The sequence below is a fragment of the Halichoerus grypus genome, chromosome X (assembly GCF_964656455.1).
Source record: "Halichoerus grypus chromosome X, mHalGry1.hap1.1, whole genome shotgun sequence".
NCBI lineage: Eukaryota > Metazoa > Chordata > Mammalia > Carnivora > Phocidae > Halichoerus > Halichoerus grypus.
The window spans coordinates 55,911,048-55,983,136 of record NC_135727.1 but is presented as its reverse complement, the minus strand read 5'-3'; positions in this window follow the sequence as shown (position 1 = coordinate 55,983,136).

Below are 72,089 nucleotides of genomic sequence, written 5' to 3'. Positions count from 1 at the left end.
CTCTCAATAGATGCAGAAAAAGCATTTGACAAAGTACAGCATCCTTTCTTGATCAAAACCCTTCAGAGTACAGGGATAGAGGGTACATACCTCAGTATCATAAAACCCATCTATGAGAAACCCACAGCAAATATCATTCTCAATGGGGAAAAACTGAGAGCTTTCCCCCTAAGGGCAGGAACGCGGCAGGGATGTCCACTATCACCACTGCTATTCAACATAGTATTAGAAGTCCTAGCCACAGCAATCAGACAACAAAAAGAAATAAAAGGCATCCAAATCAGCAAAGAAGTCAAACTCTCACTTTTTGCAGATGATATGATACTTTAAGTGGAAAACCCAGAAGACTCTACCCCAAAACGGCTAGAATTCATACAGGAATTCAGTAAAGTGGCAGGATATAAAATCAATGCACAGAAATCAGTGGCATTCCTATACACCAACAACAAGACAGAAGAAAGAGAAATTAGAGTCGATCCCATTTACAATTGCACCCAAAATCATAAGGTACCTAGGAATAAATCTAACCAAAGAGGCAAAGGATCTGTACTCAGAAAACTATAAAATACTCATGGAAGAAATTGAGGAAGACACAAAGAAATGGAAAAACGTTCCATGCTCATGGATTGGAAGAACAAATATTGTGAAGATGCCAATGCTACCTAGAGCAATCTACACATTTAATGCAATCCCTATCAAAATACCATCCACTTTTTTCAAAGAAATAGAACAAATAATCCTAAAATTTGTATGGAACCATAAAAGACCCCGCATAGCCAGAGGAATGTTGAAAAAGCAAAGCAAAGCTGGTGGCATCACAATTCCGGACTTCAAGCTCTATTACAAAGCTGTAATCATGAAGACAGTATGGTACTGGCACAAAAACAGACACATAGATCAATGGAACAGAATAGAGAGCCCAGAAATGGACCCTCAACTCTATGGTCAACTAATCTTCAACAAAGCAGGAAAGAATGCCCAATGGAAAAAAAGACAGTCTCTCCAACAAATGGTGTTGGGAAAATTGGACAGCCACATGCAGAAGAATGAAACTGGACCATTTCCTTACACCACACGCAAAAATAGACTCAAAATGATTGAAAGAACTTTAAACCATTTTGAATTTGTTTTTGTGTATGGTGGAAGAAAGTAGTCCAGTTTCATTCTTTTGCATGTTGCTATCTAATTTTTTCAATACCATTTGTTGAAAAGACTGTCTTTTTCCCACTGGATATTCTTTCCTCCTTTGTTGAAGATTAATTGACCTATAGTTGTAGGTATATTTCTGTGTTTTTATAGTGTTTCATTGATCTGTGTGTCTATTTTTGTACCAGTACTATACTGTTTTGATTACTACAGCTTTGTGATATAACTTGAAATCTAGAATTGTGATGCCTCCAGCTTTGTTTTTCTTTTTCAAGATTGTTTTGGCTATTCAAGGTCTTTTGTAGTTCCATATAAATTTTAGGACTGTTTGATGTAGTTCTGTGAAGTATGTTGTTGTTTATTGATAGGGATTGCATTAAATGTGTAATTTGATTTGGGTAGTATAGACATTTTACCAATATTTGTTCTTCCAATCCATGAGCAAGTAATGCGTTTCCAGTTCTTTGTGTCATCTTCAATTTCTTTCATTAGTGTCTTATGGTTTTCAGAGTACAGGTGTTTCTTTCACCTCTTCGGTTAGGTTTATTCCTAGGTATCTTACTGTTTTTGGTGAAATTGTGTGTGGGATTAATTCCTTAATTTATCTTACTGCTGCTTCATTATTAGTGTATAGAAATGCAACAGATTTCTGCACATTAATTTTGTATCCTGTGATTTTACTGAATTAAATTTTCAGTTCTAGCCATTTCTTGATGGAGCCTTTATGACTTTTTATATAGAGTATCATGTCATCTTTTTTTAAAGTTTTTATTTAAATTCCAGTTAGTATACAGTGTAATATTAGTTTCAGGTGTACAATATGGTGATTCAACACTTCTGTACGTCACCCGGTGCTCATCACAACAGTGTACTCCTTAATCCCCAACACCTGCTTCACCCATCCCCCACCCAGCTCCCCTCTGGTGACACTACATAAAAAACTAATGATGTTATGTACTATACAGTGGCTAACTGAACATATATAAAAAAAGAGAGTATGATGCTAAGTGAAACAAGTCAGAGAAAGTCAAATACCATATGATTTCACTCATATGTAGAATTTAAGAAACAAAACAAATGAGCAAAGGGATAGAGAGAGAGAGAGAGAGACAAACCAAAAAATAGACTTTGAACTCATGTCATCTGAAAATAGTGAAAGTTTTATTTCTTCCTTGCTGATTTGCATGTGTTTTATTCTTTTTGTTGTCCAATTGCTGTGGCTAGGACTTCTAAGTATTATGTTGAATAAATGTGGTGAGAGTGAACATCCCTGTCTTGTTCCTGACCTTAGGGGGAAAGCTCTGTTATTCCCCATTGAGGATGATGTTAGCTTTGTTTGTTGTTTTTTTCCATATATGGCCTTATTATGATGAAATATATTCCCCCCAAACCTACTTTCTTGAGGATTTTTACTCATGAATTCATGTTGTAGTTTATCAAATGCTTTTACTGCATCTGTTGAAATGATTGTATATTTCTTATCCTCTCTCTTATTGATGTGATGTATCATTTTGATTGATTTGTGGATATTTAACCACCATTGTAACCAGCAATAGATGCTGCATAATCGTGTTGATTTTTTTTTTTAATTGAGGATTTTGCATCTATGTTCATCAAGGATATTGGTCTGTAGTTCTTTTTTTCTGTGGTGACTGTATCTGATTTTGGTGTGAGAGTAATGCTGGCCTCATGGTATGAATTTGGAAGTTTTCCTTTCTATTCTATGTTTCTTTGGGAATAGTTTAAGAAGAATTAGTATGAACTTTTCTTTAAATATTTGGTAGGATTTACCTGTGATGCCATCTGTCCTGGACTTTTGTTTACTGAGAGACTTTTGATTACCAATTCAATTTCTTTACAAGTTATTGGTCTGTTCAAGTTTTCTATTTCTTTCTAAGTTTTGGCAGTTTATATGTTTCTAAGAATTTATCCATTTCTTCCAGTTTGTCCAATTTGTTGTCATAGAGTTTTTCATAATATTCTCTTCTAAATGTTCATATTTCTGTGGTGTTGGTTGTTATTTCTACTCTCTCATTTGTGATTTTATTTATTTGAGTCATTTCTCTTTTTTTCTTGATAAGTCTGGCTAAAGGTTTATAAATTTTTTTTTTTCAAAGAACCAGCTCTTGGTTTCATTGAGGTGTTTTATTGTTTTCTTAGTTTCTATATTGTTTATTTCTGCTATAATCTTTATTATAATTTCCCTTGTTCAGCTAGTTTTCAATTTTGTTTCTTGTTCTTTCTCTAGCTCCTTTCGATGTAAGATTAGGTTGTTTATTTGAGAATCTAATTGCTTCTTGAAGTAGGCTTCTATTGCTATAAACTTCCCTCTTAGAACCACTTTTGTTGTATCCCAAAGGTTATGGACCATTGTTTTTCCATTTTTATTTGTTTACAGGTGCTTTATTTTACATTTCTACTTAAATTCCAGTTACTTAACATACAGTGTAATATTAGTTTCAGGTGTACAATTTAGTGATTCAACACATCACCTGGTGCTAATCAAAAGAAGTGCCCTCCATAATACTCATCACCTATTTAACTCATCCCCCCACCCACCTCTCTTCTGGCAACCATCAGTTCTCTGTAATTAAGAGTCTGTTTCTTGGTTTCTCTCTCTCTCTCTTTTTTCCTTTGGTCTTTTGTCTTGTTTCTTAAATTGTACACATGAGTAAAGTCATATGGCATTTGTCTTTCGCTGTCTGACTTATTTCACTTAGCATAATACTCTCTGACTCCATCATGACATTGCAAGTGGTAAGATTTCATTCATTATATATACCACATCTTCCTTGTCCATTCATCAATCCATGTGTTGTTTTTTTTTTTAATTTCTTCTTTTATTTCCTGGTTGGCCCATTTATTGTTTACTAGCATGTTATTTAATCTCCATTTATTTGTGGTCTTTCAAGATTTCTTCTTGTGGCAGACTTCTAGCTTTATAGCATTGAGGTGAAAGAAGATGGATAGTATGATTTTTATCTTCTGGAATCTATTGAGGCTTATTTTGAGGGGTAATATGTGATCTATTCTGTATTATATTCATCTATTCTTGAAAAGAATGTGTATTCTGCTGTTTTAAGATGGAATGTTCTGAATATATCTATTGCATTCATCTGGTCCAGTGTATCATTCAAAACCATCGTTTCCTTGTTGATTTTCTGTCAGATGATCTGTTCATTGATGTGAGTAGGGTTTTAAAGTCCCCTACTATTATTGTATTATTATTGATTCAGTCCTTTAAGTTTGTTGTTAACTCTTTTATGTATTTTAGGTGCTCCTATGTTGGGTGCATAAATATTTACAATTGTTATATCTTCTTGTTGGATTGTCCCCTTTATTATTATATAGTGTCCTTCTTTGTCTCTAGTTACAGTCTTTCTTTTGAAATGCATTTTTTTCTGATATAAGTATTGCTACTCCTGCTTTCTCCTGGCATGGATTTGCATTATAGATGTTTCTTCATCTCCTCACTTTTAATCTGCCAGTGTCTCAGATGAGTCTCTTGTAAGCAGCATATAGATGGGTCTTTGTGTGTGTGTGTGTGTGTGTGTGTGTGTGTGTGTGTGTTTATCCATTCTGTCACCATACTTTTTTTTTTAATTGGAACATTTAGTTCACTTACTTTCAAAGTAATTATTGATAGGTATATATTTATTGTCCTTTTATCATTTATTTTGTGGTTGTTTCTGAAGATTTTCTCTTATTATTTCTTGTCTTTCTTTCATTTATGATTTGCTGATTGTCTTTAGAGATATATTTGGGATTTTTTTCTCTTTATTCTTTGCATACTTATTAGTAGTTTTTGATATATGGTTACCATTAGGTTTGTATATAACCTCCTCTGCATACAGCCATCTGTATTAAGTTGATGGTCATTTAAGTTTGAAACCATTCTTTGCTCCTCCTCATGTTTTAGGTATATGTTGCCATATTTTACAACCTTTTATTTTGTGATTTCTTTGTCTGCTTTTTACAAAAATATTCTTTTTTTTTTTTTTTTTTTTTTTTTACTGCTTTTGTGTCTCCTACCTTCATTCTGTCACTTTTTATTTTCTCCTTTCCACTCAAAGAGTCCCCTTTAATATTTCTTTCAGGGCTAGTTTAGTTGTATGAACTCTTTTAGTTTTTGTCTGGGAAACTCTTTATCCCTCCTTCTATTCTGAATAATAGCCTTGCTGGATAGAGTATTCTTGCCCGCAGATTTTTTCCCATCCAACACTTTGAGTATATAATACCACTCTCTTCTGGCTTGGAAAGTTTCTTCTGAAACAACTCTGCTAGCCTTATGGGGTTTCCCTTATATGTTACTGTATTCTTTTGTCTTGCTGCTTTTATTTATTTTTTCCTTATTACTGAATTTTCTAAGTTTAATTATCTTATATCTTGGTGTGGATATGCTTTTATTGGTGACTTTCTGTGCCTCTTGGATTTGGATATCTGTTTCCTTCCCCAGATTAAGGAAGTTTCCACCTATTCTTTCTTCCAATCATTTTTTTTTGCCCCCTTTTCTCTGTCTTCTTCTGGGACTCCTATAATACAAATATTATTACATTTGATGGAGTTACTGAGTTCCCTAAGTTTTGCATTATTCTTTTTTCTTTCTTTTATTCAGCTTGGTTACTTTCCATTAATCTCTCTTTTAGGTCACTAATTCATTCCTCTGCTTCTTCTAGCCTCTTGTTCATTTCATTGAGTGTGTTTCTCATTTCATTTATCGAGCCCTTCATCTCTATGTTATTCCTTATCTCTGTGTTAATGTTCTCACTGATATTTTCCACTGTTTTCTCAATTCCAGTGAGTATCCTTACAATCATTCCTTTAAATACTCCATCAGACATGTTACTTATATCTGTTTTACTTAGATCTCTGGCCATGGCCTTGTCCTGTTTTATATTTGTGATAAATTTATTTGTTTTCTCATTTTGTCTAAGTCGCTGTTCTTGTTGCTGTTTGTTTGGAAAGTCAGCTACATCTACTGTTTTTCATGGTAATGGTCTTATGATGCAGAGGTCCTTTAGTGTTCTGCATGTAGTGTCCCATGTCCCCCAGGGCCTGGCATGTCCAGAAGTGAGTCCAATGTGTTCTGAGGGCTTTCTGCTGTTGTGTCCTGGCTGCTTTATCCTTCAGGATAGTTCTCTGCAGAGGATCTATTTTCCTGTTGTGGGCAATGTTTGGTCCCTACCCTGAATGTGGCACATTCTGAGTAGGTGTGCTCTCCTCTGCATATGAAATGAGATGTCTCACCACTGTTGCTGGAATTGAGGCTTTACAAAACTTGAGTCTAGAGATGTGGTGTGAGCAGGGCTTTGGGCTGGTATTCTGGGGGAGGGTACCCACCACACTGGTACTGAAGCAAAAGTGACTAGGAAGGGTGTTTCTACCAGAGCATTGAGGGGGCAGAGCTTGGTATAAGCAAATAAGGTAGTATCTGCATTATGCTGGTTTATGCAGGTGGGCCCTGTGCTTATGCTGAGGAGTGGGGGAAGGAAATGACAACTTTCAGTTCTTTGGTTCTTAGAGGGGTCTCTCCAGGAGCACTGCTTCTCTGAGACATGGTCTGAGTTGAGAAAATAACCTCCCCACTGTATACCCCAGGCACTCTTCAGATCACTGTTTCCATGCTGTATGTCCACAGGATGTTTGCCCTGCCTTCTCTTCTAGAGCAGCCCAAATGCTTTCCAGGCTCTATCTCAGCAAAACCCACTGACCTTTAAAACTCCAAATTTTAAGCCCTGCTGGTTACAAAAACTCATAAAATCAGCCCCTATTACTTTCCAGGCCAATTACTATGGGCATTCATTTTCCCCATATGTTCCGTGTGTTAGTCTGTCTCCTGCTCTTCTCCGAGACCAGTCTCCTCCCCACACAGGGCTCTGATCCATTTCCATCCCAAATTGCATCTCTACACTTCCTACCTTCTTGGATATAACTTCTTTCTTACCTTTAGTTGTGGAGTTTGTTCTGCCAGGCTTTAGGTCAATTTCTGGGATACATAGAATAATTTGATAGTTATCTAGTTGTTTGTGAGATAAAGTGAGCTTAGGGTCCTCCTACTCTGTCACCATTTTCCAACCTCAATCAAAAACATACACTTTTTAGTTTTTGGTTTGCAGTCTTGATTTTGATTTATTTGAAAATGTCTTAATTCTTTAAGAATATTTTTTTGCTGGCCCTCATATGCTGGGATTAAATGGTTTTCTCTTTAACACTTTAAATATATTTTTCCTGTCTTCTGGTCTTCATTGTTTCAGATCAGTCAGTGATTTTCCAACGATTGATTCACTATATGGAATATATTATTTGTGGATTTTTTACCTATGCTTTCAAAATTTTCTTCTCATCTTTTATTTCCAGCATTTTGATTATGTTGTGAAAGGAATTATTTCTCTGTATATCCTGATTGGGGTTCACAAAGAATTTTTAATATATAAATTTATGTTTTTATACATTTTAAAGTATATATATATATATATATATATATATATATATATATATATATTATAAATAGAGCACACAAGTGGGTGGAGAAGCAGAGGTAGAGGGACAAGCAGATTCTGTGCTGAGTGTGGAGCCAAATGTGGGGCTCAGTCCCATGACCCTGAGATCATCGCCTTAGCTGAAATCAAGTTTGGACACTCAAATGACTGAGCCACCCAGGTGCCTTGATGTTTCTATGCATTTTTTAAAATATTTTATCTATTCATTTTTAAAGATGCATTTCTCCTTATTCTCTCTTGACTTTTTCAGAGATGACAATTACAGAAGTGCTGTATTTTTATATATTTTCCCACAAATCCCTAAGACTCTTTTAAACAATCTTTCTTTATAACTTCTTCAAATATGATAATTTCTATTAATCTATTTTTATCTTCATCTCCATACAATTGTCAGATCTATTGAGTGATATTTTTGCTCCAGATACCATTTTTTCTAATTCATTAGAGCTGTCAATCAGCATTACCATCATTTTAATTTACATATAATTATTGTTAAATGGCATAATAGGCATCTTCTTATCATTCATAATGCTAAATAACAGTTAATAAATAAGAGTTTCCAAGATGAGCAAAGACGAAAGGAGTTTGTGAATACTAAACCAGCTCTACAAGAAATATGAAAGGGGACCCTTTGAGTGGGAAAGAGAGACCAAATGCAACAAACACCAGAAAGGAACAGTGACATTACAGGTAATATAGTGACACTAAATTCATAACTATCAATTATTACTATGAATGTAAATGAACTAAATGCTCCAATCAAAAGACATAGGATATCAGAATGGACAAAAAAACAAGACCCATCAATATGCTTCTTACAAGAGACTCATTTTAGACCCTAAGACACCTCCAGATTGAAAGTGAGGGGGTGGAAAATCATCTATCATGCTAATGGCTATCAAAAGAAAGCCGGAGTATCCATACTTATATCAGACAAACTAGAACTTAAACCGAAGACTGTAAGAAGAGATAAAGAATGGCACTATATCATAATAAAGGGGTCTATCCAACAAGAATATCTAAACTGTAAATGTTTATGCCTCCAACATTGGAGCAGCCAAACATAAATCAAATAGTGAAATTAAAGAAATTCATTGATAATAATACAGTAATAACAGGAGAGCAGTGCAGAGATAATCTAAGCAGAAGATCAACAATGAAAGAATGGTTTTGAATGACACACTGGACCAGATGGATTTAACAGATATATTCAGAACATTTCATTGTAAAGTAGCAGGATACACATTCTTTTCAAGAGCACATGTAACATTGTCCAGAATGAATCACATACTGGGTCACAAATCAGGCCTCAAAAAGTATAAAAAGATTGAGAACATGCCATGCATACTTTGTGAACACAATACTATGAAACATGAAGTCAACTACAAGAAAAAAAATGAGAAAGAACACAATACCTTACTAAATAATGAATGGGTTAAGCAGGAAATTAAAGGAAAAACAAATAATTAAAATGAAAATAGGATAATTCAAAACCTTGGGGATGCAGCAATGGCAGTCATAAGAGGGAAATATATAGGGATACAGGCCTTCTTGAAGAAGCAAGCAAAGTCTCAAATTCACAACATAACATTTCACCTAAAGGAGTTGGAAAAAGAACAGCAAATAAAGCATAAAACCAGTAGAAGAAGGGAAATAATTAAGATCAGGGCAGAAATCAATGATATAGAAATAATAATAATAATAAAAAAAACCCAGTAGAACAGATCAATGAAACTAGGAGCTGGTTCTTGGAAAGAATTGACAAAATTGATAAACCCATAGCCAGACTTATCAAAAAGAAAAGAGAAAAGACCCAAATAAATGAAATCATGAACAAAAGTTGCGAGATCACAACCCACACTGAAACAATACGAACAATTTTAAGAGAATATTATGAGCAATTGTATGCCAACAAATTGGGCCATTTGAAAGAAAAGGATATGTTCTCAGAAACATATAAACTACAAAACTGAAACAAGAAGAAATAGAAAATCAGAAGAGACCAATAACCAGGAAAGAAATTGAATCAGTAATCAAAAATCTCCCAACAAACAAGAATCCAGGGCTGAATGGCTACACAGGCTAATTCTACTAAACACTTGAAGAAAAATCAATACCGATTCTTATAAAGTTGCTCCAAAAAATAGAAATAGAAGGAAAACTTCCACACTCATTCTATGAGGCCAGCATTAACTTGATTTTAAAACCAAAGACCCCACTAAAAAGGAGAATTACAGACCAATATCCTTAAAGAACATGGACACAAAAATTCTCAAAAAGATATTAACACATCAAATCCAACAGTACACTAAAAGAATTATTCACCATGATCAAGTGTGATTTATTCCTGGGCTTTAGGGGTGGTTCAATATCCACAAAAAAATGAACATGATACATCACATTAATAGAAGATAGGACAAGAACCATATGATCCTCCCAATAGATGCAAAAAAAAAAAAAAGAAAGAATTTGATAAAATAAAGCATCCTTTCTTGATAAAAACTCACAAACAAAATAGGGACAGAAGGAAAATACCTCAACATCATAAAGGCCATATACAAAAGACCCACAGCTAAAATCATCCTCAATGGGGAAAAACTGAGAACTTTCCCCCTAAGGTCAGGAACATTAGAGGGATATCCATTCTCACCACTGTTGTTCAACATAGTACTGAAAGTCCTAGTCTCAGCAATCAGACAACAAAAAGAAATAAAAGGCATCCAAATTGGCAATGAAGAAGTCAAATTTTCATCTTTGCAGACGACATGATACCCTATGTAGAACCTAAAAGACTTCATCAAAAAATTGCTACAACTGATTCATAAATTCAGCAAAGCCGCAGGATATAAAGTCAACACACAGAAATCTGTTACGTTTCTATATACCAATAATGAAGCAGCAGAAAGAGAAAGCAAGGAATTGATCTCATTCGCATTTGCACCTATAATCACAAGATACCTAGGAATAAACCTGACCAAAGAGGTAAAGGGTCTTTTTTTTTAAGACTTTATTTATTTGAGACAGACAGAGAGAGAGAGAGAGAAGTAAAAGCGGGGGAGAGAGGCAGAGGGAGAGAAGCAGACTCCTCACTGAGCATGGAACCTGATGCAGGACTTGAGCCCAGGACCCTGAGATCATGACATGAGGTGAAGGCAGATGGTTAACTGACTGAGCCACTGAGGCACCCCAAAGTAAAGGATCTTTACTCCAAAAACTATAGAAGACTTATGAGAGAAATTGAAGAAGACACAAAGAAATGGAAAAACATTCCATGCTCAAGGATAGGAAGAACAAAAATTGTTAAAATTTCTATACTACCCAAACAATCTACACATTTAAAGCAATCTGGATCAAAATAACACCAGCATTTTTCACAGAACTAGAACAAACAATTCTAAAATTTCTATGGACCCAGAAAAGACCCTGAATAACCAAGGAAATGTTGAAAGAGAAATGCAAAGTGGGAGGAATCACAATCCCAGATTTCAAGCTGTATTGCCAAGCCGAAAACAGTAAGACAGTATGGTACTGGCATGAAAACAGACACATAGATCAATGGAACAGAATACAGAACCCAGAAGTGGATCCACAACTATATGTTCAACCAATCTTCGACAAAGTAGGAAAGAATATCCAATGGAAGAAAGACAGTCTGTTCAACAAATGGTGCTGGGAAAACTGGACACTGACATGAAGAATGAAACTGGACCATTTTCTTACACCATACACAAAAATAAATTCAAAATGGATGAAAGACCTAAATGTAAAACAGGAAACCATCAGGATCTTAGAGGAGGAAACAGGCAGAAACCTCTTGGACCTCTGCTGCTGCAATTTCTTACTAGACCTATTCCCAGAGGCAAGGGAAACAAAAGCCAAATTGAACTATTGGGACCTCTTCAAGATAAAAAGTTTCTGCACAGTGAAGGAAACAATCAACAAAAGTAAAAGGCAGCCTATGGAATCAGAGGAGATATTTGCAAATTACATATCTGATAAAGGGTTAGTATCCAAAATCTATAAAGAACTTATCAAATTCAACAGCCAAAAAGCAAATAATCCAGTTAAGAAATGGGCAGAAGGCATGAATAGACATTTTCCCAAAGAAGACATTCAGATGGCTAACAGACACATGAAAGATGCTCAACATAAGTCAACATCAGGGAAATACAAATCAAAACCATGATGAGATACCACCTCACACCTGTGAGAATGGCTAAAAATAACAACTCAGAAAACAACAGAATTTGGCAAGTATGTGGAAAAAGGGAACACTTTTGCACTGTTGGTAGGAATGGAAACTGGTAAAGCCACTCTGGAAGACAGTATGGAGATTCCTTAAAAAGTTAAAATTAAAGCTGCCCTATGTCCCAGCAATTGCACTAGTAAGTATTTACCCAAAGTATACGAAACTGCTGATCTGAAGGGGCACATGCATCCCAATGTTTATAGCAGCACTATCAGCAGTAGCCAAATTATGGAAAGATCCCAAATGTCCATCAACTGATTAATGGATAAAAAAAAGGTGTTATATATATCATGGAATATCATATTAATACACACACACACACACACACAAAATGGAATATTACTCACCATCAAAAAAATGAAATCTTGCCATTTGCAACAATGTGGATGGAACTAAAGTGTATTATTCTAAGTGAAATAAGTCAGTCAGAGAAAGACAAACATAATTTCACTCATATGTGGAGTGTAAGAAACAAAACAGATGTATGTAGTAGAACAGAAGGAAAAATAAGATAAAAACAGACGGAGGCAAACCATAATAGACTCTATAGTTAAGAGAACAAACTGAGGATTGCTGGAAGGGAAGTTGCTGGGGGGATGGACTAAATGGGTGATGGGCATTGAAGAAGGCACTTGTTGGGATGAGCACTGGGTATTATGTGTAAGTGATGAATCACTGAATTCTACTCATGAAACTAATGCTAAAAAAAAAAAAAAAGTTAATAAATAAATGGTATCCAAGTGACCTAAAAAAACAAATGGCATCCAAATCTACCATATTCAGGAAGAGGTTTATGGTTCCCAAAAGATCTGGCCCATTCATTTTATTATTATTTTTAAATTAAGTATTATTAACATACAGTGTTATATTAGTTTCAGGTGTACAATATAATGATTCAACAATTGTGTATATTTCTCAGTGCACATCGAGGTGAATGCACTGTTAATTCCCTTTATCTATTTTTCACCCATCCCCCCACCCACCTCCCCTCTGGCAACCAGAAGTTTGTTCTCGGTATTTAATAGTCTGGGCATTTTTTTGTTGTTTGTCTCTTTTTTCTTTGTTTGTTTGTTTTGCTTCTTAAATTCCACAAATGAATGAAATCGTATGGTACTTTTCTTTCTATGACTGACTTATTTCACTTATAATTATGCCCTCTAGGTCCATCCATGTTGTTGCAAATGGCAAGATTTCATCCTTTTATGCATATATATATATATATATATATATATATATATACACACATACATATATATGCCATATGTATAATATATATTAATTTATTGTGATGTATATATATGGAAGTGATATATATCTATATATCTATATATCACTTCTTTATCCGTTAATCTATGGATGCACACTTGGTTTGTTTCTATATTTTCACTATTGCAAATAATGATGCCATAAACATAGGGCTGTATGTATCTTTTTGAATTTATGTTTTCATTTTCTTTAGGTAAATGCCCAGTTGTGGTATTATTGGATCATATGGTAATTCTATTTTTAATTTTTTGAGGTACTCCACAGTTTTTCCATAGTGGCTGCATCAATTTGCATTACCACCAAGGGTTCACAAGGGTTCCTTTTCCTCCACATTCTCACCAAGATTTATTATTTCTTGTGTTTCTAATTTTAACCATTCTGACAGATGTAAAATGATATCTCATTGTAGTTTTAACTTGCATTTCTGTAATGATTAGTGATGTTGAGCATCTTTTCATTGTCTGTTGATCATGTGTATGCCTTCTTTGGATAAATGACCTTTCAGGCTCTCTGACCATTTTTTAATCAGATCATTTGTTTTTTGGTGTTGAGTTGTATAAGTTCTTTATATATTTTGAATATTAACTCCTTATTGGATATATTATTTGCAAATATCTTCTCAGTGAATTCAGTAAAATTTTTATTTCAAACATTTTATCTTTCAGTGTGCAAATTTCTATTTGGTTCTTTTTATGGTTCATTTTTTTTTTTTTCTGCTGAGAATTCCTCTTTCTTATTTACTCTTAGCACTTTCACTTTCACCTCATTTAGCATTAATAAAATACTGTAATATACTTGTCTGCTAATTGCAAATTATGGGCCATCTTTAATTTTTTTGGTGGACTATTTTTACTATTGAGACTGGGTAACAATTTCCTGGTTTTCTGTTTGATAAGCAATTCTGGATTATTCCTGGACATTGAGAGTGTTAGGATTTGGTGAGCCTGCATTCTGTTATATTCTCCCAAAAGTACTGATATTCTTTTTTTTTTTTTTTTTTTAATACTAATATTCTTATTTGAGCAGGCACTTAGCTTGACTGGACTCAAACTGCAGACTTTGTCTTTTGGGTGTCATCTCAAATTTAGTTCAGTTCTTTTACTTTTTGGTTCACTGCTTTGAGCTTGCCTTGAGAATACTTTTTTTAGTGTCTGGTCAGAGATTTTAGCAGAATTATATATTCAAGTTCAGAATCACTCTCTTTGGCCCTCTATACTCTAGAATCCTCTCTCAATATCCTATGGCAGTGCTTGCTTCAAATTCAGTCCCCTTGTTCTTAGGCCAAAAAGACTATGGGCTTTCCCTTGGAATTTTAAGTGTCCTATGTACTTGCCATTAAGCTGAAGGCCATAAAAATGGTAATCTCATCACATGCCACTTTCCTCTCCCATGTGTCAATGGCTCTCAATGATTTGTCTGCTTTTGTTTATTTTTTAGATCTTTCATTTAGAATTTTAAAAAATTTTGTATGAATTTTATAGTTCTTTGCCTACAAGAAGATTAATCAGGATTAATCAGAGGACTATTGAGCAACACAGTAGAAGAATTCTCCAAATACATTTTTAAGCAACAAAACATATTTTATTTAGAAAGAGCATTATCATAATTTCATAATTAAATCATTTTAATATAATGATATATAACATTACTTGAGCATTTGCTATGTATTTGATATTTTGATAAATGCATTACATGTATTGCCTTACTTACTTTTCATAGCTGAACTTTCTTGATTTTGTAGATAGGGAGAAATGTCTTAGATAAATTGCTCAAATTCATTCATCTAGTAAATACCAGAACTAGAATTCCAAGTGTAGTTTTCTTTATTTAAAATTAAATGCTTATACATACTGTACAACACTATCCTCCTAAGTTCTACATAGTTTTAATAGATATACTTGGGAAAAATATTAAAAATTTGTAGGAAAGCTTTTCCTATATGAGTGATGAGATAATGAATGATTTTTTTCTTATAATATTTTATATATTTTCTATAATGAGTATATGTGGCTTTTATAACTGAAAAGAACAGACTTTTTTGTAATAGAGGAGTTGATCAAGAAAGTCATAGCTATCTCTTGTATTTTAAGCCTTTTTAAAAAAAAGATTGTCTTAAAGTGAGATGTCAATTTAAAGGCATGTGATGTGATGAGCACTGGGTGTTATATGCAACTGATGAATCATTGAACACTACATCTGAAACTAATGATGTTGGCTAATTGAATTTAAATTAAAAAATAAAGCTTATTTATATAAACTTTTTTTTTACTTTTTCACCTGATATATTTTAACAGATTTTTAAATTTCAGATAAATAACCCAGTTTACAGTTTAAACCTTGAGACTAACAATATGTGGTAGATTGCTTAAATTACAGGTCAAGTTCTCTGAAGGGAAATTGTTGCTTAGGAAGCTTGCTGTTCAATAGAACTCTAATAGAATATGAGTTTTGTCACAGCTTTGCTACTTTTTGAACTGTGTCTAAAAAATCCACATCTCTTGACTATATTATCTTATATTTATATCCACATAACCTTAAGAAGGATGTCCTAGTCATGGACAGAACAGGCTACAATGTTACCAACAAAACTATCTATTGCATTCTTCTTTAAAGTATAGTGTAGTGTTAAAACAAAAAGGCAACCTATGGAAAGGGAGAAGATATTTGCAAATGACATATCTAATAAAGGGCTAGTATCTAAAATCTATAAAGAATTTATCAAACTTAACACCCCAAAACCAAATAGTCCAGTTAAGAAATGAGCAGAAGACTTGAACAGACATTTTTTTAAGATGTTATTTTTGAGAGAGAGAGAGAGAGAGAGAGAGAGAGTGCATGAGCAAGAGGGAGGGGAAGAGGGAGAAGCAGACTCCCCACTGAACTGGGAGCCTGAAACAGGACTAGATCCCAGGACTCTGGGATCATGACCTGAGCCAAAGGCAGACGCTTAACCAACTGAGCCACCCAGGTGCCCTGAACATTTTTTTTTCCAAATAAGACTTCCAAAAGGCCAACAGACTCATGAAAAGATGTGCAACATCATTCATCATCAGGGAAATACAAATCAAAACCACATTAAGATATCACCTCACACCTGTCAAAGTGGCTCAAACTGGCACTACAGGAAACAACAGATGTTGGCGAGGATGTGGAGGAAGGCGAACCCTCTTACACTGTTGGTGGGAATGCAAATTGGTGCAGCCACTCTGGAAAACAGTATGGAGGTTCCTCAAAAAGTTAAAAATAAAATTACCCTATGATCCAGCAATTGCACTACTAGGTGCCCAAAGACTACAAGAGAATATAAAAATACTGATACAAAAATACCCAAAGAATACAAAAATACTGATCCAAAGGGAGACATGCATCACAATGTTTATAGCAATATTATGAACAATAACCAAAATATGGAAAGAACCCAAATGTCTATTTACTGATGAATGGATAAAGAAGTGATATATTACTCAGACATCAAAAGGAATGAAATCTTGTCATTTGCGACAATGTGGATGGAGCTGAAGTGTATTATGCTAAGTGACATAAGTCAGACAAAGACAAATACCACATGATTTCATTTATATGTGGAATTTAAGAAACAAAACAAATGAACATAGGGGAAAGGGGAAAAGAGAGGGAAGCAAACTATAAGAGGCTCTTAACTACAGAGAAAAACTGAGGATTGCTCGAGAGGAGGTGGACAGGGGATGGATTAAATGGATGATGGGTATTGAGGAGGGCACCTGTTGTGTTAAGCACTGGGTGTTATATGTAAGTGATGAATCACTAAATTCCACTCCTGAAACCAATTATTACACTATATGTTAACTCACCAGAATTTAAATAAAATTTTGAAAAAAATATATAGTGTTGTGTTTATAGTTGATATCTGTGTTATAAATTATGTTTAAATTTATTATGTTATTAAATTCCTTGGGTTGTTTACATATTTTTCATGAAAACATTCTTTTGTCATTCTAACACTTGAGTTAGTGAAAATAACAATTTATTTCATCATATAATAGATTTCAGTATTGAAATATTTTTCTCAATAGCTACCACAATTAATTTATCATGTATATGGGCTTACTTTATTTGTACATTTGTAGTTATTTATGATTTCCTCTTCAAGTATTTTTTTTTTTTTTTTTAGGTATCACACTTGGAGTGCTCTTGGTTTGGTTCTGGGATTTAAAAAACAGTGGCTATTTGTTGGAGAGTATAACAAGGGTAAACAAACTCTTATAAAACACATTAAAATTACATCCCACCATCAAATATCAGAGTGTCTTTTTTTTTGTTCCTATCCAGGAAACACAATTATACACACATTCATGCACACACACACATATGTGTCTGTGTACCTCCATCTTACCCTTGGGTATAAAGGCATTCTTCTGTGTCTGTGTGTCTCTCTCTTCTGTGTGTGTGTGCGTGTGTGTGTGTGTGTGTATGTACATACATATTAGTGGCAGGAAAATAATGCATTATTTCCTTGAAGTTATCCACTATCTGTAGAATTGTATAGCTTCATTTAGTTTTAGCACTCTTATATCTTGGAATAGGAGTGGAGTAGTATGCATGGTGAACACAGGGGATAGAGATTTTCATTAATGCACTCTCTATGGTGGGAACCCAAAAGGAGAACAAAAATTTTAATCTACCCAAATAATTGGGCCCCAGTGAATTGCCTATGATATAAATATCAAGGCCAATTTTTATTTCCAGTCCATACTCAGTCTTGTTGAGACTCAGTAAATAAAAGCCAATTATATTATTTGTATTCCATTAATGGAGATTACTCTAAAACTGGCTTGCTGGCTCATGAAAGTATGCACACTGGTCACAAGGGGATTGGAAAGGAGAGTTGATAGTTCAAATCACCTTATATATATACACATTCTGCTGTTCAATTAAGTACCTTTATTTTTAATACATGACCTCTAATAGCATACTAACATATACCTGTTTATTTTTTGCTTTCTCTGTTCGTACCTTGCTGTCACTCAGTGCTTATTTTTCTTGCTTTAAAATGAGTTGATTATTATTTAGAAAAAACAGCTGCAATATAAGAATATAAGAATATTTTATAAAAATAGAGCTTATTAAGACAGTCAGGTGTTCTCATCTATTTGGCTAATTGACAGTGGTTTAATAAATTATTGAATTACAGCTGCAGACATACTGTTACAGGTAATAAACAAGTAGAAAAGCATTTTAAAAATTATCTTTTTTAAAGGTTGTAAATGTCTTTAAGGGTAGAAAATCTGATAATTTTGATACTATATGACCACACTATTGTTACAAGGATGGTTAAATAAGGCAGAGAGATGTGAAGAATAATGAAAATATTCAATGAGTAAAATGACATTTGCTTTAAAAACTACATTGTTTTAAATTTCCCCTTCAATGATTTGATTGTCCATTGAAACACTGGGAAATTAACATGTATTGTATACCTGTGGCCTGGCTAAGCAATAACTACAAAAATTTGTAGAAAATATATTTGTTTATAACTATCAATAACATATTTTTAAAACTTTTTCTCAAGTGGAATTTACCTTAACACTTTTAAAAAGGGCTTTTAGAACCCTTTTACTGAAATTATTCAGTGATGAATAAGTTAAGTTAAAATACTTGTTATAGTTGCAGCATATCAAATCTATGCCTCACTGGCTGACATTAAGTATCCTTTATCTCCCCCATTCAGTGGGAAATGTGGAAACTAAACAGACTTTCCCTTGAAATTAATAGTTTGCTTTATAAAAATTGAAAACATTCTATATTATGCTCACTCTTTTTATGTAACTCCCCTCAAATAATGTTGTTTGTAAGTATACTTCTTAATAAAGAAAACAGGATTAATGATGAAAGGAAATGAACTTTCAGAACTTTCTATAAAAATAATCTAATATTTAACCATAAAAAGCACAAACAAATGCAATTTCTCAGTTACAGGTAGAAAAGGAAAGTGTTGATTACATTCCTAAAAATAAAAATAAGAATAAAAGTTTAGTGTTGTGGTGTAAACTAATGAATATTAAACTGATATTCAGAATCCTTTGCAAAGGCTATTTCTTTATTTGTCAAATTTCCATTTTGTTTCTATATCAAAAATATTGTGGGTCACATATATTCTGGGATGCCTTAAAGATATTTATAATTCTTCATAGTAATGCATTAAATTTATCTTTGTATGCTTATTTTCATTATTTCTGTACTATAATTTAAAAGGATAACTATTTTCTACCAAATAATAATGAAATAGGTATTATGTTACTGTACTGGAGAGAGGAAAATATGAAGACTGCTTTTCTGAAACTTTTCATTCTGAAAGTATAAAAAAGTTATATTTCTCTCTCTCTTTAATTATAAATATAATTAAATAAAATATATAATATATAATATAATTATATTTAATATAATAATAAAATGTACTACATTAATATATTAAGTATTTAATATGTTAAAGTATATAATATATTACTAAAAAATACAATAAAAATTTCTGAAATACCTGATCACTATTGATACTAACTGATTATGGAAGATGTCAAATATAATGTCTTATAAAATATATTAAATATCTTCTTAATTTTTTTCATAATAAATGAAATATCAATCTCAAATACCAATCAATGAAATAGATTCCAAGTCTCATTTTTTACACCCTAATATGCCTTTCTATAGCTGAAAAATTTAATGACATATTTCAAAAAATAATAGATATTTATTTTTAATTACTTTATAAGAAATATAACAACAAGGCAGTTTATGAAAAATAATGTGTAAGAACTAGAAATGAAACAAATTATTAAGGAAAGAAATGCTTTTTAAAATATGTGTTATTTTAATTATTTTCTCTACTTCACTCAGGGAAGGAATGCGTAATTGAAAGTAGGTGGAAAATTAAGTTTTGTGTTTGAATTACCAACAATTTTTGTGAGAAAGGGATTTCATTTTTTTTTAAAGATTTTATTTATTTATTTGACAGAGAGAGAGAGAGAGACAGCTAGAGAGGGAACACAAGCAGGGGGAGTGGGAGAGGGAGAAGCAGGCTCCTGTCTGAGCAGGGAGCCTGATGCGAGGCTCAATCCCAGGACCCTGGATCATGACCTGAGCCAAAGGCAGATGCTTAACAACTGAGCCACCCAGGTGCCCTGGGATTTCATTTTTTTTTAAAGATTATATTTATTTATTTGACAGAGAGACACAGTGAGAGAGGGAACACAAGCAGGAGGAGTGGTAGAGGGAGAAGCAGGCTTCCTGAGGAGCAGGGATCCCGATGCAGGGCTTGATCCCAGGACTCTGGGACCATGACCTGAGCTGAAGGCAGACGCTCAATGACTGAGCCACCCAGGCGCCCTTGGATTTCATTTTTGTCTAAAGTATATTTTCACTTTACTCCTCTATTTTTACTTGACTTAAGAGAGTACCTTACTGCCTAGCTTTTTTCTTCAAAGATTTATGTAAAAGTGCCAAGAGAGCCTATCTAGCACAACCAATTTCTAAAAATTGGAAAACATGTTTTCAAAGCTACAGACTATATTAGCAACTTCTTTTTTATTTTCATTCATATAGCTTAGAACATTGGTCATAATTGTTGGGTTTGCTATTCAGTGTAACTATTAACACCGTAATTTAGTGGACTTTTTCTCTCCAAGTTTGTTAGTAGAACATCTGCATCAGACTCATATGGGGATAACTTACATATCAGATCTCTGAGCACTACTAACACCTCCTGAATGAAAATCTCTGGATGGTACTTCTCGGTAATGTGCAATTTTAACAAACTTCCTGGATAAGTATAATGTATAGTAAACATTGAGAATCAGTTGAATAGTGTTTATATCTCAGCCTATGGAGACAGAAATACCTGAGTTCTAGATTTACTATGTGTGGGACTTCTTTTTTTCTTCTCATGCCCATAGTTTCTAATGTTTTGCTGAAAAAGAAAAAGATATATATCCAATATTTCTCAAAGAGTGGTCCGTTGACACTTTGAGAATAGTGTTCATCACTTTGCCTGGTTGAAGCCTCATTCCTCAAAGAACTAAAATCCAGTAAAAAAGTTCAGAATAACATAAACTTACATATAGAAGATAATAGAGGGTGGTATGTAAGTGTTACATTATATGGTGCAAAACACAAATGTTATCAATATTTCAGAAAATAAGGAAATTAATAAATGGAAATAGAACATTAACAGTATTTGCAGAGGGAGACATGAGGGTATTTTTGTCAAAGTGAAACCATAAGCTAAGGGATGATTTTGAATAATAGAAAAACCATCTCTGTAGAACATCAAGATCAGCTTAAGTGAAGCAAAATAGATGTACAGAAAAATGATGATAAATTTGATGGATAAGTGGGTGGGGTCAGATAAGAGATCCAGAAAGTACAAGAAAATCCAGACCTGATGTTTTAAGCAAATATGTATTTTTTTTAGCATAACTCACACAAACTGTTACATTAGTTTCTGGTGTGAAAGACAGGGATTCAATAAGTTTATACATTATGCCATGCTTACCACAAGTATAGCTTCCATTTGTCACCATATCTTTAATAGACAAATGTAGAAACAAATATGGTATTAATTAATGGCCTAGAAGACAGAGTAATGGAAAGTAATCAAGCTAAACAAGTGAGAGAAAAAATATGCAAAATGAGAATACACTTGTGGACCTCAATGACTCCAACAAATATAATAACATTTGCATAATAAGGATCCCAGAAGAAGAAGAGAGAAAAGGGGGCAAAAAATTTATTTAAAGAAATGATAGTTGAAAACTTTCCTAATCTGAGGAAAGAAACATATCCAGATGCAGAAGGCACATGGATCCCACCAAAAATCAACCCAAGGAAGTCCACACCAAGACACATAGTAATTAAAATGGCAAAAAGTAGTGATAAAGAAAAAAGGTGAAAGTATCAAGAGAAGACAGTTTCATACAAGGGAAACCCCATAATGCTTTCAGCAGAATTTTTAGCAAAAACTTTGCAGTCCAGAAGGGAGTGGTGTGATATAGTCAAAAGGCTGAAAGGGAAAAATCAGTAGCCAAGAATACTCTACCTAGCAAGGCTATCATTCAGAATAGAGGGAGAGATAAACAGTTTCTCAAACAAAAATTAAACAAGTTCATGACCACTGAAAAAGCTCTACAAGAAATACTAAAGGAGATCTTGAGTGGAAAGGAGAGACCATAAGTAAGAGGGTAAAAGGTAAAAAATAAAAAGGCAGTAAAAATAAATAGATTTGTAAACAAGAGTTAAAAGATCAGCAAAATAAAAAGATGTAAAATGTGACACATATACCTAAAATGTGAGAGGGAGAGGAGTAAAGAATGAGTTCAAACTTAGGGACCATCACCTTAATATAGACTGCTATAAGCAGATGTTATAAACAAACTTAAAGGTAAATATAAATCAAAAGCCAGTAACAGATATACAAAGAATAAAGAGAAAGGAACCCAAGTATATCACTGAAGAAAGTGAGCAAACCATGAAAAAAGAGCAAGAAAGGATGAGACAACAACTACAAAAACAGCCACAAAACAAGTAACAAAATGGCAATAACTACATATCTATCAGTAATTACTTTGAATGTAAATGGACTAAAATCTACATGCTGCCTACAAAAGACTCATTTTAGACCTAAAGAAACCTGCAGAGTGAGGGGATGGAGAAATATTTATCATACAAATAGATGTTTAAGGAAAGCCAGAGTAGCAATACTTATATCAGATAAAATAATTTTAAAACAAAGACTATATCAAGGGAAAAAGAAGGACACTATATAATAATAAAGGGGACAATCCAATAAGAAGATATAACAATTGTAAATATTTATGCACCCACCATAAGAGCACCGAAAATACATAAAAGACTTAAAAACAAAAATGAAGGAACCAATTGATAGTAATACAATAATAATAGGGGAATTTAATACCCCACTTACATCAATGGATTGATCATCTAAACAGAAAATCAATAAGAGTGCCTTTGAAAGACACACTGGACCAGATGGATTTAACAGATATATTCAGAACATTCCACACTGAAATAGCAAAATACACGTTCTTTTCAAGGGCACAACGCATTCTCCAAAATATATAGATCACATTTTAAGCCACAGAACAAGCCTCAACAAAATCACAAAGATTGAAGACATACCATGCATCTTTTCTGACCACAATGATATGAAACTAGAAATGAACCTAAGAAAAAATCTGGAAAGATCACAAATAAATGGAGGTTAAATAATATGCTACTAAACAATGAATAGGTCAATGAGGGAATAAAAAAAGAAATAAAAAATTACAAAGAAACAAATGAAAATGAAAGCACAGTGGTCTAAAATATTCAATATGTAGCAAAAGCAGTTCTAAGAGTGAAGATAATAGCAATACAGGGCTACCTCAAGAAGCAAGAAAAGTATCAAATAAACAGTGTAACCTTTCAGCTAAAGCAGCTAGAAAAAGAAGACCAAAGAAAATGAAAAACCAGCAGAAGGAAGGAAATAACAAATATTAGAGCAGAAATAAATGACATAGAGATAAAGGGACACTGGAAGATGGTGGCAGAGTAGGAGAACCTTAGGTTCATCTCGTCCCATGAACACAATTAAATAATTATCAAATAATCCTAAATAACCCAGAAATCAGTCTGAAGACTGACAGAACAAACTCCACAACTAAAGGGAGAGAAGAGATCACGTTGAAGAAGGTAGGGAGTATGGAGACTTGGTTTAGGGGAGAAAGGGATTGCAGGTTTTGTGGAAGGGAGGGAGCCACTGGTCATGCAGAAGGGCAAGAGAGAGAGGAGAAAGCAGGGGAATGCACAAGGAGAATGTTCCCTCAAAGCCATTGACTTGGGAAGACAACAGGGGCTGAATTTCCTGAGTTCTTGCAACCAATTGGGCTTAAAGCCTAGAATCTTAAAGGTCAGTGGACTTGGCTGGAACAGAGCCCACAGCCCTGCTCCTGAAGAGAAGGCAAGAAAACATCTTGGGGCAGATGGCATGGAAACAGTGATCTGAAGAACACATGGGTCACAAAGAGGGAGATGATTCCCTCTTCTCAGAGTACTTCCCTGAGAGGCAGCATTCAAGTAGAGGTCTCTCCAAGAACAAAGGAGCTGGCTGGGGTCATTTCCCCTCACCTGCCCCTTAGCATAAACACAGAGCCACCTATGAGAAGCAACTCAGCACTGACACAGGCTGCCTAACTTGTTTACACCAAACCCCATGTCCTGTGCTCTGGCTGGACTGGCCCCTCTCCATTAAGCTTGCCTCAATTCCAGCAAGGTGGACCCCTCCCCAAGAAGACCAGCACAAACCCCTGCCCACAGCATGTCTCCCAACCAGAGAATTCTGCAGGCACTCAGTTCCCATGGAAGTGGTATCAGGTCTCTTTTCTCATTGCCTAGTTAAAACTCACCACACTCAGGCTAGGGACCAAACAGCCCACAGCAGGCAAAGAGAGCTTCTGCAGATGAATAGCTTGAACAATAGAGTAGTCAAACACAACACAGAACTGCAGATAACACACACCAGTGACACTCCCCAAAGTGTCAAGCCCTGGATATTACATTACCTCTCCATAAAGTCATTGTAGGATCAGGGAACATAACGGCTTTTCTAACACACAGTAGAAGGCAGAGATTTAGACAAAATGCCAAGATGCAGGGATTTATCCAAAATGAAAGAATAAGATAAAGCCACAGCCAGAGATCTAAACAAAACAGATATAAGTAACATGCCTGATAGAGAATTTAAGGCAACAATCATAAGGATATTCACTGGGACTGAGAAAATGACAGAAGACCTTTACCACAGAGATAAAATACTTAAAAAGAATCAGAGATGAAGAGTGCAGTAAATGAGATTAGAAACACACTTAATACAAAGAACAGTGGGGTGGAAGAAACAGAGGGATGGAATATGACCTAGAAGACAAAATTGTGTAAAATAATGAAGCTGAACAGATGAGAAGAAGAATCATGCAAAATGAGAATAGACTTAGGAATTCAGTGACCCCATCTGATGTAAAAACATTTATATTATAGGAGTCCCAGAAGAATAAGAGAGAAAAAAAGGGGCAGAAAATTTATTTCAGGAAATAATAGATGAAAACATCCCAAATCTAGGGAAAGAAACAGACACCCAGATCGAGGAGGCACAAACTCCCATCAAAACCAACAAAAGCAGGTTAAACCAATACATATTGTAATTAAATTTGCAAAATATAGTGATACAAGCCTACCTCAAGAAGCAAGAAAAATCTCAAATAAACAACCTAACTTTAGCCCTAAAGGAGTTAGAAAAAGAATGATTGAATCCCAAAGTCAGCAAAAGAAAGAAATAATAAAGATTAGAGCAGAAATAAATGATACAGAAAAAAAAGAACAGATCAATGAAAACAAACTGGTTCTTGAAAAACAATAAAATTGATAAACCTCTAGTCTGATTTATCAAAAAGAAAAGAGAAAGGATCCAAATAAATAAATCATAAATGAGAGAAGAGAAATTACAACCAACACCACAGAAATATAAATAATTATAAGAGAATATTATGAAAACCTATTATGACAACAAACTGAACAACCTGGAAGAAATGGATAAATTCCTAGAAACATATGAACTATCAAAAATGAAACAGGAAGAAATAGAAAACTTGAACAGAGGAATTGAATCAGTAATTTAAAGACTCCCAACAAACAAAAGTCCAGGGCCAGACAGCTTCACAGGCAAATTTTACCAAACATTTAAAGAAGAGTTAATAGCTATATGTTTCAAACTATTCCAAAAAATAGAAATGGAAGGAAACCAAATTCATTCTATGTCTAGCATTCTCCTGATACCAAAACCAGAAAAAGATTCCACTAAAAAAGAGAACTACAGGCCACTATCCCTGATGAACATGGATGCAAAATTTCTTGACAAAATACTAGTAAACCAAATCAAACAATATATTAAAAGAATCATTCACCTTGATCAAGTGGAATTTATTCCTGCATTGCAAGAGTGGTTCAATATTCACAAATCAATATATGTGATACATGACATTAATAAAAGAAAGGATAACAACCATATGATGATTTCAATAGATGCAGGAAAAGCATTTGACAAAGTGCAACATCTGCTCATGTTAAAAACCCTCAACAAAGTAAGTTTAAAGGAAACATACCTCAAGATAATAAAGACCACATATTAAAAAGCCACAGCTAATATTATTCCCAATGGGAAAATAATGAGAGTTTATTCTCTGTGGTCATCAACAATACAAGGATGTCCACTCTCACCACTTTTTTTCAGCATAGTACTGGAAGTCCTAGCCACAGCAATCATACAACAAAAAGATATAAAAGCATCCAAATTGGCAAGGAAGAAATAAAGCTTTCACTATTTGCAGATGAGATGATACTCTATATAGAAAATCCAAGACTCCACCAAAAAATTGCTAGAGCTGACACACAAACTTAGTAAAGTTGCACAATACAAAGTCAGTGTACAGAAATCTGTTGCATTTCTATACACCAATAATGAAGCAGCAGAAAGAGAAATCAAGGAATCAATCCTATTCACAATGGCACCAAAAACAATACGATACCTATGAATAAAACTAACCAAAGGGATGAAAGACCTGTACTCTGAAAAGAATAAAATACTTATGAAAGAAATTGAAGATGATGTAAAGAAATGGAAAGACATTCCATGTCATGGGTTTAAAGAACAAATATTGTTAAAATGTCTATACTATCCAAAGCAATCTACACATTTAGTACAATCCCTGTGAAAATACTGACAGCATTTTTCATAGAGATAGTACAATCCTAAAATTTCTGTGGAAACACAAAAGACTCTGAATAGCCAATGCAACCTTGAAAAAAGGAAAGCAAAGCTGAGAGGCATCACAATTGCAGTCTTCAAGTTATTTTATAAAGCTGTAGTGACAAAAAATCATGGTTACTGTCATAAAACTAGACACATAGATCAATAGAACAGAAAACCCAGAAATGAACCTACATCTATACCGTCAATTAATCTTTGACAAAGCAGGAAAGAATACCCAATGGGTAAACGACATTCTCTTCAACAAATGCTCCTGGCAAAACTGGACAGAACATGCAAAAGAAATTGGACCACTTTCTTACAGAAGACACAAAAATAAATTCAAAATGGGTTAAAGACCTAAATGTGAGACCTGAAACTATAAAAAAATAACTAAAAAACAAGGCAGTATCCTCTTTGACATTGTTCATAGCAACTTCTTTCTAGATATTCCTTTTAAGGCAAGGGAAACAAAAACAAAAATAAACTATTGGCATTTCATCAAAATAAAATCTTCTGCACAGTGAAGGAAACAAACAACAAAACTAAAAGACAAACTTCAGAGTGGGAGAAGATATTTGCACATTATGTATACTATAAAGCATTAGTATTTCAAATATATAAAGAATTTATAAGACTCAACAACAAAAATATGAATAATTCAATTAAAAATGGGCAGAAGACATGAATAGACATTTCTCCAAAGAAGACACAACATTACTGATAATGAGGGAAATATGAATCAAAACTATGAGATATCACTTCATACCTATGAGAATGGCTAAAATCAACAACACAGGAAACAACAGTTTTCAGCAAGAATGTAGAGAAAGAGGAGCCCTCTTATACTATTAGTGGGAATGCAAACATGTGCAACCACTCTGGATGTTTGGAGGTTCCTCAAAAAGTTAAAAATAGAACTACTCTATGATCCAGTAATTGCATTACTAGATGCTTACCCAAAGAATAAAAAAAGTACTCATTCTAAAGGATCCATGCACACTATTGTTTATAGCAGTATTATCTACAATAGCCAAATGATGGAAATAGTCCAAGTGCCCATGGACTGATGAATGGATAAAGAAGATGTGGTATAGATATACGATGGAATATTATTCAGCCATAAAAAAGAATGAAATATTGCCATTAGCAATGACATGGATGGAGCTAGAGAGTATTATGCTAAGCAAAATAACTCAGAGAAAGACAAATAACATGTGACTTCATTCATATGTGGAATTTAAAAAACAAAACAAACGTGCAAAGGGAATAAAGAAAGAAAGAGGCAAACCAAGAAACAGACTCTTAACTATACAGAACAATCTGATGTTTACCAGAATGGAGGTGGGTGGGGGAATTGGTTAAATAGGTGATGGGGATTAAGGAGTGTAGGTGTGATGAGCACCATGTGTTGTATGGAAGCACTGAATCGCTGTATTTTATACCTGAAACTAATATATTACACTCTATGTTAACTAACTGGAATTTAAATAAAAACATTAAAAAAGAAAACTTTTAAAATGTTGTATAACAAAGTATTAAATTTGATTACATTAGGACTGCTAAAATGGAAAATATATAAATTTATTAATATATACTTTTTAATATTTAATATGTATATTGCCCTTACATTCCATCAAGAAGAATAAAGTGTGAAATTGTGTAATTCATATTTTCTTTCTTTTTTCAGACTTTATTATATTTAAATTCAAGCAATTAACATGCAGCGTATTACTAGTTTCAGAGGTAGAATTCACTTATTCATCCATTGCATATAACACCCACTGTTCATTAGATCATGTGCCATCCTTAATGCCCACCACCCAGTTACACCACCCCCCCACCCACCTTCCATCCAGCAACTCTCAGTTTGTTTCCTATAGTTAAGAGTCTCTTATGGTTTGATTCCACATCTGTTTCCATCTTATTTTATTTTTCCCTCCCTTCCCCTACAATCCTCTGTTTTGATTCTTAATTTGCACATATGAGTATAATCATATAATTGTCTTTCTCTGATTGACTTATTTTATTTAGCATAGTAGCCTCTAGTTCCATCCACGTCCTTGCAAATGGTAAGATTTCATCTTTTGATGGCTTAGTAATATTCCATTGTGAATATTCCACATTCCAAGATGTGAGATATATATCTATATCTATATCTATATCTATATCTATATCTATATCTATATCTATCTATCTATCTATCTATCTATCTATCTATCTATCTATCTATCTATATCTATCTATCTATCTATCTATCTATATCTTCCTTTTCCATTCATCTGTCCATGGACATCTGTGCTCTTTCCATAATTTGGTTATTGTGGACATTGCTGCTGTGAACATTGAGGTGCATGTGACCCTTTGGATCACTATGTTTGTATCCTTTGGGTAAATAACCTAGTAGAGCAATTGCTGGGTCATAGGGTAGCTCTATTTTTAACTTTTTATTTCTTTAATTTTTTTATTGTTATGTTAATCCCCATACATTACATCATTAGTTTTAGATATAGTGTTCCATGATTCATTGTTTGTGCATAACACCCAGTGCTCCATGCAGAACGTGCCCTCCTCAATACCCATCACCAGGCTAACCCATCCTCCCACCCCCCTCCCCTCTAGAACCCTCAGTTTGTTTTTCAGAGTCCATCGTCTCTCATGGTTCTTCTCCCCCTCCGATTTCCCCCCCTTCGTTCTTCCCCTCCTGCTACATTCTTCTTCTTCTTTTTTTCTTTCTTAACATATATTGCATTATTTGTTTCAGAGGTACAGATCTGAGATTCAACAGTCTTGCACAATTCACAGCGCTTACCAGAACACATACCCTCCCCAGTGTCCATCACCCAGTCACCCCATCCCTCCCACCCCACCCCCCACTCCAGCAACCCTCAGTTTGTTTCCTGAGATTAAGAATTCCTCATATCAGTGAGGTCATATGATACATGTCTTTCTCTGTTTGACTTATTTCGCTCAGCATAATACCTTCCAGTTCCATCCACGTCGTTGCAAATGGCAAGATCTCATTCCTTTCAATGGCCGCATAATATTCCATTGTGTATATATACCACATCTTCTTTATCCATTCATCTGTTGATGGACATCTTGGCTCTTTCCACAGTTTGGCTATTGTGGACATTGCTGCTATAAACATCGGGGTGCACGTATCCTTTCGGGTCCCTATTTTTGTATCTTTGGGGTAAATACCCAGGAGTGCAATTGCTGGATCATATGGTAGCTCTATTTTCAACTTTTTGAGGAACCTCCATACTGTTTTCCAGAGTGGCTGCACCAGCTTGCATTCCCACCAACAGTGTAGGAGGGTTCCCCTTTCTCCGCATCCCTGCCAACATCTGTCATTTCCTGACTTGTTAATTTTAGCCATTCTGACTGGTGTGAGGTGGTATCTCATTGAGGTTTTGATTTGGATTTCCCTGATGCCGAGCGATATTGAACACTTTTTCATGTGTCTATTGGCCGTTTGGATGTCTTCTTTGGAAAAATGTCTGTTCATGTCTTCTGCCCATTTCCTGATTGGATTCTTTGTTCTTTTGGTGTTGAGTTTGATGAGTTCTTTATAGATTTTGGATACTAGCCCTTTATCTGATATGTCATTTGCAAATATCTTCTCCCATTCTGTCAGTTGTCTTTTGGTTTTGTTGACTGTTTCCTTTGCTTTGCAAAAGCTTTTTATCTTGATGAAGTCCCAATAGTTCATTTTTGCCCTTGCTTCCCTTGCCTTTGGCGATGTTTCTAGGAAGAAGTTGCTGCGGCTGAGGTCGAAGAGGTTGCTGCCTGTGTTCTCCTTTAGGATTTTGATGTACTCCTGTCTCACATTGAGGTCTTTCAACCATTTGGAGTCTATTTTTGTGTGTGGTGTAAGGAAATGGTCCAGTTTCATTCTTCTGCATGTGGCTGTCCAATTTTCCCAACACCATTTGTTGAAGAGACTGTCTTTTTTCCATTGGACATTCTTTCCTGCTTTGTCAAAGATTAGTTGACCATATAGTTGAGGGTCCATTTCTGGGCTCTCTATTCTGTTCCATTGATCTATGTGTCTGTTTTTGTGCCAGTACCATACCGTCTTAATGATGACAGCTTTGTAGTAGAGCTGGAAGTCTGGAATTGTGATGCCGCCAGCTTTGCTTTTCTTTTTCAACATTCCTCTGGCTATGCGGGGTCTTTTCTGGTTCCATACAAATTTTAGGATTATTTGTTCCATTTCTTTGAAGAAAGTGGATGGTATTTTGATGGGGATTGCATTGAATGTGTAGATTGCTCTAGGTAGGTTTGACATCTTCACAATATTTGTTCTTCCAATCCATGAGCATGGAACGTTTTTCCATTTCTTTCTGTCTTCCTCAATTTCTTTCATGAGTATTTTATAGTTTTCTGAGTACAGATCCTTTGCCTCTTTGGTTAGATTTATTCCTAGGTATCTTATGGTTTTGGGTGCAATTGTAAATGGGATCGACTCCTTAATTTCTCTTTCTTCTGACTTGTTGTTGGTGTATAGGAATGCCACTGACTTCTGTGCATTGATTTTATATCCTGCCACTTGACTGAATTCCTGTATGAGTTCTAGCAGTTTTGGGGTGGAGTCTTTGGGATTTTCCACATAAAGTATCATATCATCTGCAAAGAGTGAGAGTTTGACTTCTTCTTTGCCAATTTGGATGCCTTTGATTTCTTTTTGTTGTCTGATTGCTGTGGCTAGGACTTCCAATACTATGTTGAATAGCAGTGGTGATAGTGAACATCCCTGCCGCGTTCCTGCCCTTAGGGGGAAAGCTCTCAGTTTTTCCCCATTGAGAATGATATTCGCTGTAGGTTTTTCATAGATGGCTTTTATGATATTGAGGTATGTACCCTCTATCCCTATATTCTGAAGAGTTTTGATCAAGAAAGGATGCTGTACTTTGTCAAATGCTTTTTCTGCATCTATTGAGAGGATCATATGATTCTTGTTCTTTCTTTTGTTAATGTATTGTATCACGTTGATTGATTTGCGGATGTTGAACCAACCTTGCAGCCCAGGGATAAATCCCACTTGGTCGTGGTGAATAATCCTTTTAATGTACTGTTGGATCCTATTGGCTAGTATTTTGGTGAGAATTTTTGCATCCATGTTCATCAGGGATATTGGTCTGTAATTCTCCTTTTTGATGGGCTCTTTGTCTGGTTTTGGGATCAAGGTAATGCTGGCCTCATAAAATGAGTTTGGAAGTTTTCCTTCCATTTCTATTTTTTGGAACAGTTTCAGAAGGATAGGTATTAATTTTTCTTGAAATGTTTGGTAGAATTCCCCTGGGAAGCCATCTGGCCCTGGGCTTTTGTGTTTTGGGAGATTTTTGATGACTGCTTCTATTTCCTTAGTGGTTATAGGTCTGTTCAGGTTTTCTATTTCTTCCTGGTTCAGTTTTGGTAGTTGATACATCTCTAGGAATGCATCCATTACTTCCAGGTTATCTAATTTGCTGGCATAGTGTTGCTCATAATATGTTCTTATAATTGTTTGTATTTCTTTGGTGTTGGTTGTGATTTCTCCTCTTTCATTCGTGATTTTGTTGATTTGGGTCATTTCTCTTTTCTTTTTGATAAGTCTGGCCAGGGGGTAATCAATCTTGTTAATTCTTTCAAAGAACCAGCTCCTAGTTTCGTTGATCTGTTCTACTGTTCTTTTGGTTTCGATTTCATTGATTTCTGCTCTGATCTTTATTATTTCTCTTCTCCTGCTGGGTTTAGGCTTTATTTGCTGTTCTTTCTCCAGCTCCTTTAGGTGTAGGGTTAGGTTGTGTACTTGAGACCGTTCTTGTTTCTTGAGAAAGGCTTGTATTGCTATATACTTTCCTCTTAGGACTGCCTTTGCTGTATCCCAAAGATTTTGAATAGTTGTGTTTTCATTTTCATTGGTTTCCATGAATTTTTTTAATTCTTCTTTAATTTTCTGGTTGACCCATTCATTCTTCAGTAGGATGCTCTTTAGCTTCCATGTATTTGAGTTCTTTCCGACTTTCCTCTTGTGATTGAGGTCTAGTTTCAAAGCATTGTGGTCTGAAAATATGCAGGGGATGATCCCAATCTTCTGGTACCAGTTGAGACCTGATTTATGACCTAGGATGTGATTGATTCTGGAGAATGTTCCATGGGCACTAGAGAAGAATGTGTATTCCGTTGCTTTGGGATGGAATGTTCTGAATAGGTCTGTGAAGTCCATTTGGTCCAGTGTGTCATTTAAAGTCTTTATTTCCTTGTTGATCTTTTGCTTAGACGATCTGTCCATTTCAGTGAGGGGGGTGTTAAAGTCCCCCACTATTATTGTATTGTTGTCAATGTGTTTCTTTGCTTTTGTTATTAATTGCCTTATATAATTGGCTGCTCCCATGTTAGGGGCATAGATATTTACAATTGTTAGATCTTCTTGTTGGATAGACCCTTTAAGTATGATTTGGTGTCCTTCCTCATCTCTTATTATAGTCTTTGGTTTAAAATATAATTTGTCTGATATAAGGATTGCCAGCCCAGCTTTCTTTTGGTGTCCATTAGCATGGTAAATGGTTTTCCACCCCCTCACTTTAAATCTGGGGGTGTCTTTGGGTCTAAAATGAGTCTCTTGCAGACAGCATATCGATGGGTCTTGTTTTTTAATCCAATCTGATAGCCTGTGTCTTTTGATTGGGGTATTTAGCCCATTTACATTCAGGGTAACTATTGAAAGATAGGAATTTAGTGCCATTGTATTGCCTGTAAGGTGACTGTTACTGTATATTGTTTGTTTTCCTTTCTGGTCTATGTTGCTTTTAGGCTCTCTCTTTGCTTAGAGGACCCCTTTCAAGATTTCTTGTAGGGCTGGTTTCGTGTTTGCAAATTCCTTTAGTTTTTGTTTGTCCTGGAAGCTTTTTATCTCTCCTTCAATTTTCAATGACAGCCTAGCTGGATATAGTATTCTTGGCTGCATATTTTTCTCATTTAGTGCTCTGAATATGTCCTGCCAGTCCTTTCTGGCCTGCCAGGTCTCTGTGGATAAGTCTGTTGCCAATCTAATGTTTCTACCATTGTAGGTTACATATCTCTTCTCCCGAGCTGCTTTCAGGATTTTCTCTTTGTCTCTGAGACTCGTAAGTTTTACTATTAGATGTCGGGGTGTTGACCTATTTTTATTGATTTTGAGAGGGGTTCTCTGTGCTTCCTGGATTTTGATGCCTGTTTCCTTCCCCAAATTAGGGAAGTTCTCTGCTATAATTTGCTCCATTATACCTTCTGCCCCCCCTCTCTTTCTTCTTCTTCTGGGATCCCAATTATTCTAATGTTGTTTCGTCTTATGGTATCGTTTATCTCTCGAATTCTGCCCTCGTGATCCAGTAGTTGTTTATCTCTCTTTTTCTCAGCTTCTTTATTTTCCATCATTTGGTCTTCTATCTCACTGATTCTTTCTTCTGCCTCATTTATCCTAGCAGTTAGCGCCCCCATATTTGATTGCACCTCATTAATAGCCTTTTTGATTTCTACTTGGTTAGATTTTAGTTCTTTTACTTCCCCAGAAAGGGTTTCTCTAATAACTTCCATGCCTTTTTCAAGCCCAGCTAGTATCTTTAAAGTGATGATTCTGAACTCTAGGTCTGACATCGTACTAATGTCCGTATTGAGTAGGACCCTGGCAGTCGGTACTACCTCTTGTTCTTTTTGTTGAGGTGATTTTTTCCATCTTGTCATTTTGTGCAGAGGAGAATAGATTAATGAGAGAACAAAATGCTAGCAGGGTAACAACGTCCCCAGAAAATATACTCTAAACAAATCAGAAAAGACCTGAAGCAGTAGGAAAAGAAAGGGAAAGAGAGAAAAAAGAAAAAGAAAGAAAAAAAGAAAAAAGAAAAAGATAAAGATAAAAACAAACAAAAGCAGAACAAAACAAAACAAAACAAAAACAGAATGTGATCAAATATGATCAGGCTGGTTTATAGATCAGTGACACACACTAGATTTTGGGTGTATTTTGGTCTGTTAAAAGAAAGTCCCTCCCAAAATTTTAAAGAAAGAAAAACTTATATATGTACAAAAATAAGGGTTGATATGATGAAGAGATGGAATATGACTGTAAAGATGGAAATTATAAAAAAATTTAAAAAAGGATTTGATAAGTTGTTTGAAAAAAGAAAGAAGAGGATTAAAAAAAAAAGAAAGAAAAAAGGGAGAGAATGTGATTGGGCAGGGGAGTAGAAAAAAACCATACACTAGAGATTTAGAGTATATTTTGATCTGTTAGAAGAAACCATCTCAAGATTTTAAAGAGAGAACAACTTATATATATATGCCAAAAATACGGGTAACTACTATGAAGGGATAGAATATGACTTTAAAAATGAAAAATAAAAATTTTTTTTTTAAAAAAGGGATTGATAAGATGTTGGTTGAAAAGGGAAAAAGAAAAATTCAAAAAAAAAGAAAAAAAGACAGTTAAAAAAAATAATTAACTTTGAAAGACTAAAGAATCATGGTAAAAAAGCCATGAATTCTATGTGCAGTATTCCCCTAGCGCTGGAGTTCTGCCATTCTCATTGATCGGTAAACCTGGTCTTGGCTGGCTGTTCTCGCTGATCTTCTGGGGGAGGGGCCTGTTGCCGTGGTTCCCAAATGTCTTTGCCGGAGGCAAAATTGCCCCACCCTTGCCGGTCCGGGCTAAGTAATCTGCTCGGGTTTGCTCTCCGGAGCTTTTGTTCCCTGCAAGCTTTCCATACAGCTTTGGAGGCGGAGAGTGAAAATGGCGGCCTCCCAGTCTCCGCCCCGGAGGAGCCGAGAACTCGGGGTGCCGAGAACTCGGGGTGCCGAGAACTCAGGGTCCCGCTCCTCAGCGAGCCCCCAGAGAAAAGCAGTCAGTCACTCCCGTCTCCCCGGTCTCTGGCCACACTCCGCGCTCACCTGGCCTGTGACCGCGCCTTTCTATCTGGCACCCGACACTGGGCGGAGTCTCCAAACCCAGCAGATCCCCGCGGTGCGCTCCCGCACCTCTCCTCCCAGGGGAAGAAGGCGAGTCTCCCCGGATCTGCCGCTTGTTGGGTCCCTGCTGGAGGAGCAGTGGCCCGACTGTGCCGCGGATCACGGTTTATGGCAGCCCCGAGCTGAGAGCCCGCGCCTGGGCTCCATCTCTGCAGCCGGCTTCCCTGCTCCGATACCTGGGAGCTCTGCCGCACTCAGGCACCCCCGGTCTTTCTGTGACCCCGAGGGTCCTGAGACCACACTGTCCCGCGAGGGTTCCACCCCCCACTTCGCCACCAGAGTGACGTCCCTCAGCGGAGCAGACTTCTAAAAGTTCCGATTTTGTGCTCTGTGGCTCTATCACTTGCCAGAAGTGGCCGACGGAGGCCCCTCCCCCGCCGTCTATCCTCCCGAATAACGCCTCGGATTCACTTCTCCACACGTCCTACCTTCCAGAAAGTGGTCGCTTTTCTGTTCAGAGAGTTGTTGCTATTCTTTTCTTCGATCTCCTGTTGAGTTTGTAGGTGTTCCGAATGGTTTGATCCCTATCCAGCTGAATTCCTGAGAGGAGACGAAATCCAGGTCTCCTACTCCTCCGCCATCTTGCTCCGCCCCCTCTATTTTTAACTTTTTGAGGAACCTCCATACTCTTTTCCAGAGTGGCTGTACTAACTTGCATTCCCACCAACAGTGCAAGAGGGTTCCCATTTCTCTGCAGCCTCTCCAAAATGTGTTGTTTCCTGATTTGTTAAATTTAGCCATTCAGACTGGCGTGAGGTGGTATCTCATTGTGGTTTTGATTTGGATTTCCCTGATGCTGAGTGATGTTGAGCATTTTTTCATGTGTCTGTTGGCCATTTGGATGTCTTCTTTGGATAAATGTCTGTTCATGTCTTCTGTCCATTTCTTGGATTGTTTTTGGGGTGTTGAGTTTGATAAATTCTTTATAGATTTTGGATACTAGCCATTTATTTGATAAGACATTTGCAAATATCTTCTCCCATTCCGTAGGTTGTCTTTTGGTTTTGGTGATTGTTTCCTTTGCTGTGCAGAGCTTTTTATCTTTTGAAGTCCCAATAGTTCATTTTTGCCCTTGCTTCCCTTGTCTTTTGAGAAATGTCTAGCAAGAAGTTGCTGTGGCCAAGGTCGAAGAGGTTGCTGCCTGTGTTCTCCTCCAGGATTTTAATGGATTCTGGTCCCACATTTAGGTCTTTCATCCATTTTGAGTTTGTTTTTGTTTATGTTGTAAGAAAATGGTCCAGTTTCATTCTTCTGCATGTGGCTGTCCTATTTTCCCAACACCATTTGTTGAAGAGACTGTCTTTTTTCTATTGGATATTCTTTTCTGCTTTGTCAAAAATTAGTTGATTATAGAGTGGAGGGTCAATTTCTGGGTTCTCTATTCTATTCCATTTACCTATGTGTCTGTTTTTGTGCCAGTACATACTGTCTTGATGATTACATCTTTGTAATATAGCTTGAAGTCCAGAATTGTGATGCCACCATCTTTGGTTTTCATTTTCTGCATTTCTCTGGCTATGTGTTTTACAAAAATTTCTCCAAACCCTCATGGGCCATCAACTGGCGTCAGACATTAGTTACTATTTCTATAGTCCAATATCAAAAGCTATGTTTCACTCAAAATCCTTTAATACTGGGGGATGTGTGTCTCTCCACTGGTGCCTTCTTCTGGTATAATAATAATTTCAGGAAAAACTTCAAACATTCTGAAAGAGCTTATATTTAAATGATTTATTACTGGATCATAATTTTTAGAGTCTGATGACTTTCTATATGACAAAAGCTTTGCTTTCTTATTCAAGGAGATATAGCTACCACTTGTTACTCATTTGCACCTTCTCCTACCAGTCTGTACACCCATTAATGACTTGCCAATTTAGGTTCTTAGCACTTGCGGCAGTAGCTGTAGCAACCAGTATCTCCATATTTTTTATTTGTTGCAAAGATTATTCATTGTATCATAATTTACAAAAAAAAGATACACTGTCTAAGTTGTAAGGGGCATTTTAAACACAGATTTATTATCTCTAATAACAAAAATAATTTAAAGATCTTTCTGTCTCCTTATTTCCTCATGTATATAACCCACAAAGAGGCAGCTCTGTTTTTCTAGCTCTGGTTTGTTTTTCAAATAGAATAATCAGGTATAATGGTGTGGAAGAGATATTCATACTACAAAAAAATCCTATGATTATTAAGAAGTCATTGTTTGCATTACAGCGTAAAATGGCAGAATAAAAGTCTCAGAGTTGATTGGCAAAAATCCACCATTTAATTAGTATGGTGCAACTATGGTATATTGCCCTCAAACAAGGGCATTCTGCATTCTGTTGCACAGTCATACATTTCCTAGATCCATTCAAATCTTGACCTCAAATTCAGCAGTCAGGGTAATTCACTTAGCTTCAGATGATCTTAGAGATCTATAGTTTCACTAGGCACCACTTTTTTTTGGAAGAAATTAAGCTGACAGGAGAAGGTACTTGGGAGGTAGTGTAACTGTTGCTGAAGGAGTGTTTAGTAACTCTCTATATGGTAAAGCTTCTTAGGATATCATATAAAAACCTTTTTATTTTGCATATAAGGCTGTTACTCCTTCCTCTAGAGGTCTAAAGCTTTTGGCAAGATGCAGAAAACAACCGACTTTTTGTGTATGTGCTGTGGGAACTTTGTTTCTGAGGACCTGCCTGCAGTAGGGTTGTTGTGGAGGTATCTCTGGAAGAAGTTAAGACTGCTTTCATCGTAGGCTTTGCTTAATGTCCCTAGGCTGTCACTATAGCCCCTGTAAAAGAAGCTGTAGCTATTGAGGTCATAGGTTAATCTTCACTTATACTCATGAAGGTAGGGAATCCTTAGGATCATCCTGAACTGTCAAAGAAGAGGAACTGTCTCTGTAATACTGGGCCTCTAGAAATTTGTCTTTAAGAAAGATAGCAGAAACAACAGCCTAGATATCTTGGGTCCTCATACTCAGGTTACAAGAAAATGTGTTCTGGACAGAGTACCAAGGTTGTAGTTGAAAAATTATTTGATAAAAAGATCTGAATATCCACATGCAAAATATTTAGATAGACTGCCCCTGCTTCATACCATATAGAAAAATTAACCAAAAAATGTAAAAAAGCTTAAATGTAACAGGTAGATCTATAAAAAAAAAAAAATAGAAGAAAACATGGGCTTAAATCTTTGTCACCTTGGATTTGGTAGAGGATTCTTGGGTATTCTTAGACACCAAATGCACATGCAACAAAGGAAAAAACAGATAAATTATTTTCATCATCAAAATTAAACCTGTGCTTCAGAGGACGCCATTGAAAAAAATGAAAAGACAATTGACAATATGACATTGACAAATGAAAGTATTTGCATGGTAAATATTTGATAAAGCACTTGTATCTAGAATACATACCAAAACCTACAATTTCATAATAATAAGACAAATAACTCTATTAAAAATTGGTAAAGGATCTGGGTAGACATTTCTACAAAGAAGACATAAGAAGTGAATAAACACATGAAAGAATGTTCAACATCAAAGTCATCAGTTAAGTGCGAATCAAAACCACAATGAGACACCACTTCATGCACACTAGGACGAGTGTTGATGAAGATATGGAGAAATTGAAAAGCCTCATACACTGTTGGTGGAAATTTAAAATGATATAGCCATTTTGGAATACAGTGGTGTTTCTTTGAAAATTTTAATGTAGTGTTACCATTTGATCCAGAAATTCTGCTCTCAGGCATTCAAGATAATTGAAAACACATGTCCATGCAAATACACATACATGGGTGTTCATAGCAATATTATTCATAATAACCAAAAGGTGAAAAATATCCCAAACTCTATCAACTGATGAAGAGCTAAACAAAATGTACTGTATACATACAATGCAATATTATTCTGCATAAAAAAAGAATGAAGTATGATGTATGCTACACCATGGGTGTCTTTTGAAAACATACTAAGGGAAATAAACCAGACACAAAAGACCACATAATGTCTTGTATGCATGTATCGCATAATATATGTTTATATTTATATAAAATGTCCCGTTAAGAGAATAGGGAGTTTGTAGGGTAATGGCTAGAGAGTAAGTGCTTTCTTTTTTAAGTGATATAATATTCTAAAATTGATTATGGTGATGGCTGTGCAATTTTGAGAGTATACATCAAAACATCAGATTGTACATGCTAAATGTGTAAACTGTATCTCAGTAAAACCATTACCAACAGAAACAAAAATAAAGCTGTCCAATCATCTAGCTTTTACCTTTTTTAGGTAAAAAAATAACTTCTGAGTTATTTTTGCATGCACCGAGAAAATGCCAGTGAGGATGCAGAAAGAAGGCAACCCTTTTAAGCCAAGTTGCTTAAATATTGCTTCTGAAAAATAACCTCATATTTGTCAGAAATGTGAAACTAATTTTTTATACATTCTTTTATGGAATTTATTTTTCTGATTACAATTAGCTGCTTTTATATTTAAAAAATTCTTCTCTTTAGGGATACCATTAAAATACTATTTCAAGACTATTATAGCCTAGACTGTATTAAACAGAATTTTTGTAACAATAACAAAAAAAAAAGAGAGAGAACGAGAGATTGTAGTGTTACTCATTGATTTAGTCAGCCATTTCAGCAGAGGGCATAATTAGAGATAGGGTTGTACCAGTAGAGACACTGTCAATTTGGACTGAAGGGGACAGAAATGTGATGAAACTAAAAAACGCTGTCAGATTTGTAGGATTCTTCAGGGTGGGACAAAAGAGCTACATGATTTCAAACATATGTCATTCTTCAAGGAAAGGGAAGAATGACTCCAAGGCCAATTCAGACATCTGTGGGGCTGCCGCTACCACTACAAATACAAGAGACAAGGCTTTCTCCTCCTCAGTTTCAAAGGTGAAACTGTTGTCACAGTTTAAGTGGGCCAGGTTGCCACCCAGACCCTTGAGTGCAGGGCCACCAATCAGAGTCATGGAGGGCTGTAGGGTGGGGCTACCAACAAGAGTTGAGGAGGCAGGATGCCTGCCTAGGCTGTGGAGGAGATATGGTCACCTTCATGGGTCTGGAGGGCAGAACATTGAGCAAAAGGTTATTAATCTTAAGGTCTAACAGAATTTCCCTTACTAGGTTTTGGACTTGTTTGGCACCCATTATCCCTTTCTTCTTTCTTCTTTCTACCTTTTGGAATGTGAATGTCTATTTTATGCCTCTTCACCACTGTATTTTAGAAAGAAAAAAACTTGTTTGAATTCACGTTTTCACAGAGAGAAATATTGCCTCATGAAGTGTCATACTTCTAGACTTACATATACTTGATTTAGATGACATTTAGGTAAGAATTAGGACTTGGAGTTGATGATGGAATGGTTTAAGACTTTTGGGGCTATTTGGATCAGGTGAAATTATTTTTCATGCAAGAGGGATGTGAATTTGTGGTTGGGGCAAGAAAGCAAGTTATTATGGGTAAAATTCATGAGTTGTGTTAATTCCCAATGCAACTGTATTTGGAGATATAACCTTTAAGGAGATAATTAATGTTAAATGAGTTCATAAGGATGGAAATTTATCCAATAGGGCTAGTTCCCTTAAAGAAGAAGAGACAGAAGGAATGTGCATGCACAGAGAAAATGCCAGTGAGGACGCAGAAAGAAGGCAACCCTTTTAAGCCAAGGAAAGAGGCCTTGGGAGAAATCAAACTTGCCAACACTTTGATCTTGGAGTTACACTTATTAAAACTGTGAGAAATGAATTTCTGTTGTTTAAGCCATGCAGTCTGAGATATCTTGTTATGGCAGGCCTAGCAGATTAATACAGGAGATATATCTGATACAGAATTGGGGCACATGATCCATCTCCTCCTTCCTTCTACATTATTTTTCCAGGGCTGGGTTTAGGGATTATTAGTTTCACTTTTATTTTGAAATGTGTCACATCTTTACAAATAGCTGACAACCTGGGTAATTATAAAAATAATTTATTCCATAATTCTTATATCTCCAAATATTGAGTTAGTGTTATGTCTCCTGGCATGAAAGTATTGCATTTTAGATTTCAGAGAAATTTACTGATAGGATAGTTAGCTTTTAATCAATAATCATGAAGAAGTCATAGAGAATGATACCATTTTTTTTTTCCAAAATAGTAAAATTACAGAACTTGGACATGATTGGAAAATAAATCATGGAAAGTGTGGTTTATAAGTAGTTTAAAGCATGAATTATTAGAAGTCAGCATTTATTCATTAAGAACAAGTAATGCTGCACTGATTTATTTTTTAATAGAGTAAACAGAAAGAATAATTGTATTGCTTTTGAAAATTAGTAGAAAATAGAGTTGTTTTGTTGTTCAGTGGTCTCTTAAATGACTATGCATTCTAAGGAGTTTTTAAGATAATTAATTGAGGTAAGAGAAGCATCTTTTTAATTATTTTTAAAAAGTCTTGCCCTTTTGTAATTTCAGTTTTTGCAAGTGTTTTGTAATTACATTACAATAATATATATATATTCAATATATGCATGCAATTTAAAGTTCAGCACAAATAATTGAACTTTTGTTCTTTTTTTAAATTTTGTTCTTGGTTTTAGATTTCTGATACGTTGTGAAAGCAAATATTTTAAAGATCACTGATCTAGATAACTGCTTTTATCAGAAAAAAGCTTAAAGTATAACTGATGAATTGTTTGAATGTTGAAGAGGAGTTTCTGTTTTTAGTTTGTAGAGCTTTGTGTTAAATTTGCTCTGTTAAATATTGTGCCAATGGCATGGTTAAGAATATTTATATGTAGGTGATGCTCTGATGAGAAGAATATCTAATATACTGATTACCTGCATCAGGATCCAAAATAATTTCAGCATCTTAAAACAGTGGGCTAATGTAATAATCTAAATGTAAGGATAAATGTGAAGGATTCATCTTACTAAAAAATAAAAAATATATAATAAACATAAATAAAATTATATACTTTATTTCTGAGATTTATATATATATATACATATATATGTATATATATATATATGCAATTCAGCAATTCAAGTACAGGATTCTTTATGGTAGCACAGATGAAATATTGTGGCTAATGGAGACTAAACTGCAAAAGAGTTATTGATCAACTTATGACTTTCAAAATAGCCTCTTGAGTCCATTTCATTGAAATAAGAATTGAAAAACAAAGGTTTTATTTGAAGTAACTAGGCTTTTTATGAAGGGGAAAATTTTGTAAAAGAAAGGGCAAATTCCTGAGGTAGCACACCATCAAGTTCATACATTAAAACATGTGTTGAAAAGAGAACAGATTAATTGCTAAAACAAGTCTACCTTGAGGAATAATTAGTTGTTCTCAATGTCTACTGCACCTCAAAAAAACAGAGAAATAGGCATCTATTAAGAAATAGCTTAGTCTCTTACCACATAAGTGATATCTGTGGCTTGTTCCAAGAAAATACATAATAATCCAGACTACTTTCATAGATCTTTCTTTGTCCTTTGCTAGTAAAGTAAATTCCACACAATTCCATCATGGGGTATTTTGTGAATTGACTTTCCCTATGTTATCTCATGAAAACATCCCTTTGTTATATTTGCACATAACTTACTGAACATAACTTAGGCAATAGCCATCCAGAAGAAACAACCCCTGTTAAACTATCGTGTTTCAAAAGTTCAGGATAATAATATTTGCTGGTCCAACAGAAAGTGGGTCTCCAGATGCCCATAAAATGCAAATGTTGGATTATGACAGAAAAAAAAACCACAAGTATATTTGAAAAGCCTCAAGTATGACATTTGGCAGGACTAAACAGAAACATTTTGAGAATGACCATGTCCATTTAAACCAGGAAAGTGCTAAAACCCATGTCCAGTTTATTACTATCCAATATGTACACAATATATCTTGTCACACAATGTATATAAACATTCGGGAGCATGTATTTAAAGAGACAAGTAGGAATATGGTGGGATAAAAATATCATGTCATAGAGTTGTATCAGCATCATGGTGGCATAAGATGTCCTTCATTTTTGTTCCCACTTAACATTAAAGTTTGATACCTACTCACAAACAAAAGTGTTCTTGTGGGAGCTATGAGATCCAGGTCATATGACAAAAAACAGAAAGGAGTCTCACCCATCTGTACACCAAGTAATAAGCAAACCCCTGTAAGAGCTGTAGAACTGGCAGGATCCTGTGACCTGTCTCCAAACCCTCTTGGCTGTGGTACCTGGAAAACACTGACTTGGGCATATACTGGTGGGCACAAGGGCCATTGTAGAAGTCCAGGTCTCTAGAGGAGAAATTCCAGAACTCCACTGAAGCAAATAGTTTGAACACATTGGAATGGGTAAGAGAAACTTTGCCAACATCACAACTTCCCCCAAGGCAGCACAGTTTAGAGAAAGAGAAAACTAGGACTCTCTCATGGAGGAAAAGTGAGAGTGGTGAGTGCTCAGGTTCACCAGCTGTACAGAACAATGTTAAGAAGCCCATTTATCTCCCAGAGTATTAAAGTCAGAGTCCTATGACTGAGGAGAAAGAGGAGATCAGAAAAGAGGCAGATTAAAAACAAAACAAAACAAAAAAGGGAGTTCTGGTTCATGATGGTAATGTAGAAGGATCCAGAATTCACCTCCTCCAATGGACACACAAAATCTCCTGCTACATACAGAAAAATTTCCTCTGGAAAAACTAACAAACAAAAACAAAAGCTAGCTAAATTACTCCTAAATATCAGGTAAATAAAAAAAAGAAAACATTGAAGTGGGTGTGAGAGGGTAAGATACAACCTCTTAGAGTGCCTAGGTGGCTCAATTGGTTTCAGCTCTGGTCATGATCTCAGGGTTGTGAGATGGAGCCCCACAGGGAGACTCCTTCTCTCCCTCTTCCTCTGCTCTTTCCCCCACTGGCACACTCTTTCTCTTTCAAAATAAATAAAGTCTTTTTCTTAAACTTTATTTATTTTAGAGAGAGAGAGAGAGAGAGAGCACGAGTGGGAGGGGCAGAGAGAGAGAGAGAGTGAGAGAATCTCACTGCTGTGGGGCTCGATCCCAGGACCCTGAGATCATGATCTTGGCCAAAACCCAGGCACTCCAAAAATAAATAAAAGATACAACTTCTCCACAAATCTTTCCTCTGATAAGGACACCCACAATTGAGAGGGAACTCACAACCCTGAGATTCTCCCTAAGGAGGTTAAAGCTTGAACCCCACATCTGGCATCCCAACTTTTAAGACTTTCACCTAAGAGACAAGGCCTCAAAATATCTAGCTGTGACAGATATTTCTGCTTGTGTTCACAAAACCCACAAGGTTATAGCAAACTGAGAAATAGCTCTTTTTTTTTGAGATTTTATTTATTTATTTGACATACAGAGCTAGAGAGGGAACACAAGTAAGGGGAATGGGAGAGGGAGAAGCAGGTTTCCCGCCAGGCAGGGATCCCGATGCAGGGCTCGATCCCAGGATCCTGGGATCATGACCTGAGCCAAAGGCAGACGCTTAACAACTGAGCCACCCAGGTGCCCTGAGAAACAGTTCTTATAGGATAGCACCTGGACTCATCCACCCCAGGGCCCAGTGTTGAGACAGCTGATTAAAAGCTCCCATTCTGCAAGAAGGGCTTATTTACTTATGTTTAAGTGCTAGCCTGAGGGATAAGTTTCTAACTTGACACTACCAGAGGCCTACTGAAATGTTAACTGAGGGTGTGACCTTTGTGCTCTTCTGCTGCCTCATTCCAGAGTGCTGGCCCCCTGGAGAGGAGCTTGTGTAGAAGTATGGTGTCCTTGTTTTAGTTGCTCTTGCCCAAGGGATGTCCCTTAATCACCTAGCTCTGGTATGGGGGGGGGGGGGCGTGTGTGTGTGTGTGGTGGATCCAGTGGGAAATAAATGGAATAGAAACTAGAAAAATAATAGAAAATTTCAAAAGACTAAGAGCTAGTTTTTTTTTTTTTTTTTTTTTTTAAGATAAACAGTTGATAAACCTTATCTGGAGTAACTAAAGGAAAATAGAAAAGACCCAAATAGGGGCACCTGGGTGGTTCAGTTGGTTAAGTGGCTGCCTTTGGCTCAGGTCATGATCTTGGGATACTGAGATCGAGTCCCATGTCCAGCTCCTCACTCAGCAGGGAGTCTGCTTCTCCCTCTCCATCTGCCCCTCCCCCCGCTGTGTGTTCTCTCTCTCTCTCAAAAAAAAAATAAAATCTAAAATAAATAAATAAATAAATAAAAGCTTTAAAAAAACAAAAGACACAAATAAATAAATTCAGAAATGAGAGACATTAAAATTGATAAAAAATACATATTATCATAAGAGACTACTACAAACATCTGTGTTCCAAAAAACTGAAAAACCTAGAAGAAACGACCTATATTTGGAATCTGAAGAAGCTGAATTCATAGTAACAAAGTTTAATGATGGGGCTAGAAGGTAGCAGAATTGGGAAGATGTTAAAGGGTACAAATTTGATTCTAGAAGATGAAAAAGTTCTGGGGATTACGTACTGCATTGTGGTTATAGTTAATATTGTGTTATATACTTCAAAGTTGCTAAGACACTAAACCTTAAATGTTAGCACAGAAAAGAAATAGTAATTATGGGACATGGAGCTGTTAAGCTAATGCTATAGTGGTATCATGTTGCAATATATAAATGTATCAAATCAACATGTTGTATACCTTAAACTTACACAATGTTATATATCTATTATATCTTAATGAAAATGTTATAACAAATATGGTTGAAGAGATTAAGGCTACTGAAAATGCAAATGAGACTTCAGGAGTGACACCAGCAAAATGGCAGACTATAGAAGGTCCCATAAACACTCTCATGGTGGAAAATGAGAGCTAAGTGAAATAAGCCAGATGCAGAAAAACACAAATGCTGTATGATCTCATTTATATGTAAATTCCAAAATAGTCAAACTCATAGAAGCAGGGAATAGAATGGTGGTTGCCAAGACATGGGGATATGTTGATCAAGGGGTACAAAGTTTCATTTATATAAAAAGAGTAATTTCTGGGGATCTGATGTATAAAACTGACTGTAGTTAAAAGTGCTATATTGTATGCTTGAAATTTGCTAAGAGGGTTTATCTTAAATGTTCTCATTACTAAAAGAAGATAACTATTTTAAGCAATAAATATGTTAATTAGCTTGTTTTATATTATTTAACAATATATACATATATTGAAACATCAAGTGGTATGCCTTAAATATTTGCAATTGCAATTGTCAATTAACCTTAATAAAACTGGAGAAAATACAGGCAAATGAGTACTCTTTTCAAATATTTCACTTGTTATGTGAAAGAAGGTTTAGAATTGTTCACTGTGGGGCACCTGGGTGGCTCAGTCGGTTAAGTGTCTGCCTTCAGCTCGGGTCATGATCCCGGGGTCCTGGAATCGAGTCCCCCATCAGGCTCCCTGCTCAGCAGGGAGTCTGCTTCTCCCTCTACCCCCTACCCTGCTTGTTCTCATTCTCTCTCTCTTGCAAAAGTAAATAAATAAAAAAACACTTTAAAAAATTGCTCAGTGTGAATTCAGAAAGGGGAAGAAAAAAACAAGGATGAAAGTTAGAGGAAAGTAGACTGTTCCTCAAAATGAAGAGGAATGTATGCCACATTTCTTGAAAAAAGTATATATATTCTCTCATTCATTCTTTTTCTCTTCCTCCCTCTCAGAAGATTAAGACTTTATAGCCCTCCCCCTTTCTCTCTGAGCTGTCATCAGAATCACCCTTAATGGTCCATTCATAGCAATGTAGACTTTTCTAACATGCACCTCAAAATTCTTCCAGTCTCTATCCATTACCCAGTTCCAAAGCCTCATCCACATTTTTAGGTATTTCTATAGCAGTCACCCCACTTCAGTATCAATTGCTGTTTTAGTCTGTTCATGCTGCTACAACAAAATGCCACAAACTGGGTAGCTATACATAGTGGAAACTTATTTCCCACATTTCTGGAATCTAGAATGTTCAAGATCAAGGCACCAGCAGACTTAATGTCAGGTGAGGGCTTGCTTCCTGGCTCATAGACAACCATCTTTTCTTTTTCTCCTTCAATGGAGGAAGGGACAAGAGAGCACAAAAACCATGTATTTGTGGTATTTCCAAATTTTTCTCTTATGGTTGACTTCTAGTTTCATAACATCAGAAAAGGTGCATGGCATGATTTAAATCTCTTTTTGGGGCGCCTGGGTGGCTCAGTCGTTAAGCATCTGCCTTCGGCTTGGGTCATGGTCCCAGGGTCCTGGGATCGAGCCCTACATCGGGCTCCTTGCTCCGCGGGAAGCCTGCTTCTCCCTCTCCCACTCCCCCTCCTTGTGTTCCCTTTCTCGCTGTGTCTCTCTCTCTGTCAAATAAATAAAATCTTTAAAAAAAAAACAAAAACAAAAAAAATAAATCTCTTTTTATTTATTGAGGCCAGTTTTGTGACACAGTATGTGATCTACTCTGGAGAATGTCCCATGTGCATTTGAAAAGAATGTGTACTCTGCTGTTTTATAATGGAATGTTCTGAATATATCTGTTATGTCCATCTGGTCCAGCGTGTCATTCAAAGCCATTGTTTCCTTATTTTCTACTTAGACGATTTGTCCATTGATGTAAGAGGGATCTTAAAGTTCCCTTCTATTATTGTATTATTATCAATGAATTCCTTTGTGTTTGTTATTAACTGTTTTATGTATTTTTAGGTGCTCCTATGTTGGGTGCATACATATTTACAATTGTTATATATTTGTGTGTATTGTCCCCTTTATTATGATATAGTGCCCTTCTTCATCTCTTATTACAGTCTTTGTTTTAAAATCTAGTTTGGCAGATATAAGTATTGTTACTTCAGCTTTCTTTTAGGCAACCATTTGTGTGGTAAGTATTTCTCCATTCCCTCACTTTCAATCTGCAGGTGTCTTTAAGTCTAAAATGAGTCTTTTAGGGTGCCTGGGTGGCTCAGTTGGTTAAGCATCTGCCTCAGGTTTAAGTTGTGATCCTGCGGTCCTGGGATCGAGACCCACATTGGGGTCCCTGCTTGGCAGGGAACCTGCTTCTCCCTCTCACTCTGCCCTTCCCAACTGCTCAATGCTCTCTCTCTCAAATAAATAAAATCTTTAAAGAATAATAAAAAAATGAGTCTCTTGTCAGCAGCATATAGATGAGCTTTGTTTTTTTTTTTTTTTTTTTTTTAATCCATTCTGACCCTCTGTTTTTTGATTGGAGCATTTAGTCCCCTTACATTCAGAGTAATTATTGATAGATATTTATTTAGTGCCATTTTATTGCTTGTTTTGTCATTGTTTCTGGAGATCTTCTCTGATCCTTTCTTGTCTTTATCACTTTTGTTCTCCCCTTTCCACTCAAAGAGTCCTGTTTAATATTTCTTGCAGGATTGGCTTAGTGGTCACGAACTCCTTTAGTTTTTGTTTGTCTGAGAAACTCTTTATCTTTATTTATATTCTCAATGATTGCCCTGCTGAATAGTGTATTCTTGGCTGCAGATTTTTCTCATTCAACACTTTGAATATATCTATAATGCCACTTCATTCAGTCTTGCCAAGTTTCTGTTTAGAAATCTGCTTCTAGCCTTATGGGTCTTCCTTTGAAAGTTAAGGACTGCTTTTGCTGCTTTTAAGATTTTTTTTTCTTTATTAGTATCTTTTACAAATTTAATTACAATATGGTTTGGTGTTTCCCTGCTTTTGATGATTTTGATGAGAGTTCTCTGTGCCTCCTGGATCTGGATGTCTGTTTCCTTCCCTAGATAAGGGAAGTTTTCAGCTGTTATTTCCTCAAATAAATTTTCTGTTCCCTTTTCTCTGTTTTCTTCTTCTGAGACTCCTATAGTATTAATGTGATTACATTTGATGGAGTCACTGAGTTCCATAAGTATTCTCGTGTTCCATAACTTCTTTCTCTCTTTTGTTCAGTTTCATTATTTTCCATTATTTTCCCTTATATGTCACTAATTAATTCTTCTGCTTCTTCTAGACTGATGTTCATTACATCAAACCTATTTCCAATTTCATTTATTGCATTCTTAATCTGTGTTTGATTCTTTTTTAACTATTTTATCTCTGTGGTAAGGGTCTCACTGCTGTTTCTATTCTCTTCTTAAGCCCAGTGAGTAACCTTATAATTGTTGCTTTAAATTCTCCATGAGACATGTTACTTATATCTGTTTTGCTTAGAGCTCTGCCTCTGTCCTTATCTTGGTCTTTCATTTGTGATGAATTCTTCTGTCTTGGCATTTTGTCCAAGTCTTTGCCTTCTTCTGTATGTTAAAAAAGCCAAATATGTTCCTTGTCCTGAGAGTAATGGCATTATGAAGAAGAGGTCATGTAGTATCCAGGGCCTGCCCCTTCAAGGAATGTCTCTTGTGTGTTCTGCAGGCACTCTGATGTGTTTTGGCTGCCTTATCCTTCAGGTCATTATCTGCAGAGGCTGTCCTTGCCTGAAGTGGGCATTGTTTGGTTTCTGGCCTGAACGTGGCAAATTTTAACTAGGCGTACTCTGGTTTGCTTGTGAAATGAGATCTGACACCACTTCCATGAGAACTGAGGCCCTGCAGAACTCTCTGATTGGGAGATGTGGTGTGGGCAGGGGTTTGTGTTGGTATTCTTGGAGAGGGGCCTGCCTCACTGGGACTGAGACAAGTTTGACTGAGAGGGGCAGTCCTGCCAGAGAGCAGGGATATGGGTTTGGTGTAAGCAAGTTAGGCAGCCAGTGTGGGCACTCTGTTGCTTCCCACAGGTGGCTCTGTGTTTATGCCAAAGGGTGGAGGATGGACATGGTGCCAGACACATCTTTTTTTCCCCAAACAGGAGTCTTCTTGAAAGCTACCTCTCAGGGATAGGCACTATAAATAGGGCTAATCACTGTCCTGTGTGCCTCAGGTGTTTTTCAATATTGTTTCCACACTGTCTGTCTCTGATTTGTTTGCCTGCCTTCTCTCCAGGAACAGTACAGTGTCCTCAGAGCTTTATCCCAGGTAAGCCTGCTGACCATTAAAACTCCAAGCTTTAGAGATGTGGTGGGGGCAGGGGATTGTGCTATTCTTCTGGGGGAAGGATCCATCACACTGGGATGGAGGCAAGCTTGATTGAGAAGGGCAGTCCCACCAGAGTGCAATGGTGTGGGGCTTGGTGTAAGTAAATTAGGCAGCCAGTTTGGTGCTGGGTTGCTTCCCACAGGTGACTTTGTGTTTATGTTAAGGGGCAGGGAAGGGAAATGGTGCCACTTGGCTCTTTTGTTCCCAGAGAGGAGTCTCCATGAAAGCTGCTTCTCAGGGACAGACTCTGAGAAGAGTGAATAATCTCAACCTTGTATGACCCAGGTGTTCTTCAGATTGCTGTTTTGACACTGTCTACACGCAGGTTGTTTGCCTGCCCTCTCTCCAGGAGCATGGCAGTGCCATCCAGACTCTTTCCCAGCCAAGTTTGCTGACCTTTGAAACTCTAGTCTTTAAGCCCAGCTGGCTGCAAGAACACAAAATCCAACCCCTCTCATTTATCAAGCCAATGTCTTTGGGGAAACATTCTCCATTTGCATTTCCTTGTGTGCTCCTCTCTCTCTCTTGCACTTCTCTGGGACCATGACTTCCTCCCCTCCACAGCACCCTCAGTCCATTTATCCTATAAAATATGTCTCTGCACTTCTTACCTTCTTGGATGTGGCGTCTTCTCTCCCTTTAGCTGTGGAGTTTGTTCTGACTGTCTTCAGGTCAATTTCTGGGATATTTTGGATGATTTGATAGTTGTCTAGTTGTGTTCGTGAGATGAGATAAGCCTAGGGTCCTACTCCACTGCCATCTTCCCTCCAACCTAATGTTTTTTTAAATGTAGTTTTGAGCCATTCATTGATTATGAAACATATTTGATAAGTTGAAAACAATATTTTATTTAAATGAAATGCATTATAATGGAATTAAAAAAGGAGAAAAAAAAAGACAAGGTAAAGGGATAAAAGGGAGGAAAGAGAAAACAGTATAAGCTTGCTTCAGTTTTATTTTTATGTATATGTATGTGTATTGTGTCTCAATATACAATTTATTTCTTACTATGTACAAACCACAAAGAATGTGATGACTACTTGAAATACATTGTACAGGATCTGACATATACTTGATGTTCCATAAATGTTTATTCTCTGAATATAATAATAAGTTATTAAATCCACTTTTTTGGTACAGGATAAAAGTTATACTCAAAGATAAGATGATTTCTTTAAGTTATCACAGATGGATAGTGATTATCCTGGCAATAGAATAAATTTTACCTCATTCCTTTTAATTTTTATCACTTTCCCTTTCTCGTAGGATGTATATACTATAGAACAGCTTCATGTCTGCCTCAGTAGAATGTAAAAGTTGGAAAATTTAACAATAATCTCTCAAAATACCTTTGTGAGCTTGGGCTATGCAATTTTATCAATTTTATCATTTCAAGTCACAAAATATGACTTGAACAGAAAATAATAACATCAGATAGAAGGAACTATTAACTGTTCCAATAAAACATCATGTTATAATTAGTATAATTTTATACTTTACATATTGCAAATGAAAACTAAGAATATATAGGGATATGTGTTGTTTTAGTCATGCTGTTGACTTTTATGCTTTAATTGCATTGTTCTCATCCAATGTCCTATTGATTGTATTCAGAACCAGTGGTTTGGAGTAAAATACTGTATTTGAAAAAGTACAACAAAGCTTTGTTAAACAAAATTGTTCTAAAGAAAAAGAGGTATTGCTGAGCATAGAGCAACTTGCCAGATAATTTTAAACTGGGTTATTGTGCCCTAGCAAGTCTAATATTTAAATCACCCCACAAATAACAATAGTACACCAGAAAGCAAAATTAATGCAGGGTTTTCATTATAAGTATTGAGACTGTGTCCATTAGATAAGAAAACAACTCTGTGGGATATTGTTTTTCCTGTGAAAGCAAGCTTTTAGGAAAATACTCAACATCACATTATATCCCTCACTGATTCAATCATGTTCTTTACAAGCTCTTCTATTACTTTATTCTAACACTGTTAATTCCAGGAATATGCTTATATTCACATTTTTTAGTTAGAAATATCCACTTTTATAGTCCCCTTAACTTTTTAACATAGCAGAACACGTAAAGATCTCCTCTTGCTAAACAAAGAACGTCTTTGTCTTTTGTATTTTATATTCTTCACTAGGATTTAAAAAAAAAACAAAAACGTACATATGGTAAACTAATATTTGACAAGGGAGCCAAGAATACTCAGTAGAGAAAGGGGAAAAACTCTTCAATAAATGGTGCTGGAAAACAGCATAACTATGTACAGAAGACTGAAATTGGATATCTATCTTACAACTCTCACAAAAATTAACTAAAATGGATTAAAGACTTAAAAACAAGACTGAAAATCATAAAACACTTAGAACAAACCAGGGCATTTCTTAGAAGAAACTCCTTGGTATTTATCTTGGTAGTAATTTCTTAGATAGAACACTAAAATCACAAGCAACAGAAACAAAAATCAGTAAGAGGGAAGACATCAAACTAAAAAGTTTCTGCACTGCAAAAGAAATAATCAACAAAATGAAAAGGCAACTTATTGAATGAAAATATATTTCCAAGTCACATATTTGACAAGGGATTAAAGAATGCATATAAAGTACATATATGTGTGTGTGAGCATGTACACATATGTATATCTATATATATGTATATACACTCATAGAGTAAGAGAAAGAACTCATACAATTAAGTAGCAAAATCAAACAATCTAATTAAAACATAGGTAGAGGAAAGCCAGAAGGGAGTGGCATGATATATTCAAAGTGCTGAATGGGAAAAATCTGCAGTCAAAAGGAGTCTTGTTAGCAGCTTATAAATAGGTCTTGGTTTTTTGTTTGTTTGATTGTTTTGTTTTGTTTTTGTTTTGTTTTATCCATTTTGTAACCTTATGTGTTTTGATTGTAGTGTTTAGTTTACATTCAAAGCAATTACTGATAGATAGGTATTTTTTGCCTTTTTATTACTTGTGTTGTTTTTTCTGGAGATTTTATTTAATCCTTTTTTGTCTTTGTCACTTTTGGTCTCTCCCTTTCACTCCAAGTACACCCTTTAATATTTCTTGCAGAGCTGGTTTAGTGGTCACGGACTCCTTTAGCTTTTGTTTGTCTGTGAAACTATCATTCCTTCAATTGTGAATGATAGCCTTGTTGGATAGAGTATTCTTGTTTGCAGATTTTTCCCATTCAGCACTTTGAATATGTCATGCCACTCTCTTCTGGCTTGCAAAATTTCTGCAGAAAAATCCTCTGCAAGCCTTACGGGTTTTTTCCACTGTATGTTACTGTCTTCTTTTGTCTTGTCACTTTTGTTTTTTTTTTCCCTTTATTACTATATTTTGCTGACAAGAGACTCATTTTTGACCTAAAGACACCTGAAGATTGAAAGGGACAGGATGGAGAACCATTTATCATGCAAATGGGTGCCAAAAGAAAGCTGGAGTAGCAATACTTATATTGGACACACTAAAGTTTAAAACAAAGATGGTAACAAGAGGCAAAAAAAGCAGTATATAATGCTATGAGCATTAGGATGCATGTGCCCCTTATTTTCACTACATCTGTATCTTTGGGGTAAATACCTAGTAGTGCAGTTGCTGGATCATAGGGTAGCTCTATCTTTAACTTTTTGATGAACAAGCAATGTCTATAAGAGCCAAATTGTGGAAGGAGCCAGGATGCTCTTCAACTGATGAATGGATAAAGAAGATGTGGTATATGTATACAATGGAATATTACTCAGCCATCAGAAAGGATGAATACCTACTATTTACATCAACATGGATAAAACTGGAGGGTATTATGATAAGTGAAATAAGTCAGTCAGAGAAAGACAATTATCATGTGGTTTCACTCATATGCAGAATATAAGAAATAGTGGAGAGTATCATAACGGAAGGGAAGGGAAGGAAAACTGAATGGGAAGAAATCAGAAAAGGAGACAAACCATGAGAGCCTCTTATCTCTGGAAAACAAACCGAGGGTTGCTGAAGGGGAGGTGGGAGGGGGGATGGGGTAGCTGGATGTTGGGTACTAAGGAGAGCATGTGTTGTGATGAGCACTGAGTGTTATACACAACTAATGAATCTTTGAACACTACATCAAAAACAAATGATGAACTATATGTTGGTTAACTGAACACAATAAAAATAAAGGCACTATATAATAATAAAGGGTGAAATTCAACAAGAAAATTTAACAATTGTAAATATTTATGCTCCCAACATAGGAGCACCCAAATATATAAAACAATTAATGACAAACATAAAGAACCTAATTGATAATAATACAATAATAGTAGAGGACTTTAAAACCACACTTACCACAATGGACACATCATCTACACAGAATATAAAAAAATGGAACAATGGCTTTGAATGACACACTGGACCACATGGACATAACAGATATATTCAGAACACTCCATCCTAAAACAGCAGAATATACATTCTTTTCAAATGCACATGAGATCGTTTCCAAAGTAGATCACATATTAGTTCACAAATCAGGGCTCAACAAATACTAAAAGATTATAATCATATCATGCAACTTTTCTGACCACAACTCTATGAAACTAGAAATCAATAACAAGAAAAAATCTGGAAAGACCACAAGTACATGGAGGGTAAACAACATGCTGTTAAACAAAGAAAGAGTCAACCAGAAAAATCACAGAAAAAATATAATTACATGGAAACAAATGAAAATGAAAACACAATAGTCCAAAACTTTTGGGATGCAGCAAATGTGGTCCTATGAGAAATTAATATAACAATACAAGCCTACCTCAAGAAGCAGGAAAAATCTCAAATAAACAACCTAAACTTACACCTAATGGAACTATAAAAAAATAACTAGGAATGAAGCCTAAAGCCAGCAGAAAGAAGGAAATAATAAAGAAGAGAGCATAAATAAATGATATAGAAACTAAACCAAAAAAAAAAAAAAGAATAAGAAAACAATGGAAAAGATTAATAAGATCAATGAAACCATGAGATGGTTATTTGAAAAAATTAATAAAATCGATAAATCCCTAGCCAGAGATATCAAAAATAAGGACAAAGGACCCAAATAAATAAAATCACAAATGAGATAAGACAAATAATAACTAACACCACAGAAATAACAACTAGAAGAGAATATCATGAAAAACTATATGCCAAAACATTGGACAACCTGGGAGAAATGCATAAATTCCTAGAAACATATAAACAACCAAAACTAAAACAAGAAGAAATAGAAAACTTGAACAAATAAATAACCTGTAAAGAAATTGAATCAGAGATCAAGAAACTCCCAACAAACAAAAGTCCAGGACCAGGTGGCTTCACAGGCAAATTCTGCCAAATATTTAAAGAACAGTTAATGCCTATTCTTCTCAAAATGTTCCAAAAAATAGAAAAGGAAGGAAAATTTCCAACTCCATCTATGAGGACAGCATTACACTGATACCAAAACCAGATAAAGACACCATTAAAAGAACTACAGGCCAGTATTCCTGATGAACAAAGAGGCTAAAATTCTCAACAAAGTATTAGTAAACCAAATTTTACAATATATTAAAAAATATTATTCACCACGATCAAGTGGGGTTTATTCCTGGGTTGCAAGTTTGGTTCAATATTCACAAATTAATCAACATAATGCATCACATTAATAAAAGAAAGGATAAGAACCATATGATCATTTCAATAGATGCAGAAAAACATTTGACAAAGTACAGTATCCACTTATGATAAAAACCTCAAGAATGTGGTTTACAGGGAACATATCTCAACATAACAAAGGTCATATATGAAAAATGCAAAACTAATATCAGCCTCAATGGGAAAAAAACTGAGAAGTTTTCCCCTAAGGTCAGGAACAAGACAGGGATATTCACTCTCACCACTTTTATTCAACAAAATACTGAAAGTCCTAGCCACAACAATCAGAAAAACAAAGGAAATAAAAGGCATCCAAATCAGCAAAGAAGAAGTAAAACTTTCACTATTTGCAGATGACATGATACTTTATATAGATAACATGAAAGACTCCATCAAAAACAGCTAGAATGGAAAAATGAATTCAGTAAAGTCACAGGATTCAAAATCAATGTACAGAAATCTGTTACATTTTTACACACCAATAATGAAGCAAACCAAAACTAAAATAAGAGAGAGAAATAAAGGAATCGATCCCACTTATAATTGCACCAAAAAGAGTAAGATACCTAGCAACAAACCCAACTAAAGAGGTGAAAGATCTGTACCCTGAAACTATACAAAACTGATGAAAGAAATTGAAGATGACACAAAGAAATGGAAAGATATTCCATACTTATGGACTGGAAGGACAAATACTGTTAAAATGTCTCTACTACCCAGAGCACTCTACACATTTAATGCAATTCCTATCAAAATATCAACAGCATTTATCACAGAGCTAGAATAAACAATCCTAGAATTCATATGGAACCACTAAAAACCCCAAATACCTGAAGCAATCATGAAAAAGAAAAGTAAAGTTCGAGGCATCACAATTCTGGACGTTAAGCTATATTACAAAGCTGGAGTGATCAACACAGTGCGGTACTTGCACAAAAACAGACCCATAGATCAATGGAACAGAGTACAAATCCCAGAAATGAACCCACAACTCTATGGTCAACTAATCTTTGACAAAATAGGAAAGAATATTTAACGGAAAAAAGACAATCACTTCAACAAATGGTTTTGGGAAAACAGGATAACTGCATTTACCAAAATGAACTTGAAATTAATTAAACATAAGACTTGATTCCATAAAACTTCTAAAAGAAAATATAGGAAAAAGCTCCTCGACACTGGTCTGGCGATGTTTTTGTTTGGTTGGTTTTTGTTTGTTTGTTTGTTGTTTGTTTGTTTGTTTGTTTTAGTATGACCCCAACAGAACAAGCAACAAAAGTAAAAATCAATAACTGGGACTACATCAAAGTAAAATGCCTCTGCACAGCCAAAACAACAACAAAATGAAAAGGCAACCTACAGAATGGGATAAAATGTTTATACACCACGCATCTGATAATTAATATCCAAATCTATAAAGAATTCATAGCACTCATATGTGGAATATAAGGAATAGTGCAGAGGACAATAGGGGAAGGGAAGGAAAACTGAATGGGAAGAAACCAGAGAGGGAGACTAACCATGAGAGACTCTTGAATCTAGGAAACAAACTGAGGGTTGCAAAAAGGGAGGTGGGTAGGGGGATGGGGTTATTGGGTGATGTGCATTAAGGAGGGCATGTGATTTGATAAGCACTGGGTGTTATACACAACTAATGAATCATTGAACATTATATTAAAACTAAAGATGTACTATATGTTGGCTAATTGAATTTAAATTTAAAGTCATAAAATTTAATAACGAAAAACACAATTCAATTTAAAAAATGGCATACAAACTCAATAGACATTTTAAGAAGACACACAAATGGCCACTAGGTACATGAAAAGATGCTCAACATCTTTCATCATCAAGGAAATGCAAATCAAAAATACAAGGAGATATTACCTTACAACTGTTAGAATGGCTATTATTAAGAAGACAAGAGATACAAGTGTTGGCAAGACTGTGGATCAAAGGGAAACCTGGTGCACTCTTGATGGGAATACAAGCTGATGCAGCCACTGTGGAAAATGGTATGAAAGTTCCTCAAAAAATTGAGAACAGAACTACCATATGATCCACTAATAGCCACTTCTGAGCATCTATCCAAATGAAATGAGAACAGGATATCAAAGTGATTCCTGAGTTCTCCTGATTATTACAGTATTATTAACAAAGGCAAGATATGGAAACAACCTAAGTGTTTCATCAACACATGAATGGATAAAGATGTAATATATACATATATACATACACAATATATAAAAATAATTCATTGCAAATTATATAAAAATAATTCATTGCATATATATATGCAATGAATTATTTTTAAAAAATATTATTTAAGTATAGTTGACATACAATGTTATATTAGTTCCATGTGTACAACCTAGTGATTCAACAATTCTATACATTACCAAATGCTCTCTGCTATAAATGTAGTCATTGTCACTATACAATGTTACTACATTATTTATTATATTCCCTATGTTGAACTTTTCATTTCCCAGATTTATTTAATTTATCACTGAAAGTTTATACCTTTTAGCCCCCTTCACCTATTTTACCCAACCACCCAACACCCCTCCCTCTGGAAACCACGAGTTTGTTCTCTGTATTTATGAGTCTCTTTTGTGTATTTGTTTGTTTTGATCCCACATATAAGTAAATCCCATGGTATTTGTATTTCTCTTTGACTTATTTAACATAGTATAATACCTTCTAGGTTTATCCATGTTGTCTCAAATGTCACGATCTCATCCTTTTTATGGCTGTGTAATATATAGTTAATATAATATATATATATATATATATATATATATATATATATATATATATATACCACTTCTTCCTTACATATTCCTATTAATGGCCACTTAGCTTGATTCCATATTTTGGCTATTGTAAATAATGCTACAAAAAACAGGGGTGCATGTATCTTTTCAAATTTTTTTTTTTTCAAATTTCTATTTAAGTTCTAGTTACCATATAGTGTAATATTGGTTTCAGGAGTAGAATTTAGTGATTCATCACTTACATACAACACCCAGTGTTCAATAAGACAAGAGCCCTCCTTGACGATGGACTCTGAAAAACAAACTGAGGGTTCTAGAGGGGAGGGGGGTGGGAGGATGGGTTAGCCTGGTGATGGGTATTGAGGAGGGTACGTTCTGCATGGAGCACTGGGTGTTATGCACAAACAATGAATCATGGAACACTATATCTAAAACTAATGATGTAATGTATGGGGATTAACATAACAATAAAAAAATTAAAAAAAAAAAAGGCAAGAGCCCTCCTTAATACTCATCACCCATTTAGCCCATCACCACCCACCTTCTTTGCATCAACTGTCAATTTGTTCTGTATAGTTAAGAGTCTGTTACACTATGCTTCCCTCTTTTTCCCCTTTCCCCTATGTTCATCTGTTTTGTTTCTTAAATTCCACATATGAATGAAATCATATGGTATTTTTATTTCTCTGACTGACTTATTATGCTTAGCATAATACACTCCAGCTCCATCCGTGTTGTTGCAAATGGCAAGATTTCCATCTTTTTGATGAGTGAGTAATATTCCATTCATTAGCCAAAGGATATTTGGGCTCTTTCCATAATTTGGCTATTGTTGATAATGTTGCTATACAACCTGGGGTACATGTGCTCCTTCAAATCAGTATTTTTGTATCCTTTGGGTAAATACCTAGCAGTACAAATACTGGATCATAAGGTAGTTCTAGTTTTAACTTTTTGAGGAATCTCCATGCTGTTTTCCAGAGTAGCTACACCAGTATGCGTTCCCACCAATAGTGTAAAAGGGTTCCCTTTTCTACACATCTTCGCAAACATACATTGTTTCCTGTGTTGTTAACTTTAGGCATTCTGACAGGTGTGAGGTGATATTTCTGATGGTGAGTGATGTTGAGCACATTTTCATGTGTTTGTTGGCCATCTGGATATCTTCTTTGGAAAAATGTCTATTTATGTCTTCTGCTTATTCCTTAATTGGATTATTTGTTTTTTTGGGTGTAGACTTTGAGAAGTTCTTTATAGATTTTGGATATAACCCCTTATCACATATGTCATTTGCAAATATCTTCTCCCATTCTGTAGACTGCCTCTAAGTTTTCTTGTTTCCTTTGCTGGGCAGAAGATTTTCATCTTGATGAAGTCCCAAAGTTCATTTTTGCTTTTGTTTCCCTTGCCTCTGGAAACATGTCTAGTAAGAAGTTCCTACTGCTGAGGTCAAAAAGGTTGCTGCCTGTGTTCTCTAGGATTTTCATGGTTTCCTGTCTCACATTTAGGTCTTTCATCCATTTTGAACTTCTTTTCGTGTATGGTGTAAGATAGTGGTCCAGTTTCATTCTTTTACGTTGTTGTCATTTTCCCAACACCATTTATTGAAGAGACTGTCTTTTTTCCCTTGGATATTCTTTTTTTGCTTTGTCAAAGATGAGCTGTCCTTATAGTTGTTGGTCCATTTCTGGGTTTTCTATTCTATTCCATTTATCTATGTTTCTTCTAAAAATATATGTATTTAAAAAAAAGATGGTGGAGGAATAGGGGACCCTATTCCAACTGGTTCCCGGAATTGAGCTGGATATCTACCGGACCACTCTGAGCACCCACAAAATCAGCCTGAGATGTAAGAAAATAGATCTCGATCTCTACAAACAGAATATCATGGGTGGTTGGTTTTGAGGTACAAAGCAGGGACCCGTGATCCCGCAGGCAGATATCAGAGGATAAACGGCAGCGGGAAGGAGCCTGGCCATCAGGATCCGACACCACCGGTGAGCAACAACCTCGCGTGCTGGGGACGGGGCACAGACTCGCAGACCGGTAGCGGCTGGGAAAGGACTTTAGGGCAGCCCCCGGGACGGAAACCCAGAGCAGCAGGGTCATACGTGTGAACTGGGAGCGGCTGGCAGTTTTAGAAGCACAAAGGGCAGAGATGTGCCCCTACCTGGAGGCAGGACTGGGAGTGCTGCAGAGCGGTGCACAACCCAGGATGCTGCTGTTTATAGCAGCACAGACAGAAATGGAGATAGTGTGGCCTGGAGAGCTCACTGAAGAACAGACTGCAATCTCTCTGCTCTAAGGCAGAGCGTTGGAATCGGACTCTCCTGCTCTGACTCTAGGAAGAGATGTGGAAAGCCGCCAGGGAAAGCCGCCAGAGAACAAAAGCCCCCAAAAACTGGTTCCCACTGAACCCATACCCCGCCACAGGGGGGGCAGGGCAACTCTGCCCAAACAGGGTTGCCTGAGTAACAGCGCAGCAGGTCCCTCCCCCAGAAAACAGGCTGGAAAAACAAGAGGCCAATAACCCTAAGGTCCCAAGAAAACCGGTACATCTTGCTTGGGTTGTGGTCAATAATTTGGACTCTATACATTCCCTCAACCACCCATCAAGAGAATGACTAGGAGGAGGGACCCCCAAAATAAAAAAGACTCAGAGATTAATACTTATGCCACAGATTTACAAATGGATGCAGATATATCCAAGAAATCCATCCCTGCTGATGGAAGGGGTGAAGAATAGCATGGACATGCTCCCTTTCCTGGACAGGGGAGTTCGCACCACTACTATTCAGGAAGAGTGAATATTCACAGAAGAGTGAATATTCTCCTGTCTTGTGTCCCAGGCTTTCTTTGGATCCCTGCCTTCACCCTGTTTGTGTCTGCACTGTCCACCAACTTGGCAATGGCTCAGTGTCCCTACATTTTATCACAAGTGTGTGGCTGGTTTTCAAAACTTCAAATTTTAGGGACTTGGCATGGTGCACACACACACTGATCCTCTGTGGGAAGGTCTCACCACCCTGTGGCTTGTACCAGTTTGTCCCAGAAAAGCACTCACACAACCATGCAGGGGCTTGAATTTTTTTAATTAACTTATTTTATTTAATTCGATTAGTTAACGTATAGTGTATCATTAGGTTCAGATGTAGAGTTCAGTACTTCATCAGTTGCATATAACACCAAGTGTGCATTACATCAGGTGCCCTCTTTAATGCCCATCACCCAATTACCCCATCCCCCCACTCCCCTCCCCTCCAGCAACCCCCAGTTTCTTTCCCATATTTAAGAACTTCTCATGGTTTATCTCCCTCTCTGATTTTGTCTTAATTTATTTTTCCCTCTTTTCCCCTATGATCCTCTGTTTTGTTTCTTAAATTCCACATATGAGTAAAATCATATGATAAATGTCTTTCTCTGATTGATTTATTTTGCTCAACCTAATACCCTCCAGTTCCATCCATGTTGATGTAAATGGTAAGATTTGATCCCTTTTGATGGTTGGATAATATTTCATTATATCTATATATCTATATCTATGTCTATATCTATCTATTTATCTATCTATCATCTATCTATCTATCTATCTATCTATCTATCTATCTATCTATCTATCATCTATCTATCTATATCACATCTTCTTTATCCATTCTCCTGAGCAATGGGTATCTGGGCTTTATCAATAATTTGGCTATTGTGGACATTGCTCTTACAAACATTGGGGTGCATGTGCCACTTTGGATCACAACATTTGTACCTTTCGGTAAATATCTAGCAGTGCAATTGTTGGGTCATAAGGTAACTCTATTTTTAACTTCTTGAGGAACCTCCATACTGTTTACCAGAGTGGCTGTACTAGCTTTCATTCCCACCAACAGTGAAAGAGGATTCCCCTTTACCCACATCTGCTCCAACATTTGTTGTTTCCTGACTTGTTAATTTTAACCATTATGACTGGTGTGACGTGGTATCTCATTGTGGTTTTGATTTGTATTTCCCTGATGGCAAGTGATATTAAGCATTTTTCATGTGTCTGTTGGCCATTTGGATGTCTTCTTTGGAGAAATGTCTGTTCATGGCTTCTACACATTTCTTGACTAGATTATTTACTTTTTGGTGTTAAGTTGGATAAGTTCTTTATAGATTTTGGATACTATCCCTTTATCTGATAAGATATTTGCAAATATCTTCTCTCATTGTGTAGATTGTCTTTTGGTTTTGTCAACTGTTTTCTTTGCTGTGCAAGAGCTTTTTTATCTATCCAATAGGATCCAACAGTATATTAAAAGGATTATTCAACATGACCAAGTGCGATTTTTTCCTGGGCTGCAAGGGTGGTTCAACATCTGCAAATCAATCAACATAATACTTCACATTAATAAAAGAAAGGACAAGAAACAGGTCATCCTCTCAATTGATGCAGAAATAGCATTTTATAAAATACAGCATCCTTTCTTCAGTAAAACTCTCCACAGTGTATGGATAGAAGGAACATACCTCAATATCATAAAAGCCATATACGAAAAGCCCACAGTGAATATCATTCTCAATGGGGAAAAACTAAGACCTTTTCCCCTAAGGTCAAGAACACAATAGGTATGTCCACTTTCACCACTGTGGTTCAACATAGTACTAGAAGTCCTAGCTTCAGAAATCTGACAACAAAAAGGAATAAAATTCATCCAAATTGGCAAAGAAGTCAAACTCTCACTCTTCCCAGAAGACATGATACTTTATGTGGAAAACCCAAAAGACTCCGCCCCAAAATCACTAGATCACATATAGCAATTCAGCAGTATGGCAGGATATAAAATCAATGCACAGAAATCAGTTGCATTTGTATACACTAACAATGAGTCAGAAGAAAGACAAATTAAGGAACTGACCCCATTTACAATTGCACCAAAACCCATAACATAACTAGGAATAAACCTAACCAAAGAGGTTAAGGATCTCTACTCTAGAAACTACAGAACACTTATGAAAGAAATTGAAGAAAACACACACACAAAAAGGAAAAACATTCCATGCTCATGGATTGGAAGAATAAATATTGTCAAAATGTCTATCCTGCCCAGAGCAATTTAGACTTCCAATGCCGTACCTATTAAAATACCACCGACATTTTTCAAAGAGCTGGAACAAGAAATCCTAAAATTTGTATGGAACCAGAGAAGACCCCGAATTGCCAAGGGAATGATGAAAAAGAAAAACAAAACTAGGAGCATCACGTTGCCTGACTTCAATCTATATTACAAAGCTGTGATCACCAAGGCAGCATGGTATTGGCACAAAAACAGACACATAGACCAATGGAACAGAATAGAGACTCCAGAAAAGGAATCTCAATTCTATGGTCAACTGATCTTCTAAAAAGCAGGAAAGAATATCCAATGGAAAAAAGTCTCTTCAACAAATGATATTGGGAAAATTGGACAGCCACATGTAGAAGAATGAAAGTGGACCATTTTCTTACACCATTCATAAAGATAAACTCAAAATGGATGAAAGACCTAAATGTGGGACAGGAATCCATCAATCCTAGAGGAGAACACAGGCAACAACCTCTGTGACTTCAACAGCAGCAACTTCTTGCTAGACATGTCTCAAAAGGCAGGGGAAACAAACACAAAAATGAACTATTGGGACTTCATCAAGATAAACAGCTTTTGCACAGGGATTTGGATTTTATGGTAAAGCTTAGCAAAAAGCCCGCATCCATGTTAGCTGCCCTTAGCAGGTGTCTCTGCCCATGTGCAAATGAATGTGATAGCTTAATTGTGCCCTAGCTCTTTTGCCTCCAGAAAAGCAGTGCAGCCTCTCCCAAATGCACTCCAAGTTGGGGTACTGTCTCTCCCAGCGTGACCCAGGGGTTCCTCAGAGAATGCTGTCTTCTCTGGCCCCTCTGCCCTCTTTCTCCATAGGAGCACTTCTACCCCTGCCAGGCTTAACCCTTGTCATGACACAGACTTCTAAAACTTCTGACTTTCAGCTCCACTGCTTGTAAAATCTTGTGATAATCAGCCCCTCTCATTTTCCCACTCAGTGGTTTTGGGGAAGAGTTTTTCTTGTGCCATCCCCTGTGTGCTGATACTAGACATTCTAACTGGTGTGAGGTAATATCCCATTTTATTTTTGATTTGCATTTCCCTGATGGTTAGTGATATTGAGAATCTTTTCATGTGTCTTTTGACCATGTATATGTCTTCTGTGGAAAAAAATGTCCTTTGAAGTCTTCTGCCTATTTTTAAATCAGATTGTTTGTTTATTTTGGTGTTGAGTTGTATAAATTCTCTATGTTTTGGATATTAACCTCTTATCAGGTATGCCATCTGTAAATATCTTCTCCCATTCAGAAAGTTGCCTTTCAATTTTGTTGATGATATCCTTTGCTGTGTAGAGCTTTATTATATTTTGATGTAGCATGATAGCTTATTTTCCCTTTTGTTTCCCTTTCCTGAGGAAAAATATCTATAAATATCTTGTTAAGGCCAAGGTCTGAGAAATTCCTGTTTATGTTTTCTTTTAAGAACTTTATGGTTTCAGCTTTTATATTTAGGTCTTTAATGTATTTTGAATTTATTTTTAGATATGGTGTAAGGGAGTGGTCAGGTTTCATTCTTTTGCATATATCTGTCCAGTTTGTCCAACACCATTTATTAAAGAGAGAATTTTTCCCTACAGTATATTCTTGCCTTCTTTGCTATAGATTAATTGAGTATATCAGTATGCATTTATTTCTGGACTCCCTACCCTGTTCCGTTGATCTGTCTATTTTTGTGCCTGTACCATATGGGATTTCTTTTTAAGATTTATTTATTTATTTTAGAGAGAGAGAGAAGGGGAGGGACAGAGAGAGAGAGTCTCAAGCAGACTCTGCACTGTGTGGAACCCTACGTGGGGCTCAATCTCATGACCCTGAGATCATGACCTGAGTCGAAACCAAGAGTCTGATGCTTAGCCAACTGCACTACCCAGGCACCCCTACCATACGGATTTGATTATTACAGCTTTTAAATATACCTTGAAATCGGTATTGTGATACCTCCAGCTTCATTCTTCTTTCTTAAAATGGCTTTGGCTATTCAGGGACTTTTGTGATTCCATACAAATTTTAGGATTATTTGTTCAAGTTATTAGAAAAATACTATTGGTATTTTGGCAGGGATTGCATCGTACCTGTAGATTGTTGTGGGTAGTATGACATTTTAACAATATTAATTATTCTAATCCATGAGCATGGTATATCTTTCCATTTGTTTGTGTCTTCTTTTTTTTGGGGGGGGTGGTTTTCTTAATTTCTCTTTTTGATACTTACTTCCTAATTTACAGAAACACAACAGATTTCTATATATTAATTTTATATACTGAATTTGTTCTGAATTCTATACAATAAAATATTATTCAGCCACAATATAGGAAGAAATCTCTCCATTTGCAGCAACATGGTTGAAACTGAGAGCATGATTATAAGTTAGAAAAGTTGGACTGGAAATGACAAATACTGTATGATGTTTCTTATATGTGGAATCTAAAAAAGATGAACTTGTAAAAACAGTATAATTGTGGTTACCAGGGAGTGAGGATGAGAAAACTGGGGATACAAAGGTACAAACTTTCAACAAGAGGTTTAATAATTTTTAGAGATATAATGCACAGCATAGTGACTTTAGTCAACAATATCGTATGATATAATTCAGAGTTGCAAGGTAACTAGATCTTTATTCTCTCTACAAAAAATAGCTCTTCAGTGGTAATCATATTAGAATATACAAATGTATCAAATCAATGTGTATATACATCTTAAATTTACACAACATTGTAAGTCAATTATATCTCAATAAAAAGAATATTTTTTGTTGGAATTGTAATAAGAAATATCAATATAAAGATGATATTATTTAGGGATTATTTTTATTCTTAGAGAAAAAGAAAGAAAACAAGATTTGAAGCATACACCTACTCCTTAAAGTACACTGAGATTTTATGCATCCAGATGCTTGCTTTACCTTTAGAGCTTCTAAACTTTTTTGTTTTCTTTTAATCAGCAAGTCAAGTAATCCCATCACTGAGAGATGGAAAATTATTGGATCTTCATAACAAATACATCTTTAAATAAATTTAAGTCATAATACATGAATTCCAAAAGATTTAAGTGGAAATTTGCATCAAAATGAATGACATTTGCCCTCATGGTAGGAGCACCTTGCATTATTCCCCAAATAAATAAATCTGTTTAAAAAGAAGTCAAAATATATTTATACCAAAAGACAACAAAACATGAAAAGAGACAGCAGATAAAAGACAAGGAACAATAGACCCACAAAAAAAGAAAGAAAAAAAACAACTAACAAAATGGCAATAGTAAGGGGTGCCTGGGTGGCTCAGTCAGTTAACAGTCTGCCTTTGGTTCAGGTCATGATCTCGGGGTCCTGGGATCAAGCCCCACATTGGGCTTCCTGCTCAGCAGGGAGTCTACTTCTCTCTCTCCCTCTGCCTCTTCACCCCTCTCATGCTCTCTCCCTTGCTTACTCTCTCAAATAAATAAAGTCTTTTTAAAAAATGGCAATAGTAAGAGTTAATCAATAATTTATTTAAACATAACATAATATAATAAAATAAAATTTAAAAAAAATAAATGAAAACAGCAACAACAAAAAAACATAAACAGATTAAGTTATGCAATCAAATGTCAGAATAGTTGAATGGATCAAAATTTAAAAATATATAAAACAAAAACAGGCTCCAATGATATCCTGCCTATAAGGGGCTCATTTTAGCCTTAAAGAGACATATAGACTGAGAGTAAAGTGAAGGAAAAACTTATTTCAAGCAAATGGTAACCAAAAAACAGCAGAGGTAGTGATACTTGTATCCAACAAAATAGACTATAAACTAAAAATGATGAAAAGAGACAAAGAAGGTTATTACATAATGATAAAAGAGCTAATCCATCAAGTATATATATATATATATGTATGTATATATATATTTACTTATATATTTATATTTATATATAAATATATGTATTTATATATAACTATATATATATATATATATACAACTATAAATATTTATGTGTCTGACATCAGAGCACCTAAATATACAAGACAAAAATTTAACAGAGATAAAAGAAGAAATAAACAGTAATATTTGGAGAGTTTAATACCCCACTCTCAACATTGGGTAGATCACCCAGACAGAGAATAAATAAGGAAACAGTGGGTTTGAGCAATAGTATAAACCAAATGGGCCTAACAGACATATACAGAATGCTTTACCTAATGACAATAGAATGCACAGTCTTCTCAAGTGCACATGGAACATATTCTAAGATAAAACATCACAAAACAAGTCTTAGTAAATTCAAGATTTAAATCTTAGTATATGTGCTGTTGAAGCAAGCACTCAAGATTTAAATCATATCAATAATGTTCTTTTACCACAATGACATGAAACTAAAAACAAATAGGAGGAAAACTAGAAAACTAGAAACTAGAAACTAGAAAATTCACAAATGCATGGGAAATAACACTCCTGAACAACAAAGCTTAGAAAGGAAATACAAAAGTTTCTTGAGACAAATGAGCATGGAAACACAATATGCCAAATAATTATGGACTGCAGCAAAAGCAGTTCTAACAAAGCAGTTCATAGAAATAAACACTTATGCTAAGAATTAGGAAAGACCCAAGTGAACAACCTACCTCTATGCCTTAAGAAACTAGAAAAAGAAGAACAAACTGAGATCTAAGTTGGCAGAAGAAAGGAAATAATAAAGATCAGAGCAAAAATAAATGAAATAGAAAATAGTAACACAATGAAAAAAAGTAATCAAACTAAGAGATGTTTGAGAAGATAAAGAAAACTGACAAACCCTTAGGTAAATTAACAAAGGAAAAAAATAAATTGGACCCAAATTCACAAAATTATAAATGGAAAAGGAGTCATTACAACTGATACCACAGAACTACAAAGGATTATAAGAGGCTACTATGAACAACCATAAACACTAGGCACCCTACTGGAAATGGAAAAATTCTTAGAAAGACAACTTACCAAGACTGAATCAGGAAGAAATAGAAAATTTGAAGAGACCAATAGACCAATGAATTACTAATAAGGAGAATGAATCAGTAATCAAAACTCTACCAACAAAGGAAACTCCAACACTAGAAGGCTTTGCTGGTAAAATTACCAAACATTTAAAGAATAATTAACACCACTTTCTCAAACTCTTCAAAAAAATTGAAGAGGGAACACTCCTAAACTCATTTTATGAGGCCAGCATTATTCTGATACCAAAACCAGAGAAGGCCACTGCTAGAGAAGAGACTATTGGCCAATATTCCTGATGAATATAGATACAAAAATTCTCAATAAAATACTAGCCAACCAAATTCAGCATCATATTAAAGGATCCATCATCATGATCAAGTAAGATTTATACCATGGATTAAATAATTTTCCAACATATGCAAATCAATTGATGTGATACATCATATTAATAAGATGAAAGAAAAGAATCATATGATTATTTCATTAGACAGAGAAAAAGCATTTGAAAGTAATCAACATCTATTCATGATAAAAACTCTTAGCAAATTAGGCATGAAGAAACATGTATCAGCATAATAAAGACAATATATGACAAGCCCACAGCTACTATCAGGAGCAAGAAAAAGGTGACCACTCTCACCACTCCTATTCAACATAGTACTGGAAGTCTTAGAGCAATCAGGCAAAAAAAAGAAATAAAAGTTATCAGAATTAGAAAGGAATATGTAAATTTGTCTATTTGCAGATGACATGATTTTATACATAGAAAATCCTGAAGACCTAATAAAAGAAAATGTTAGAGCTAATCAATGGATTTAGTAAAGTTTCAATATACAAAATTAGCGTGCAAAAATCAATATCATTTCTATACACTAGCAGTGCATTTTCTGAAAAAGAAATAAAGAAATCAATCCTTTTCACAATACCATCAAAACAATATAATACTTAGAAATAAATTTAACCAAGGAAGTGAAATATCTCTATTGTGAAAATTAGAAGACATTGATTAGGGAAATTGAAGAAGTCACCAATAAATGGAAAAATATCCCATGTTCATGAATGGAAGAATTAATATTGTTAAAATGGCAATACTGACAAAGCCATCTATAAATTTGATGCAACCCCTATAAAGATTCCAATAACATTTTTTAGAGGTAGAAAAAAACACTCCTAAAACTTAGGTGATATCACCGACTCTGAACAGCTAAAGAAATCTTGAGAAAGAAGAACATAGCAGGAGACATCACACTCTCTGATATCAAGCTATACTATAAAGCTATGGTCATCAAAACAGTATAATACTGCCATAAAAACAGACAAATAGACCAATGAAACAAAATTGAGAGCCCAGAAATATACCAAAATATATCCAGTCAACTAATATTTGACAGGAGAGCTAAAAGTACTCGATGAAGAAAAGACAGTCTCTTCAATGAAAGGTGCCATGATGACTTACACATATATACCCTATCTCATACCACTCAAAAAATTAATCAAAATGGTTTAAAGACTTAAATGTAAGACCTGAAGACATAAAATATCTAGAACAAAATAATAAAGCTGTTCTACATAAGACTTGGTAATGATTCTTTGTCTTTATGATGTTAATTAGCATCCTTTTATTTGCATTCAAAGAACTCTTAAAGGTATTTTTTTGTAAGGCAGGACTAGTGAAAATGAACTTATTTTGGGGGAAAAAGCCTTTGGCCCTCCTTCATTTCTGAAGGACAGCTTCACTGAGTATAGTATTCTTAGTTGAGAGGTTTTTTTCTTTCAAAGTTTTGAATATGCCATTCTATTTTCTCCTGTCCTGAAATGTTTTTGTTGAGAAATCCACCAATGTTTTTATGGGAGGGGGTTCCCTTGTACATAAAGTATCTCTTTTCTCTTACTGCTTTTAAAATTATTATTATTTTTTTGTCTTTGACATTTGACAATTTAGTTATAATATGTCTTGTCATACCCCTATTTGGGTTCAATCTATTTGGCATCATTTGGACCTGGTGGATCTGGATGTTCATTTTTCTCCCCAGGTTCAGGAAGTTTTCAGCCATTATTGCTTTAAACATACTTTCTGCTTTAAATATACTATCTTCTCCTTCTAAAATTCCCATAACACAAATATTGCTTCTTTTCATTGTCTCACAGTAGAAGTCTTTCACTTCTTTGTTAAGTTTATTCAGGAGTCTCACAGTCTTTCTTCACTCTTTTTCAGTGTTTTGTGTGTTTTTCTGTTTTGTTTTGTTTTGTTTTGTTTTGTTCTTTTGTTTGTTTTTTATCCTCCAATGGATAATTTCTAATGTCCTATTCTCCAGGTCACTGATTCTTTCTTCTGCGTTACAGGTATAGTTTTGAAACTCCCTATTGAATCTTCAGTTTAGTTATTGTATTTTTTACCTCTGGGATTTCTAGGGTTTTTGTTGTTGTTTTCTGTTGCTTTGTTGATATTTTCATTTTGTTCATACATTCTTTTCCTAATTTCACTTAGTTGATTGTGTATTCTTGTACTTTATTAAACTTCTTTAAAATGATTATTCTGAGTCCTTTGACAATTCACAGATTTCC